This window comes from Marmota flaviventris, chromosome 9 (genome assembly GCF_047511675.1).
Source record: "Marmota flaviventris isolate mMarFla1 chromosome 9, mMarFla1.hap1, whole genome shotgun sequence".
In the NCBI taxonomy this organism is placed as follows: domain Eukaryota; kingdom Metazoa; phylum Chordata; class Mammalia; order Rodentia; family Sciuridae; genus Marmota; species Marmota flaviventris.
Genome location: NC_092506.1, coordinates 6,495,094 through 6,556,041, shown reverse-complemented (window position 1 = coordinate 6,556,041; position 60,948 = coordinate 6,495,094). Strand labels below are relative to the sequence as shown.

The window sequence follows — 60,948 nt, the reverse complement described above, 5'->3', positions numbered from 1 at the left end:
ACTGGGCATTTAAGGCTGGCTCTTTAGAGACTGCAAGGCTTCCCCCTTCACCATCTTGGAAGCCTGAGACCACCAAGCTGGGAAGACACCCAGCCTAGCCTCCTGGCAGATTCGAAGCCAGGTGGAGAACTGAGGTCCCAGCCAAGAGCCATCTCAGCCCCCAGAGCAGGGACTGAGGCTGTCTCAGACCCTCCAGCTGCAGTAGAGCCACAGATGACACAGCCTCAGGAGCAGCCCCAAGTGAGAATAGCAGATCCCAGTCCAAATCGCTGGCCTCCAGAATGCTGAGAAATAAGACATCCTTATTGTTTTAAACCACTACATTTTGGGATGATTTGTTACTTGCTATAGTCACTGATAGAAGGCTCTGGACCGTCATGAGGGAGGGCACTGGGTCTGCACATTGTTTGAAGGTCAGCTGCCACCTCAAGTCTCCTGATGTTTCCTGTTCCCATGTTGGACCTCTCTTGGAACCAACCTCAAGCCAAGATATTCCATTTAAAACCATTCTCAAGAGCAGGGGGCAGTGGACACGCCTGTACTCCCAGTAACCCAGGATACTGAGGCAGGAAGATCACAAGTTTGAGGCCAGTCTGGGCATCTTAGCAAGATCCTGCCTCAAAATTAAAAATAAAAAGGACCGGGGAGTATAGCTCAGTGGTAGAGCACCACTGGGCTCAATGTCCAGTACCACAAACATAAAAATAAAAATAAACCATTCTCAAGAAGAGAATTTAGTCCTTAGAGAGGGTGCAGGGCCTTGCTGTCAAATCCCAGAGGCCTCTGCCTCCCCTGACTGAAGCTTGACGGGGCTACACGCAGCCTGCTCCAAACAGAGCCCTGGATCCCAACCCACCTGTGCCCATGCCACTCCTATCTGTCTTCTGTCTCAATAAATGGCACCACCAGCCCGCCAGCTGCTTCAGCGGGACATCTGTGTAACAATCATTCCTCCCTCTTCCTCCCCCTCCTTTTTTTTTAGCTTCCTTTGGTTTGGTTTTAAGGTACTGGGGATCCAATCCAGGGACACTCTTCCACTGAGCTACAACTCCAGCCCTTTTTCAATTTTTTTTTTTTTTTTTTGAGATGGGTCTAAGACTGGCCTCAAAATTGCACTTCTCCTGCCTCAGCCTCCTGAGTAGCTTGCATCCAGTGCTAAGGGTTATTTGCGCACATCCAATGCTAAGGCCAACACCCACCTGCAACCCCTCCAACTTCCCCTTCTCACAGCTCACTCCCCTCACAGCCCACTCCCCCAACTCCAACTAGATTTCTTTTTTAATTTTAATTTTATTTATATTTTTAAATGTTGAGACAGGGTCTCACTAGGTTGCTTGCTAAATTGCTGAGGCTGGCCTTGAACTTGTGATCCTCCTGCCTCAGCCTCCTAAGGCACTGGGATTACAGGTGTGTACCACTACACCTGCCCCAAATAGATTATTTTGAAGATCTAAAAGTTGTCACATTTCAGCCCTGACCACCTCCCTCTCCACCCCTAAAGAAATCAGTCACCCAGGATTCTACCCACAAAACACTGCCCTACACTGCTCCCATCTCCTAGCCACCCCAAGGCCCCAGCTTGCTTCAGACTCCAAGGCCCCCACCCCCATTAATCAGAATGGTAGTGACTTAAATGAAATTCCATCCAGGCATGGTGGCACATCCCAGCAGCTAGGGAGGCAAAGACAGGAGGATAGTGAGTTCAAAGCCAGCCTCAGCAATGGCGAGGCACTAAGCAACTCAGTGAGGCCCTGTCTCTAAATAAAATACACAATAGGCTGGGGATGTGGCTCAGTGGTTGAGTGCCCCTGAGTTCAATCCCCGGTACTCCCCCCCCCCCCCCCGCCAAAAAAAGAGATAGATGAAATTACATCTCCAGGACTCCAACAGTCTCAAGTGACCTCTGGTTGGTCAACTCCATGGTGTCTTTTTTTTAAAAAAAAATATTTATTTTTTGGTTTTTTAGGTGGACACAGTATCTCTACTTATTTTTTTTTTTAATTTTTTGTTTTTGGTGGACGCAACATCTTTATATAGTGCTGAGGATCGAACCCAGCGCCCCATGCATGCCAGGCGAGCACAGTACCGCTTGAGCCACATCCCCAGCCCCTCTTTATTTCATTTTTATGTGGTGCTGAGAATCGAACCCAGTGCCTCACGCATGCAAGGCAAGCGCGATACCACTTGAGCCACATCCCCAGCCCTCCATGGTGTCTTCACTCAGCTCCCTTCCCTGTTCTTTCTGCTGCTCACCATAAGTTATGATTATTTGTGATTCCAAATGCATGGGGATTTGCTTTTCTTTTTGGAACTGGGGATTGAACTCGGATGCCTAATCACTGAGCTACATACCCAGTCTTTTCTATTTTTAAATAAAAAAGTTTGCCAAGGCTGGTCTTGAACCTGAGATCCAACTGCCTCAGTCTCCCAAGTTGCTGGGATTACAGGCATGCACCACTTAGCCCAGATTACAAATCATGAGTTTTTTTTTTTTTTTTAATGTTTCTTCTACCAGAATTAAAGTCATGGGAGGCAAAAGGCTATAGGTGCAGACCCTTGAGTTAGAGGGAATCCTGACTCTGCCTCTACAACCCCTCAGTGACCAAGGCAAGTCACTTATCCTCTTTCTGCCTCTGACTTCTCATCTGTAAAATGGGAGATAACAGTAGACTCTACTTGCTTCAGAGGGCTGTCAGAAGATTAAATAAGATACTGTGCTATCAGGCTTAAATCAGGGTCTGAACAGGAAATTCATTTATGTTTCATATATGCTTTTTACACATAGCCAGCCGGTAATTTTATAGACAAGCCCAGGATTGTCCACTTGTGCATCAGGTGGGCACACAAAAACTTTCCGATTTTGCAGCATCCTGGATTGAGGATTTTTGGATGAGGAATGCTCAACTTGTAATTCCAAACAGGCTTTTCATATCTCCCTCTACCTCTCCAAATTCATATGCTGATGATATATGAATTTGGAGGTAGGGCCTTGGGGAAGTAATTAGGGTTAGGTGAAGTTATGAGTTTGGGATCCCCTTGTGGCTTTATAGGAAGAGGAAGAGAGACTCAGCGAGCAGCTAGCTGTGTCCCCATGCTACACCCTCCACCATGTTAGGTTGCAGCAAGAAGGCCCTGACCTGATGCTGGCACCTTGATTTTGGACTTCCTGGCTTCTAGTGTTTATAAATACTTGAGCTGTGGTATTCTGTGATACCAACAGAAAGCAGACTAAGGACATCTGTTTCCCCAGCCAAACTGGAAAACCAAGGGTGGGAGTGTTAGAACTCACTATTTGAGGTGGCAGCACTGGCAGTTTCTGGGACCCTCCTGGCAGGCATGATGGAAACTCACATCTGTATTTTCAGTCTTGACTCTGTTTTGAGCTCCCAATTCAGGTATGTATGGATGGGAGTTTTGGGGGCAGTCCACCTGGATGAGACTCTATATATCCCAAAGCAACTACCTTAGTCCACCCCCATGATCCCAGTACTTCTCAGTGGGCCTCACCACCTCTCAAAACCGTTACATTAGGAATAAAATTTCAATGTGAGATTTAATGGGGACAAAGCACATCAAAACCACAGTACTGACCGTATCATGCTGTCTCCCCAAAGTGGCCTCTCCTATGTCTCCTCTGTGAATGGAGCCACCCAGGGGATGAGTCTAGCCCCACAGCCATTGTTGGCCTCTTGTCCACATTCAGTCAGCTGCTGGGTCCTGTTCGTGTCTCCTCTTGGTTTTGGTGTCTCCTCCCACTCCAACACCTCAGCTGCCAAAGTTCACGTCACCATCCTCTCTTGCCTGGGCAGTACCCTAAGTGGTCTCACTGTGTATGAGCACTGCTCTCCTCTTGGTCACTTTTGTATCCTGATCCCTAGTGGAGTCTGTGAAGAATAATAGAGTCTCATTAAATACTGGATAGATGAGTGAACAGATGGACGAGTGACAGATTATTGTGGTTATGATAATTTCTCCATTTTTCAGATCAAAAGGCAAGCACAGGGCTGGGGATGTGGCTCAAGCAGTAGCGCGCTCGCCTGGCATGCGTGCGGCCAGGGTTCGATCCTCAGCACCACATACAAACAAAGATGTTGTGTCTGCCAAAAAATAAATATTAAAAAAAAATTCTCTCTCTCTCTAAAAAAAAAAAAAGAAGGCAAGCATAGAACCATTAGGGAATTTGATGAAGTTTCCTCAGTCATCATCAAGTTGTGGAAGTTGTGGTGCTGGAAGCCATCAGAGGCCACAAAATGCAGAGTGCTGGCTCCTGCCACTGTGCTGGTAGACCTCCTGGTGAAACCTCCCTGAACTCACTGAAACCCACACCAAGCTATGGGCTGCCAGGTGCTCTGAAACTACAGCTATCGTCTTATTTAATAGCATCACCCACCCAAACCACAGATGACCAATTCCCCCTGAGGGGGAAATCTTCCTCTCCTGCCCAAGTCCAGTATCATCAGCCTGCCCGAGATCGGTCTCACCTGTAAGAGCTAGTTTCCAAGAGGTGGGCTTTTTTTTTTTTTTTTAATTAGGGACATGGCTGTTGGGTCTGGCCTGGCTCTGTCATAGGAGGGATGATCCCAGGATCTGCCTGAGTTCAAACCTCTGCTTCCTAATCGGGTCAACCAGGGCAGATGGCTTAGTACCTTCAGCTTCCACGTCTGTAAATTGTGAAAAGAATGACACTTACTAAGAATGGAGATCGTTATGGATTTTAGATGGATTAAGACATGTTAAATCCTTAGAACAGGACTGGGTATACTAAGTACTTCAAGTATATACAGTTATTTTCACTGTTCTTTGGCACCAAACCCTACTGCCATTTGTAGTGGGAAGAACTCCACTCCTCAAGCCTGAGGTTGTCCACAGATGGCTGTGGGAAAGGTTGGCATGCATGGGCCACCTAGTGCCTACAGCAGGGAGGAAAGGTGGTGCCCATCAGGAGCTTAACAGGTGACAGTCCCCATTCCACCCCTGTAGTACCCATTCTGTCCCTGTAATGCTCTTAGGACTGAACCTTTCTCCTGCCCTCCAGAGTCCCCTCTATAGTGAAGGAGTGATCCAGAGAAAATTTTCAGACATAAGGATGAGCACTGAGAGAGAGGTCTGAAGCACTGTTTGACATCAACGTCCCTAAAAACCACGACCTTCAACTTTCAAGCAAGGCTTCTGGCCCAAACCCACATAGCCAAACCAGCCCCCTAGGGAAAGTCCCCACTCTGTGGAGCAGTGGCTGGGGAGAAGGGAAACCCAGCTCTAGGAATGCTGGGTTCCCAGGTGAGAAGCTGTGCTTTCATTCCTAAGAACAGGATTCCTGGGAGAGGGTCACCCAGAGTCCCACCAGCCACTTTAAAGACTCTCAGTGCCATGTCAGCTCATGTGAAGACCCCTCGGGACGGACTTCCAAAAAGGACGAAAGGTGCCTATCCTGCCAGGGGAGGCAAGGGAGTCAGCAGATTTTTAAGTAACACTAACGTTTAACAAATCAAGCAGCTAATTACTGAGCAATTGGTATACTCTGGGATAAAGGCCTGAGTAAGGCCTTTCCCAGTGGCTGTAAGTCCGCGGTGCCAAAGACAGGTGGCGCTAAAGACTCATTCACCGACGTCCAGAGAATGGGAATCTGACGGATCCGGTGAGTGTAGGAAGGAGAGGGCGCCAGGACCGAGTTTGGAGCCTCCGGGTCAAAGATGAGGAGTTGGGACGACTAGCGGGTCTGGGCATACCCTGGAGGTAGCGAAGCCAGCCGCCCGAGTGGGCGGGGCTCGCCTCCCAAGAACTGTGGGAGGGGTTGTGCATTAGCTGGAAGCGTGGCTGAGAGAGTGGTTGGGCTTCTTCTCTACCTGGACCGTATTTGTGCGCAGTTTGTGGAGAGTGGGCGGATATTTTTAAAAGGTCTTTTTAGATGTTGGTGGACCTTTATTTTATTCATTTATTTATATTCGGTGCTGAGAATCGAACCCAGGGCCTCACACATGCTAAGCAAGTGCTCTACCACCGAGACACCACTCCAGCCTGAGAGTGCACGGATTTTAAGGGACTGTCGAAGGCGGGACTTGTGGGCATCTTCAGTGGGCGGAGCCAAGAGGAGGGGCTCTGTGTAGGTGAGCCCTCACCTGAGTGAAGTGTGGGAGCTGTACGTGGCCGGAATTCCTCCGCGGGATCTACGGAGGGGCGGGGCCTGTAGCCGGGGGCGGAACCTGCGGAAGAGTTGAAGGGGAACTTCGCACGTTTCCCTGGAGGGCGGGGTTTGCGTCCGTCTCTCCTGGACAGAGTTAATATCTCTGCTGCAGAGCCTCAGGTTCTGTGAAGGACGGAGCTTGCAGTCGTGTTAGGGCAAATAATTGCGAGAGAGTGTGTAAAGTCTGGATAGAGTCGCACCTCCAGGAATCCAGGACGGGTAGCTCTGCCAGTCTTCGGACCAACCCGAGGAGGCGGGGCCTATGGTGTTGGTAGGCGGGACTGATAGGTCAGAGGGGCGGGGCAATAATTTTGTAGGAATCTCTGAGCTGGTAGGCGGACACGTCTTGAGGCTTTGGGGGTGGGGCTCTGGCCAGCTCCCTAGGGGGTCTCCAGACAGCAGGGGTGGGCGTGGCCCGTGGCTTCAAGGGGCGGGGCTGATAGCGCCGGGCTCTGGGGCAGCTCCTGGGTTGGGCGGGGCCTGAGAGCCAGCTCTGGGTCTGGGAGGAGCCAGGGCTCGGCGCTAGCGGGGGCTCTGCCCTGGGAGGCCGTCTGTTTAGGCCCGCACGCAGCTCCGCATCTGGTGCTCATTACCGGATGACAAAGAGCCGGCTCTGGGCCCCCTTCCCTGTTACCATCCCCCCTCCAACTGCAGTACATTTAACTCCTTCTTGCCCTCGGGGCATTCTAGAACCCCTGCCCCGGGTCAGCTGAGGGAACTACAGTGAACTACAGTCTGCGTCCCCGGAGATCTTGCCATTCCCCAGTCTTCGCCCACACCTCCTTCCCAGATCCAGGGAAGCCTGAGCAGCCCTGCGACTCCCGGCCCCATACAGCAGACCTCCCTGGCGGCATCTGGGAGGTTAAAAGCTGGGCAGTATCTGGCGGGGACGTCTGGTTTGAGTTAGGGGAACGTGAGAGCGGGCGACCAGGGGCGGTGCGTAGCCTTCCCTCCGCCCCCTCTACCCCCCCCCCCCCGTTAGTCCACAGCTCCGGGCCCTCCTCTCCTGGTCGCCTGGGGCCCAGTCCCTGAGTCAGAGGGTGTCAAAGTGCTCCAGGTAGAAAAGGGGCATTGGGCCACCCCTCTTCGCCTGCCCGGGTGGTGGTGGCGGCTTTGCCCCTTCCTAATTAGAGGCTCCAGAGACTGAAACTGAAAAATTATAGAGGCAGTGGGAACCGGCGCCACCCTGGCCCAGGTCCCGCCCCCTCCCCCAAGGCTGTGAGCCCAGGAGGAGGGAGGTTACCCCACGCGCTGTGATCTTTGACCTGCCTATACTCCAGTTCCTGGGACACCGCAGTCCTGATGAGCCTGCACCCTCGCTCAAGCTGGGCCCTGCTGAGTTCTTTCAGACCCGGCACCACCCCCATTCCACAAGCGAGAAGAGCAAAGTGGGATTCCTAGGGGTCCCTCTTACTCCTGAGGCTGCTGGGGCGCTGATCTGGGACCTCTCTCTTGAGTTGGGCTCTCTTTCCATCTCAGCTTCCCCAGAGCAGGAGGGAGGAGCCTCCAAGAGCACCCACAACCCAAGGGCCTCAGCATCCTTGGGTGTCCCTAAGTACCAGGCCCCGGTTTCTGGGCAGCCTGGGAAGAGGGAAGGGATGTTCAGAAGAAAGTTAGGAAACTCAGCCCCTAAATGCCCCCTTACTTTCCTGATTCACCAGCCCCAGAGTCTTCCCCCAAATCCCAGTTTGGCTGTAGTTCAACAGAAACCATAATCTCAGGACCCTCCCCCAGATTCAGTCCCACTTTCTTGGAGTTTTGGTAAAAAAAAGAGTAATAAATATAGAATTCTCTCCATGCCAAACCTCAGACTCCCAGGCTTGCTGTGTGACTATGGGCAAGTCTCTACCCTCTCTGGACTCCTCCTTCCCTGAGAATTCCCGGAAGTACTCTCCCTTAAGAGATCTTACCTTACCTAGACAAACTAAAGGAAGAGCCATTCCTTTTTTCCTGAGTCCTCCCAGACCCTCCCCTCAGGCATCAATGGGGGCCAAGAGCTTTAAGTGAGGTTGGCACCCCATTTATTGGAGAAGATCCCAGCACCCACCCCCTGAGGTCCTGAGGGCCTTGGTGTGTCCTCTGCCATGAGTGCTGAGCCCAGTGAGCAGGAAGCCTTCTGTCCAGCCGGATAGCCCCCCATGGGTCTCTGGTGCAGCCCCCAGCCATGTGTCCAGCGCATGTCCCTTCCCCCTACCCTGCAGGGGACATCTGTGCCCCATCACACGCTGGTTCTGCAGGTCTGTACCCCTGTGAGGCTGTCTCTGGGGGGCATGGGTTCCGTTGGGCCTTTGCTCCCGGCATGGGTGACCCAGCGATAGCAGTCAGTAATACGCTTGTTGGGTGCATGGGGGCCACAGCGGGTGCAGTACACAATGCCCAGTGCAAGCAGGACAACCAAGAAGACGCATGTGGGCACAAGGAGTGCCACCAGCAGCCATCGGTCATCCCTCTGGCTTCGACCTGCCAGACCAGCCTCTGCCAAGGGTGTTGGGGCTGCTGTAGGTGCCACTGAGGGCAGCCATGGGGCCAACTTGGGACTGGAGCCCCCTTCCCTTGGGACTTGGGGGGCTTTGGAATGGGGATGTGAAGGGATGATAGGTGAGGTCTGGTTAGGAGGGGTCTGAGGAGGGAGGGGAGTGGAGAGAGCTGGGGATTGGGTGACAGCAGGCACAGGGACTTGATAGGCAGGGGTCACAGGGGACCTGGAGGTGGGGAGCAGAGAAGGCTGGACAGTAGGGATGATGGACAGCTGGGGAGCCTGGGTTCTAAGAACTAGAACATCTGGGGCCAGAGGGGATTGGTGGGCACTGGGGGTGGTGTCAAGAGGGACAGGTTTAGACGGGATTCCAGGAAAATGAGTGGTGGTCTGGGTATCTGATACCTGGGTATTTGGAAACATGGGGGAGTGGTGGCCAGGGAACAGTTGGGGATATTTGGCTGAGAACATGGGAGGTTGATGGGCAGGGGGCTGTGCTGGGTAAGTGACAGAGTTAATTCGGGGCTGGTGGGCAGTGGGCAGATCTGGATAGTTGGTCTCAATCATGGGGAGCTGGTGGTCAGGGGGCACAGCAGGGCGTGTGGCAGGGACCAAGGGGGGCTGATGGGCAGGGCTCAGGGGTGGGTATGTGGCAGAGATAATAGGGGTCTGGCGGGCAGAAGGCAGTGTGGGGCGTGTAGCAGAAATTACCATGGGCCCGGTGGCAGAGAGCACGGAGGAATGGTAGGGAACCCTAGGGGCACTGAGCGGGGGTGGCCAGGTGGGCTCAGGGTAGGGTCTCCTGGGCTCTCGGTTTTCTGGGAAGCTGGGTCCATAGGCCAGGCCGAAATCTGGAGGCTGTGTAGGCTCCATCCACATGATCCCAGGCACCTCTGTCCAGCCACCATCGAAGACCTCCCAGGCCTCATCTTCATCCTCTTCTTCCCCATCATCCAGCAGTTCATCACCAAGGTCCTGGGAAGCCCTGGCGCCCATGGCCCCTGCGGGACTGCAGCTGATGCCATCCGCCTCAAGCTCGTGACCCTCACTGCAATAGCACTCGAAGCCACCAACATAGTTGACACACATCTGCTGGCACACACCGGCGATCTGGCACTCATCCGTGTCCACACAGCGGTGGGGCTCATCCTCTGCTGGTCGGAAGCCCAGGCGACAGTGGCAGCTGTAGCCTTGTGGCCCACCAGGCTCACACTGTTGCTCGCAAGGGGCTTGAGAGCAAGGGTCCTCACAACTGTGCCCATCTGCTGCCAGCCGGAAGCCCTCGGAGCAGCGGCAGGACACATGACCATCCTCCTCCTCCACACACTCGTGATCACAGCCCCCATTGTCTGGGCCACAGCCAGTCCCTGGGCAGAGGGGCCCAGTCTGGGACCAGCCCACACCACCCTCAGGCTGATTCACGCAGAGCAAAGAGGCTCCCCTGCCAGCCTGGCACTGCACAGCAGCCACAGAACCAAAGGGCAGCCACTCGAACTCGGTGGAGACCAGGTGAAAGGGCGTGGTGTAGACAGCTGGGCCGGCCTGGCCAGCTTCATCTGGCAACGCCGGGCAGGCTCCCTCGAAGCCAAACTGGCATAGGTAGCCATCCACGGGCAGCGTGCACGAGCCCTCTTTCCAGCGATGCTCACCACTAGCCTCAAGGGCCACACAGCGCTGGGCCGGGCAGGACCCTAACTGGGCAGCCTGGCCCCAGTTGGTGAAGGCCGTGTCCTGGTCTCCCGTGGTCCACGTGAAGCCGCGCAGCGGGCGCTGCTGCTGGCATTGCCGGGCCTGTCGCTGCAGCCCGATCCACAGCAGCTTGTTGGTGGGGCCAGCGCCCACGAGGCTGTCCACGCGCCGGGCCTCCTCGGGGGTCCGTGGCGTGGCCAGGTCGCCCCCCAGCTCCCGGCAGGCCCGCCAGGCCTCCAGGAAGGTGCGGCGTTTCGGGAAGAGCGCGTAGCAGCTGCCGGGACCGCAGGCGGCGCGGGGCTCGGCGTCCCAGGAGTCCTGGCCCAGCGCGGGCACCGCGGCCGCCCAGGCCAGCAGCAGGCGCAGCAGCATCGCGACGCCCCCCGACTGGCCGGGCCCGGGCTCGCGGCGGCTCTTGACAGGGGGAGGGGCCGGGGCCTCTGGCGGGCGGGCCGGGGGCGGGCCTTGTAAGGAGCGGGCTGGGGCCGCGGCCAGCTCCCTGCTCCCGCTCCCTCGGGGCCGCGGGAGCAGGAAGCAGAGGGGTGGGGGCGCAGGAGGGGGAGAGGCGCGTTAGCTGGCGCCCCAGGGCCCGCAGGGCGGGGAGTCCCGGGAGAGGGGAACGCCTGCCCGGAGGCAGCCCGACCCTCCGAGATCCCCAGCGCAGTCTGGGGGCTCAGGCCACGGGGTGAGGTCGCGTCCCAGACACTCGCAGGGACCCGAATCAGGACACACCAAGCTCAACACAGCCCTGAACGACCTCACAGCCCAACCTGCTCCCGGCACCCCTCTCACGTCGCACATGCGCATGCTCCTCTCCCCCTCCCCACGCGAGAGCCAGGGCGCGTGGGCACCCTGTGTGTCTGTCTCAGCCAAGCCCTGCACCTCGCCGGGGGGCCTGTGGACCCCATCCCACGCGCAGAGTCCGCCTGACGTGCTCATCCCTTAGGTGCACCTTCGAAAATGGTGTGGCATCCTACGTGGCCTAACCCATCAAGTCCCTGGAAGTCCTGTGCGGGCTCTGACGGCAACTGCCTCGATAACCCAGGCGCGGGAATCCTCAACCGCTTACTGTTCACTAGCCCCTTCCTCAACTCACCCCACCCTCAAGCTTTCTGGCTCCAGCTAGGCCAGCTTAAGGGGGAGGGGAGGGAGGGCGACAAGGGCTGTCTTCCCTTCACCCCTGCTCAGCCTGGGGCCCTGGGAACCTGGGCTTAGAGGGGGAGGAGGAGGCCCCCAAGCAGGAAATGCCTCTCTGGGCTCCTGCTGCAGGGTGCAGTGGGTTAGGGGGCTGGGCGGGGGCTGGGCTACACTCTGGGTGAGCAGGACTGGCTGCAAGGGGACCAGTACACAGCCATGTATGGGCACAGGGCACGCAAGGACACATTGCATGCATGTATATGACATAGGCATCACCTCGTGGAGCCCCCTTCCTGCCCCCAGGGCCCACTGCTCAGGCCTGGTAGGGTCCTCTTCCTGTCTCTCCTGGACGCCTCTGGAGGCACTTGAGCCAAGCTGGTCACCAGGATGGCCCCTGGGGAGCCAGCTGAAAGATTAACCCGTGCACACCCACTGTATTCTTTTTGTATTTTGTATTTGATTTAGAGACAGGTTCTCTCTGAGTTGCTTAGCACCTCACTTTTGCTGAGACTGGCTTTGAACCCACCATCCTCCTGCCTCAGTCTCCTGAGCTTCTGGGATTACTGGATTATTTATTTTATTTATTGTTTTTTTAAGAGTTGGTTTTTGCTATGTTGCCTAGGAACATCCTCCCTCAAACTCCTGGGCTCAAGTGATCCTCCTGCCTCAGTCTTCTGAGTAGCTGGGACTACAGATATTCTTAGCAGATGTTTGAATCTGAGGTGAGGCTGTGGAGGACACTGCCCCATAGGACACTGCCCTGGTCTAGCTTCCTGCTGTGCTGCTAATCTGCTGTGTAACTTTGGGGAAGTCACTAACCTTCCCTGGGCCTCCATTTTTCTTATCTACAATATGGGGATAATGGGCCCAGTTTTTTTTTTAGCTCAGCTGGGATATTGTATCATCATACTCACTATTTGCAAATGTGCTCTGTCAGCAGTGAGCATGAAACATATGTTCCTTAGTCTTCCCAACAAACCTGGGTGAGGCCTTCAGTCCTAGCTAGTGTCTGAGAACCAGGGCTTTTGAAATGCATGCTATGTGCCTGGAAGTTCCTTCTTACAGGGTGCACACCTGGGAAGCACACAGAACTACTCCCCTTCTCAGGAAAGAAAAGTCAATATGGTGCAATTCAACCTTCCTTTGGCCTAGGCCCAAAACCTTGAGCTCATCCTTGACTTCTCTCTTTCTCCCACACCCCACATCCAGTCTCGGCAAATCCTGTTAGCATTGTTTTCAAAATAGACCCAGAATCTGAGCACTTCTCACCATCTTTGCCACCCACCCCTGGCCATGCCACTAGCATCTCCCATCTAGAGCCTCACACGCCACCTCCCACCTCCAGACCTCCTAACTTTCTATTGCCCTCGCCACCCTGCCAGAGGGATCCTTTGAAAATGTAGGTCAGGGCTGGAGATGTAGCTCAGTGTTAGGATACTTGCCTAGCATGCGTGAAACTGTGTTCAGTCCCCAGCTATACACACTCTCACACACACTCACACACACACACACACACACAGTGGACCAGGCAGGCATGGTGGCACACACCTATAATCTAATCTGCTGCTGTGTGACTTTGGGGAAGTCACTGACCCTCTCTGGGCCTCCATTTTTCTTATCTACAATATAGGGATAATGGGCCCAGGTTTTTTAGCTCAGTAACTCAGGAAGATGAGGCGGAAGGATTGCAAGTTTGAGGCCAACCTCGGCAACTTGGCAAGACCCTGTCAAAATAAATAAAGAAATAGAACCTAGGTCAGATCTGGTCCCTCCCCTGCTCAAAACCCTCTGAGGTCCCATCTGACTCAGAGGAATGACCCCATGTCCTTGCCATGTTCCTAAACTACTCCGCTCCCTTCTACTGTGGCACCAGGCACTCTACCTCAAGATCTTTCCCTGTGGTCTCCTGCGGGGAGCACTGTACCAGCAATGTCCAAATGCTCTGCTTCTCCACTTTCTTCAGGTCTTGGTTCAAGTGTCAGTTCCTGATCCCCACCCCACACTGTTCCACCATCCCAGGGACTCCCTGGCCCTGGATCTTGCTGCGTTCCCTGCTGTGCACTTATTATTCTAACAAGGTATATATTTATTTGTTGCTTTCCTTATGACCTGATTGCTCCTAGCCAGAGTTTCTCAGCCTTGGCATTATTGATATTCGGGGCTGAATAACTACTTGTTACAGAGTCTGTGCTCTGCATTGTAAGATGCTTAGCAGTGTCCTTGGTTTTTGTTGATGTTGGTAGCATCCTTCTAGTTGGGACAATCAAAAATGTCCCCAACTGGGTGCAGTGGCACATGCCTGCAATCCCAGCAACTTGGGAGGCTGAGGTGGGAGGATCGAAAGCTTGAGGCCAGCCTGAGCAACTTGGAGAGTCCCTAAAGCAACTTATCAAGATCCTGTCTCAAAATAAAAAAATTAAAAGAACTAGGTATGTGGCTCAGTGGTTATGTGCCCCCTGGTTCCCTGCCTGGTAAACCCACCACCACCACCCAGAAAAAAAGTTTTCAGACATTACCAAATGTTAATATTACCTCCACAGAGAACTCTGCCCTTGGAGACTGTGAGCTCGGTGATGGCAGGGTCATTCTCCTATTCCCTACTCTATGCCCAGAGTGTAGAAAACTCGTGGTCCATAGATGCTGCGCAATAAGGGTTTGTGGAATGAATGAACAAGACTCCAATGTGTGAAGAGCCTGGCTCAAGGAGATGACCTGTGTGAGCTGGGATTCCACCTGGGACCAGAGACCACTTGCTCCCCACACTTGCTGGCCATCCCCATGAAGTCTGACCATCCCAGAACTGGGAGAACCCTGCAAACAGGAAGTCTTTCTGCATTGGGCGGGGGGACTGAGGCCTAGGGAGTCTCAGAACCACTTAGTGGTAGGGCTCAGACCAGGACCAATGTCTCCTGGTTCTTAGTCCAGTTCTCTTTTTGCTGTAGCACCCTGTGGCACCATTTGAGCAGAGACTGGGAATTAGCAATGATGGCAGAAATGGAGTTGGAGGCAGGAAGGCAGACCAGGAAGAAGGCACAGAGGGCTCAGATGTGCCTGGAGAGCACAGCACTGCACTGGGCCCAGGGAGAGCCTCAGGAGGAGGTGAGGCCTGGATACAGGGAGCAGAGAGGAGTCGAGGCCTGGCTTGGCAGCTGCCATGGGGACAGAGGCATGAGGAGCGATCTTCATGGATGGTGTGCGGTGGGTGGAGGGGGGCTGGAGGCCAGGGACCAGTGAGGAGGCTGTTGCAATAGTCTGGGAAAGGAGAAGGAGCTGGCTGGAGAGCAGGGCAGCAGGGCGGGCCGGGCTGGGGGAGGCAGCCTCTGGAGGCTCCTTAGGGGCGGTCCTGAGCCTGGTCCAAGGGTGTGGTGAGCCCAGTCATGATTCGGGCAATGGCCAGTGCTGGGGCGTCTAAGAGAAGGCTGCAGGCCATCTGGCAAGTGGGTGGGTCAGATCAGAGGTCAGGACCCCAGCTTCAGTGGGGTCAAGGGGTTGGGGACAGGCAAGGGAAATAGGAAATAGGAGGAGGAGGGTCAAAGGTCAAATTCCAGATGTACTAGTACTTACCAGTGGAGGGAAGCCTGAGAAGGATGGGGGCTGGGGAGCAGAGGAGGGGCATCTCTGGACCCAACAAAGTTAAAGGGACTTGAAGACACTCTGGATGCCTAGTTTAGGAAGGTTCCTAGTACTCACTTGTCTCCTCCAAGTTGGGAGAGGTAGGGTAGCATTTCCCTAAGAACTTTCTGCTCTAGTTGGAATGGGGGACACAGTGAGAACCACATCAAAGGTCTGGGGTGAGGAGCTGGAGACAGGGCTGGTCGGGGTCTTACTCTTCCTGCTGAGCCTGATTGGTCTTGGTTTATCCACAGCACAGAGAAGATGTTACTTGATGAAATGAATGCTTGGAGCATATGTGGTGGGTATATGGATGGTCATTTGGATGCACGGGTGGGTGCATGGATAGGTGGGTATGTGAATGGATGCATGTATGCATGCATGGGCAGATGATTGTATGGATGCCAATGTGGAAAAATGGTCAGGAGGAAGTATGGATGAATGGATGGGTTGGTGGATGATGGACAGATGGATAGATGTAGGAATTATTAAGTGGAGGAGTATGTGGATAAGATGATATTTAGATGCATGGTTGGGTACAGGGACATAGGTTAAAGTCATAGGCCCCGATTCAGAGCTAGTAGCCACCATGGTGTGTGGCATGCTCACAACGGAACTCTCCATCTCTGCAGGAGGACATCCCAGGAACATGGAACAGCTTGGGCTACCACTGCAGGGATCAAGTGTGACTCTTCCCTGATACTACACAGTCATTCTCTCTGCTGGGGCCTGAGGCCAATGAAACTCCCACTGGGGGAGGGGACAATGTGTCTTCCAAGCTCAGGACACCAGGCTCAGCTCACACTGAGGGTCAGGTGGCTGGGGTTCCCTGCTCTGATCATGGCCCACATAGGGAGTGCTCACACACCTCAACGGGACATGAAAACACAAGCCCAAGCCACCAGAAGGAGCCTTGGCTGGCAGCGACTGGGACAAGCAAGAGGCAGATGGTGGTTTTTGGATACAATGTGTGGGCCTTGGGGGAGAGGTAGGCAGCCTGCAGAGGGGCTGGCCTGGAGAAGGCCCCAGAACAGCCAGGGCCAGGGGTCGGGTGTGGTTGGGGGGCGCCCCCTGAGCCAGCCGGCATCCTGGAGAGCCTTGGCACCCAGGCTGCTGAGCCAGCACATTGTTCTGTGTACAAGTCACCTCCTTGCCTCCTTCTGTCCCATCCCCCATCTCCCTCCATGTCTAAATTCTTCCCAAACCAATCCAGCCATGAGGCTGTCAAGAGGAAAGGCTGAAGGGTGGGTGGGAGGCGCCTGGTCTTGGGTGGGAGCCCGAGGGGAGGTGGGAGTGGAGGAGGGAAGGGAGACCTGGCAGCCTCCTCCCTGCTCCACGTGCTGTGCCACACCCGGTGTGCTTCTGGGTAGGATAGCCCTGCAGGGAGCCCCCCTCCCTGTGGATGGGGTGGGAATGCTAGGGTAGAAGGGGTGCAGTCCCTCCTCAGCATCCCCAAAGGTGGAGGCGGCTGTGGGTGCCTTTGCCTTGGAGAGAGCCCATGTTTGTGCATGGCCATGCACAAGTGTTTGTGTGCACAGGCCCGGCATTGTCGTGGACACACACAGCTGGGTGATGTGTGTGTTCGGCTAGTCCACACCTGTGCCCACAGCTGTGTGAATGAAGCATATGGCTGTCCCTGGATTGCCCAACCTGGACCCAGCTGGAAGCCCCATTCGCTCTCCTGGAAGATGCCTGACATGAACATCTGGCCACATCTGCCCTCAAGAAACAGAATCCTGGGGCTGGGGCTGTAGCTCCGTGGTAGAGCACTTGCCTTGCACGTGTGACGTACTGGGTTCGATCCTCAGCAACTAAAAAAACATTAAAAAAAGAAAGGGAATCCTGAGCCCATGTCAGAGCTAAAAGGAACTAGACTTGCCCTTGCACATGCCCACAGCCCTTCTCAAGGATGAAGCTTCTTAGTGATCCAAGGCTACCTGTGGGAGTGGAACCTCCCTCCTAAGCCTGCCACCTAGGGTGACTAATTTGTCCCAGCTTTCTGAGGACGTTCTGATTTCAGCACTACAGACCCCATGTCCTAGGAACCCCCTCAGGCCTGAGCAAATGAGACGGTTGGTCCCACGACATTCTTCCCCAGCTACCCCAGTCCCAGCCTCCCACAACCCCTCACCTCTGGAACTTTCTCTGAAGGCTCTTACTTTCCCTTCTCTTCCTGTCAACGCCTCCTCCTCCTGCCCCCTCAGTGTCCCCAAGGATCTCTGCATCTCGGTGTCTCTCCCTTTGACTGCAGCCTCTCGCCTCCCTTTCTCCTCTCCCCCGTGTCTGGGTCTGCAGCTCTCCTGTGGGTCTTGGGGGTCTCCCTGTCTACTGTCTCCTGGTGCTCTGTCTCTTTCTGTGTTTTCTGTCTCCAGGGTCCTTCTGTCTCTGTCACAGAGTCTCTAGCTTGCCCCCAACCCTGGGTGGTCCAGCCTCTCTTCTCTCCCAGCACTGCAGCCCCAGGGCTGGCTGGGGTGCGAGCCAGATCTGGGGGCCTGACCAGGCCCGGAAGGAGAACCAAGCAGACATGATATTTATGTTGGGACTTCAAAGTGGAGCGCAGGCCGGTGGTGGGGGTTGAATGGCTGACAGGCAAAAGCCAGACTGAGGTCAACTCAGGCCCCTCCCTGGTGAGGGTCTCCTTGGTGACACACACCTCCCCTTGGGACTTGGAGACCAAGTGTAGGAACAGAATGGGCTATTTTGGTGCAGAGTTCCAAGAAAGGCACTTCCTGTGCCTTTGTCCTGCCCCCAGCCCCATCCTTTCTTCCTGTCACCCTGCAACTGGGTCTAGGCACCGTGGGCCCCCACCTCTTCCGAGCATCAGCCTGGCTGGGGAGACAGAGTTCTAGGGGTAGCAGGCGCAGAGGGCTCCATCTCAGCAACGTCCCTGGCGCTGGTACAGCCCAAGCATTCTGTCTCTCTGGCAGAATCCATGCCTGGCAGGGCCCCGTGGATCTGTAACCCATCGGGCCCCAAGTTAAGCAGGCCCAGCCCCTTGGGACCTCTGAAGTTCATTCATGGGTTGCCTGCCCCAGAGCCTGAGGGGCCAGATGGGCCGGGAAGGTCACCCTATCCTTGCTCCCCCATCCCGCCCTTGGCCTAACCCCGGTTAAAGACACCCAGCTGCTGAAAAGGCGTGGGGCCTGGTGGCTGGGTGGGGCAGGCAGGGCCGATTGTCTCATCCTGCAGCTCAGTTCAGGGTCCTAAGCCCCTCCCAGGAGCCCCGCCTCGCTGGCTCTCCTTCCGGCACCCCCTCAGGAAACCCCAACCCCAACTAAAAGGCTTGCTCTAGATCCCGGACTCTCCTAAAGCCCACCCAGGCCCCCAGAACCCCAGCCCCTGGGCTCTGTCCCCTCCCAGACCCTCCCCGGCTCTTCCTGTGAATCAGGCCGGCTGGAATCTGATGAGCTCAGGCCTCCCCACCCAGCGAAGCCGGCTTCTGCCTCCTGCTTGGCCAGTGGGGTTGCCACGCCCCTCACAGGGGTCTTCCTAGCACTCACAGCCCCCCCAGGGTCTACCACGGGCCGGGTTGGGTGGGGGGTGAGTGAGGCAGGGGTGGGCCAGGGCTGGGAAGATTAGTCAGGAGAGGGGCTTGGACCTCTTGGGCATGCTCGAGAGTTTAAAAAAAAAAAAAAAAGTATGGTGTGGGCTGGGGACGTGGCTCAAGCTGTAGTGCACTCGCCTGGCATGCGTAGGGCACTGGGTTCGATCCTCAACACCACATTAAAAAAAAATAAATAAAGGTATTGTGTCCACCTAAAAACTAAAAAATAAATATTAAAAAAAAAAGTATGGTGTATGTGTGTGCGCACATGTCTGTGTGTTTGTGTATTTGCACTTTCAGGGCTCAGACTGCAGGTAATAGCAGCCCTGTGCTATAGCAAAGTCGTGTGTGTGTGTGGCCATATCTGAGCAGGTGATGTGGGTATTGTGGCAGTTCTGCACAGGTAGGTCTGAGTGTGTCAGGAGATCCTGTGCAGCTGATCACTAAGGTCTCTATGCCAACTCGTCCTCATGGGTGCCCTACTGGTGCCTGGGTGCTCTTGTGCCTGCTGTGGTGGATGGGTATTACACTCTGTGTTGGAATGCGGGTCAGGAGTCTCTGTGTGTGGAATCGTGGGAGTTAACATGGGTCAGAAGATGTTAAATGTTGAACATGGGTCACTGCAGGGTGTTAAATGTTGTACTGAGGGTGAGTCAGGTGCCTGCTGTCCACCCCACCTCTCCCAGGCCATCCCATAGGCCTTGGCTCCTGGCCTATGAGGCTGTAGAACCTGGGACAGGTGGCCCCTCCCTCATCCCTGTCCTGACCTGCTTTTGCAGGATCCCTACTCCACTGCTAGTGCCAGGCTGGGCATGGGTCCCAGGGTCCTGAGTCTCCTATGTATGGGCCTCTGTTTAGAAGATACCCGGCATGGAGCTGGAAATGAGGTGTGCACACCCCCTGGTGGCAGTGAGGGAGAACATGCCACCCCAGGAACTCACAGGAGCCCTTTCATAGAGTCATCCTGGACCCATCATTCCACACTGTTCTGCACAGATTTACTAAGTGCCAATTCCGGCCCAGGCATTGTTCTAGGGCCCCCCGAGAGTTAGCTGGGAACAAGGCCAACTTGGCTCTGGCACGCTAGTGGGGGAGACAGACAATAAACACTCACACATACAACTAGGGTGACTTTGGAAGTGATAAGTGCAACATTTCCAAGCAAGGAAATGACTGCTGCTCTCCACGGAGCCAAACATCAGTCCCAGCCATGCCCTGTAGCAGTGGACATTGGACAAAGTGCATGACCTCTCAGCCTTGGCTTCTTCTTCTATAAGGACAAGCGTGGTTGGTGGCAGGGGTGGTGCAGAACCCCCTAAAATGCAGCAGGCTCTTTGCTTCCTCCCTGATCACAGCATGAGGAAGATGAGATTCCACCCGTTTCCTTGTGGGTTGTGGCTGCTTGGTGCTTGATCTACACAGGACACTCAATATATTACTGTTGAGTATTGAGTAAATGAGTCTTTCTGTGTTGGAGAACCTTGTGTTTGAGTCCTTTGTCCTGTAAGGAGCCACATGCCCCAAGCTAGCCTGTTTCCTCATCTGTAAAGTAGGGATGACGCTGGCTTATTATCTCCTACCCTGCCTGGAGCCCCTGCCCCTTTATCATCACACTTGGTCATGCTGATGTGGCCCGGGCCCCTGAGAATCAGGTAAACAAAAGTCCCCAGGATGCAGGCAGGATCTGGCAGTGCTCCCATGAGCCACTGCTGGAGGATCACTGAATTCCAGGCCAGGAACTAGGACTGAACATGGGAAGGGCTTGCAAATGGTCCAGAGTCAGGGGCCCAGAAGCCTCTGACTGTTCCTGTGAGACCCGCTTCCACATCCGGCCCTGGGGGTTCTCTGAGCACCCCTGCAGACATTCCAGATCCCTCCTTTGGGACTGAGCTTGACACATCCTGTGTTTAGTTCCCAGAATCTCTCTTCCCGTATCCCCAGGGCCCCTCATTCCTAGTTATCAACCTCTAATTAAGGGACAACATTTATTGAGCACCTATGGCATGCTAAGCACTGCAAGGCTCTGGGGCCAGAGGTTGGGTAGGGAGAGGACATACAACAGAATAAAGGGGAGACTCCCTACTAGCAAGTAGCTGGAAGCGGGGAGAACTTCTGGGACCTAGTGAAAATTTGGAAGCCCTGCACCTGGGCTATATCTGGATCATCTGAAAGCAAATGTCCACAATTTTTACTTCCCAGTTGTCATGTCTGACACATGGGCTGATGTCCCTTTGTGCTCAGCACCTCAGGGTGGTGTCTCTGAGACTGGTTGGGGCCCTCCTCCATCCGGGGACAATCCTTTCCTGAAGAATGGCCACTGAGAGGCTGGCTTCACCCAGACCCAACTCTGAAGGACCTGAGGGCCAGTAGCTTCAGCCCCCACGTTGTGCTGTTCCATGGCGGCAAACAGAAACTGCTTGTGCTCCGTGGCCCTTGGCCATCCTAGCCGCTCTCGGCAGCTCTCTGGGTTGTGCACGCCCCCTCGTGGTTGGTGGTCAGCGGTTTTTCTTTGCTTACATTTGAAGCCTCTTCTGGGCTTCCTTTTGAGGCTGATTTGCTGTGTGACTCTTGGGAGTTGCCTTCCCACACCTCAGTGGGGCCAGCAAGAACATAGCCTGCCTGCCCACAGAGCTTTTGTGAGGACCAAAAGATCTGATGCAGAGTAAATGATTTCCAAGCTCCACCTGCCCTCCACCCCATCCTGGAAGCGCATGGGCCACTGGTGGGCATTATTGCCCTTGCCCAATTCCCTGGGGATGCTGGAGTCCCGGGAGGGCTGCCAATTTTCGGGAAAGATTGGAACAAGGGTACTTTCTCCCCGGGGTCTGACTCCTGTGCAGCAGAGGGTCCCGCCCGGCAGGGAGCAGGCACCTGAGAGCAGGTGGGGGCTGCTAACGCCCACCTCCCCTCCCCCTTCCCCTAGTAAGAGCTCTGCTTTGCAATGAAACAATCCATTAAGGACCCTCGAGCACTTCTGGGTGAAGGGCAGGACAGCAATAGTGTACCCACTTTGCAGAGGAGGATGCTGAGGCTGGGGGAAGCTGGTCCTCTGCTGCCATTCTGCTGCCTCCTTCCCACACCAGGCACAGATAGAGCTTTTCAGGGCCCCAAAGTCCACAGTAGCCCTGCCTATGTCACAGAAGGCAAGGAAACCACCCCCATGCCATAGGTTGGACATCAGATTGATCTGTTCCCTGTGGGGCACACTCACCCCTGTGGCTGGGGAGGAAGAACAAGAAGCAAGGGTGCTTGAACACAGTCTGGGATCCCCCAAACCTCCTCAACTTTACTCTAGTTACTCAGAAGTGGCCAGTCTCCCAGCTCCTTGGCAGATAGGCTCACGGAGATAAGTGCCACTCAGAGGTGGTGGCGGACACCAGAGATGGCTGGATAGGGTTGCCAAGAAGGCTGTGGCCTTGGAGGGTGGGGTTGATGGCTACGAGGGCCTTCCCCACCAGCTCAGAGGCTTCTGCCCCAGGTGATGCTTCTGGCCCCTTCTAGCTACTCCTCTGCTGCTTGGCTCCCGCAGCCTCTGGCTCTTGAAGGTTCCCCCTGACCTAACCCTCTCTTCCCTCAGCAGTTGTCTCTGACTCTCCCCCAGTGTCCCTGGGGCTGGCTCTGGCTTCCACATCCTCATCTCCCTGTACCCCCTTCTCCTCATTCTGGCTACCTGACACTGGCTGCCCACTGCCTGCCTCCTCTGCTGCAGTCCCTGGGGTCCCAGGCTGCTCTGCCCGGCGGTAGACCAGATAGCCATCTGTGGGAAGCTTGTGGGCCAGGGCTCCAGGCTGCAGGCGGTGGTAGTTCTGCTCCTTGTACAGGAATAGGCCAAAAACATCTGGCTGGCTGACTCGAAACTTAGTGGCACAGAGCTGGTTCAGGGTGGCAATTGAGGCCCCAGGAGGCACAGCTAGAGTCTTGGAGGTACAACCGCTGCCAGGATCCTGGTAGGCTACTCGAAGGAGGTGCTGTGCAGGAAAAGAAGCAAAAACAAGTACTCAGCGCTCTCTGGTGTGTATGTGGCTCCAGAGAAGGCTACACAGGGACGGGGTGGGTGGTATGTACCCAGTGGTGGAACCAATTGGCAGAAGTTTTGTAAACAATGAGAGGGGTTTGGGGCAGGGGGAGTGTGGCTGAGCTAGTGGGTCGTGGCTGCAGGTGCAAGTCCAGCCCAGCAGGGTCTCACGAGTCTAAAGGGACACTCAGATAGAGCTTACATTGTGCTCTAAGCATTTATCCTGCACCAACACACTTCAATCCTCATGGCAGCCCTGGGTACCCATTTTATAGAAGAGAAAATTGAGACACAAAGAATAACTTGTCCAATCCCCGCAAAACAAGAAATGGTGGAACTGGGATGAACTCAGGACTTGGCTAGAGTCTGTACTCACAAGCAAGGCTGGAAAGAGTGAAGGATGGGGCAGTGGACAGCTCTGGGGATACCCAGGCCAGAGCCCAGGTGGATTCAAGAACTGAAGCCTGATGACAAAGGAAGGAGAGCCCTGGCTGGGGCTGGGTGTTCCTTTCCTTTCTACATCAGTCTGTTTCTTCGTTTGTAAAGTGGGGATAATAATGGTCCCATTTCAATGTTTCTGTGAAGATCCAGGGAGGCTGCCCTGGAGAACTCAGTCCAGTGCTGGGCACAGGGGAGCCCCTCCCTCGAAGGCTGGCTTTGACATTCAGGTAGGGCGCTGCTCCTATTGCAATGTGATGTAGGACTAGAGGGGACTGGGTGCTGTCACAGTTGCTCTGGGCTCACGGGTTTCATGTGGACCGTGTGGCGGGCCTCTTACCTGGAAGTGGAGGGTGGAAGGCAGGCGGCGCTGCTCCCAGAGGCTCAGGGAGCGCTGCAGCTCCTGGGAGGGGTTGAGGGGGAGGGTGTGGGCCTGGCCTAGGTTGCTCAGCAGGGTCAGACTGGCGGACAGGCTGGTAAGGTAGTAGCCACCTGGGACACAAGGGGGCAGAGTGTAGCTCAGGCTGGGCATGGGGTGACCTTCTCCCTGGCCCTGCTTCCCAGGGCCCATATAACAGCTAAGGCCCCTTAGCCCTGCATCTACTGAGAGGGCAGGTAGGGCCCTCACCCTCTCCAGTGAGCAGAGCTGGCTCCAGCAGCTCCGACATGTACTCGGCTTCTAGCAGGAGGTCAGGAAGGTCACACTGGGCCAAGACAAGGCTCAGCAGAGGCAGGAACTCATCTGCGCCTGCGCCCTCCCCTGTGGGGACGTAGGAAGAAGAAACTTAGGATAGAGTCCTCTCCTTCTCTTAGATAGTGACCCCTCCCCTTAGCGCACCAGCCCATAGAAAATGGGGTGTTCTAACAACCATAAGGAGGGCTGCAGGGTGCTCTCCTCTGTGGGTCTCAGTTTCACCATCTGAGATGGGAGGGTCAGGTTCTTCTCCCCTGTTGTGCTGCTCTCCTCGGGGGCCTGCTTCAGACTGGGGGGGCAGGACAGGGCAAGGCAGTGAGGGGGCCATACCCACGTGGGTCCTCAGGGCCGTGTAGAGCAACTTGCAGGCCTGCAAGAGCCGCTTCACCTGGGCACTGGGTGAGTAGGTGCGGAGCAGCTGCAGCAGCTTCTGGCGCACCTGCTCGGTCTCCGCCGGGGAGGGCAGGCTCAGGTGGGACGCGAAGGCTCCAGGGCCTTGCACTCGGGCCACGCGGAGGCCCTCAGCCAGGCGGCCAAGGGAGCCATCTGCAGAAAACCGGCGCCGCAGGCGGGCTGCCAGGATGGGCCTGAGAGGCTTGAGCACTGAGCGATGCAGGGACTTCTCCAGGATGTGTTCTGCGGGAGGAGGCGCGGGGGTCAGGGGGGAAGGGGCAGAATTGTCTGGGAGCAGGAAGAGCAGGAGGCAGGTTGGGGGAGTGAGGCAGGGGGTGGAATTCACTTGAATGTTGCCGAGACAAGGGTGCTCGGGCGAGCAGCAGAACAGTTATCAGAGCCAGGTGGCACGGGGCAAGGAGGGGCGGTGGGGAAGGACTGGAGTTCTGAAGAGCTGGGGCTAAACTTGAGGCCAGGCTGGGGCCTTACCCAGCCTCTCTGGCGGTAGCAGCTTCTCAGGGCCCAGCTCTGCGCTCAGCATGGCCCGGGCCCGGCTCAGTGCCTGGCGGATGCCCTGCAGCTCTTGGGGCTCCGGGCTGGCCCGCACCTGGGTCAGTAGGTCCTGCACCAACTGGCCCACAGCTGTGTGTCTGTCCTGCATCAACACTGCAGCTGCTCGGCCCACCTGCCGCTCGGGAGCCAGCAGGGAGCAGAAAGCAGTGCTCATGGACCGGAGCAGAGGCCTGCGGCGGCCAAGGCCAGGGGATGTCATGGGACTCCCCCTGGACCCAGCTGGCCCCTCTTCCTCAGAGCTGCTGGGAGAGCCACAGTCCACCTCCTGGAGGGAGGGCAGGAGTGGGAGGACATGGCTGGTGCCTCCAGGCACACGGTACCCCACTGAGCTCTCCCTTCTCAGAAGCCGCCCAGGGGGCAGCCTTTCTGTGTGACTGGGATCAGCCCCTGGCAGCACAGGGACTGGGGGAGGTGGCACAGCAGGTGGTGACAGGGGACTAGAGGTCTCTGTGGACACCCGCACTTTGAAGCTCCTCTTGAATCTCTCTCGCTTGGTGGGGCCCAGGTCTCCTGGGAACAGGGGGTTGAAGAAGCAGAGGGCAGCGCCAGTGCCCTGGTCCAGCTCCTGAGGGGACCGGGCCTTCAGCCTGGGCAGGGGTGGGCCTTCAGGTGGACCCTGCGGAGCTTTGGTGTTGAGAGAGGAACTCCAGAACTCTAGGGACCAGAAACCAATGGGGTCTCAGAGAAGGCTCGGGAGGGTGCCCACCAAGGAAAGGCACAGGCAAGCTGTGGCTCTGGTGCCCTCCCTTCCCCTTCTGGCCTCAGCTCGTCCATCTGTGCAACAGGTGCAGGGAGCCCTTACCAATGCCCAGATGGGAGATAGCCTCCAGCTCCTTGTGGGTGGCTGCCTGGTGTATGGCTCTGGGGAGCCGGAGCGGGAGGAGAAGAATGTCTCTGAGGCCAGAGAGGGGGGCAGAGTCAGGTGGAGAAATCTTACAGTGGGGTGGGGAGGACAGGCTGTCCGGGGAGCAGGGTCTGTGGGCCGACTCACCGGGTGTGGCAGTAGGCACAGATGAGCTGAACAAGGTCGGGGAACATGAGATCCGAGCCCTCCAAGGATACGCCTGAGGGATGAGAGAAGTGAGACCAGAGAAGGGTCCATCCCCCCATCTCCAGCCCCTTCCTGCCAGACTGTCCCTCTTACCCTCAGAGCTTTCCTGGATGTAGTGGCTGGAGACGAAAGAGGGGCCACTGGCCTCTGGTAGCCGCACGCACAGAGTCTGGCACTGGCGAGTGTTCGATTTCCGCACCAGGAATGTCTGTGAGTGGACAGTCACGTGGCTCAAGACCTCAGTGTTCAGCCCTGCTCTCCCCCCGACTCGGCTGGCCAGTCCCTACACTCACCCCTGGGGGCTCGGTCCTCAGCACATGCAGTGCAGCTGCTGCATTGGCCCGTAGCTGCAGCCACACGGGTCGGGTGAGCAGCAGGCGCTCCCGCAGGCTCACAGTGCGCGCCGGCTGCTGGGGCCCACCTGTCTGCCCCCGGCTGCTGTCTGGTGTGTCATACAGAGGGTCCTGGGCTGGCCTGGAGGTGGGCACCCAGATCTGAGCAGGAGGTGGGGAGGAGGGCTCTGCCCATCCCTTTCCCCTCGGGGGTTCCCACCTCCCCTCCAGATCCTCCCTGCCCCACCTGGCTGCCCCTCCAACTTCACTAACTTTTCTCTCTCCAGGTGCCCGGGAGTGAAGCTCCGGCAGGGGTCTCTGAGAGGGTGTGTTCCTGGCTGCCCAGCGTCTTCCATGGCTGGGAGCTCCTTTGGCTTCTCTGGGACTCAGGAAGAGAATCCAGCCCCCAAGGCACAGGCGTGCACATTCCCGGTGGTGAGTAACACTTCCTGAGGGCGGTTCGCCCTGTCACACCCCAACCGTTAACTCTTGTGTGTCCACTCTGCCTGGCCCCATTCCTCCTGGCCAGTGACAGCTCGCTCACTGTTCTAGTCCCAGGTTCAAGAAGCAAGGATCCCTTCCATGCCAGCGCCACTCTGGGAGCCCCAGCTGCAGGGCACCACCTCTGCACAGTGCTTCCTGCAGTCTGCCAGCCTCCTCACACAGTGCAGCTGGGTGGGGAGGGGTTAAGCACAACTGGCTCAGTCCCCATAGGCACAAGCCTCGCCTTTGGGTCACCTTAAGTCTGTGGTCAGTTGCTCATCTGTCCCTGCCCTGTGGGTCAGCCTTGTGGGAGAGCACCCCCTACTGGTCACACATGACTCATTCCTGAGTCTAACTTGGGTTTTGGGATTTCAGGTTGCCATGGAGAAAGGATGCTGTGTCTCCATGGAAACCAACCCCTTTGCTTAACTGAGGTTCTGGGGGTGGTTCTGACACTCAGTGCTAACCAGGGGGAGTGTGGCTGTGAGGTCGTTAGCACATGGTGCTGCCGCCGGCTGCCTCCCACGCACAGGCCCTGCCAGCCTGCCTTGCCAATCTGCCAAGCAACTGGGGCAGGTGCAGACATGACCTGGTCTCTAAGCACGTGTACCAGTCCCTTCCCCACCAGGGGCTGCGTGCTTCTCATGCTCTGCCTTGAGCCACATGTGGCTTCTGACTCCAGGTCTGCCTCCCTCCCCCCAGCCTGTACCCCAGACTCCAGAGGCCCCAGAAGAAAGTCTGTCTCAGGTGCTCCCCAGGGAACCCCTGATTTCCTTGCAAGGTAAATCATACACACACAGGTCACACTAGAGTCCCAGCAAAGGTTTTAATTCTAGTCTTCAAAATCTGGGAGGCAGACACCAGGAATAGCCCTGAGAAAACCTGGGAAGCCTGGCTATCACCTCCAGCTCCAGCCAGAATGGACAGGCCCCCAACATATAATGATATGCCAGCCCCTTGTCTGGCTCAGTTCCCATGCCACGGGCCCAGCTCCCTGGCTCAGTGGAGAGGTCGGCAGGAGGGGTATTGCTTTGGCTTAGGAAGGCCTGTCATCTTGGCTGGAGGACAGAGGAGGTTTATCTTCAGGAGGGAAAGGTGGTCAGAGATGGAGACAACAGTCTTGCCTGGCCAGGTCAGCTCTGGGGCCACAGCTGTGCAGGCTCTGAGGAGGGCAGAGTGGGGCCCAGCAGTAACACTGGAGAGTGGTCTGTGCAGCCCCAGGAGCTTGTCTGCCTGTCTGCTGGAAAACGTGAATCCTGGGTGTGGTGCCAGCTGCTCTGAGGGACCCTTGGCTGTGAACAGCAGAGTCATGGTCCTGGGGGTTGTGGGAAGGGGAAAATCACTGAGAGGAAGTTAAACTACAAAGGAGGCGGCCACTTCTTTCAGGATACTGGGTGCCTCTCTCTGGGAGCCCTCATACAAGGGGCTTTGGCCCGCCCTGGCCCATCTAGGCTGGGGGCTCCAACCCACCTCATTCCATCAACCCAGAGACTCCCCATCCTGGTTCCTGCTACACACACTTCTCAGTCCTAGATCAGGCCACTGATTGACACAGCCAATGTCTTCTCTCTGGCTCTTTTGCTGGAGGCAGGTGTGGGGACAGGATGGGAAGGGGAAGCAGGACACCCTGAGGTTCTTACCATCTGCTTTCCTCTTCTGAGGTGACACTGCTGCTCTGGCCTGGGTAGTGAGAAAAGCCTCCCTGAGAGCCTGCCTCCAGCTTGGCAAGCCCCCCCCTCCATAAGGGCCTCTGAGGGGTGGGGGCTGCACAGAGCAGGGGGAGCAGGACACCCTTTCTAGGCAAAGTTTGGAGGTCTCTTGTCAGAGGCACAGCCAGTCCTATGGCCTTCCCTTCCTCCCTCCCTCCTTTTCTTCCATGGAGTTGCCTGGAACAAGGGGCTGACAGGGTGCACGTCCCTCTCTTCAGAGCAGCCTGGACTAAGAAGACCATGAGCTGCTGCAATGTCAGGGCACCTGGGCTGAGGCAGGGGGTGCCCAGGGTGAGCAGAGAACTTCTCAGATACCAGATACCGGCATCTAAGTGGGGGGCCTGTGCTGCAGGCCCTGTCAGAGGCAGGATGGGAACTCAAGCAGGAGTGGATACATCTCTTTTTGGCACTGGGGATTGAACTCAGGGGCACTTGACTACTGAGCCCCAGCCCTGGCCCTATTTTATATTTTATTTAGAGACAGGGTCTCACTGAGTGCTTTGAGTCTCCCTTTTTGCTGAGGCTGGCTTTGAACTCGAGATCCTCCTGCCTCAGCCTCCCAAATTGTTGGGATTACAGGTGTAAGCCACCATCCCCAGCCGGGACCCACCTTTTTGATAGCCGTCCAGTCCTCGAGAATATCAATCTCCTGCAGCATGTACACGATATAAGGGCCTGTGACAGGGTCAAGGAAGCTGGATAGCTGCTGGAGGGGACAGGTGATGGGGGCTGTGCTGGGGAGGCCAGAGGTGGTAGTGCCACCTATACAATGCTCAGGATAAGAGGTGTGTGGACAGTACTGAGGGGTCCCTCAGAGTCTAGATTTGAACACAGCCTCTGCCTCCTACCTCAGGGCCCCCTGGTTGTTAGGGATCCCCACAGCCTGTTTCAGAGTCCACCAAGCTCCCCTACCCTGTACCCTCACCTCCCTTCTCCAGGTCAGGTGGCAGAGGCCCATTCCACTCTCAGGGGCCCTGCTCCTTCTTTTCTATCTGGCCATGTCACCAACTGGCTCCTCGTTGGACCTCTTCCCCCACCTAAAGGCAAATTCTGGCCTCTTCCATCCTGAAAGTACACTCCTGTGGTCCCCCCTCACCTGTGCTCTGCACAGGAGGTCTCTGCACATTCAGCCCCCGATGGCTCCCCGGGAAGTCACTACCTTCCAGGTCCCTCCCTCCGTGTCTCCATCACCACAAGGCAAAGGCTCTGGCTGCACGGGAAGGGGCACTCAGCTCATCGCTGCTGCCTGAGCAGGTGGGTGGAAGACACAGCAAGCTCCAGCATGGGGCTCCTGCCTGAGGATGGGTGAAGGCAGCAAGTCCCCTCTGGGATATGGGCACCTAGAGACAGGACATGGTCGCAAAGACGCCACAAGCACAGGGAGACCAGAAGAAGCTTCACAGAAGAGGCAGCCTGTGCAATGACACTAAGAAGGCAGGGACAGGCAGAACCTCCGAGTGGGAGGCAGCAGGGCTGGGGCGGGAAAGCCCAGACTACTGGGGCCCACACTTGGCATGTAGAGAGCGCCAGGGGCTCAAAGGCTCATCCTCACTCAGAAGTTATGGGCAGTCACTGAGGTGAGCTTTCTATTTTTCTAGGGTCCATATAGGCAGGGAATACCCAGTATTCCCTACGAAGTTCCTGGACTGGCCTGGGCATGATCACACGACACTGAACCATCTATGTATCTAGTCCCACTGTCTCTCATGTCCCCTCCAGTCCCCTTTCCGGAATCTGGAGCCTGCCTGCCATTCTGTCCAGTTTTAGGCCACCTTGGGTGGAAGGATACCAGAGACGAGAGGTGCTTTCTTCCTCTTGCTGGGTGGCAGCGAGTCCCAGGTCTTTGAGCCACCTCTGGCGTGCAGTTTGTCATCCCACCATTCTGTGCCCGCGACCCAGAGTCAGGATCAGGGTGAAGGTCCCTAGGCCACTTCCACCCCTGTGGCCTCTGTGTCCCCCCATGGGCCAGCCCGGCCTCCCCATCCTTCCCCATCACCACCCAAGGACTCAACCCTGGGCTTGGGGCTAGGATCCCCTTAGGGCTGCTTAGGTCCTGACTGAACAATGGTGGGGCTTGGGGAAGAAGCCACGGCCCTTCAGTGAGCCTCAGTTAACTACGTGTTTAGTAGAGAGCACAACGAAGACAACTCTGACCTCTTCAAGACCCCTACGAACACAGGTGCCATGGATGTGGAGGGGACTGTGGCCACTGTATATGTTGGCATGTCAGGAACAACTCCCCATTTTGGAAAGGGGTAAAGGGGGCCCACTCTGCCTGAGCCACCACTATGCCAGGCACTGGGCTGTGCCCTTCCAGGCCTGGTCTCACTTATGCCCAAGAGGCAGGCCCTCAGACCCTCCCTTGTGCAGCCAGGAAAGCTGAGGTCCGGAGAGGTGGGCACTGGCAGAGCTGGGCCCCGCCCTCACCAGAACTGATGTCCAGACTCTGGCGGTCCTCCTCCAGCCTCTGGATCCGCTCCTGCAGCTCCCCCTGCAGCGTGTCATAGAGCAGGAGCCTCTCGCTCTGGAAAAGGCACAGCTGCTCAACCAGGTGGAACCAGGTGGGCCCAGTTAGGCCCTTGGCCTTGCCCATCGTCCACTGGCAGACAGTCGGCTCACCTCCAGGTGCTGTCTGGCTCCCTGAAGCTCACACTCATACTTATTCCTGATCACATCCAGGCAGAAGCCCTTGTAGATCCCTGTAGAAGGAGGGAGACAGGCTCTGCTTGGCTACTAGAACAAGGTGAGGCAGGGCAGGGTCGAGAGCAGAGGGGGACAGAAAGCTGTGGGTTCCAGGAGGGGAACAGCACAAGATGGCCACGGACCTGCCACCTGAATGCGAATCTTGAGGCTCCGTTGCAACCCCCCAAGAGGTTCTGTGTATTCAGGGGCTCTCTCAGCCCCCACCTCCTCAAGCCGCAACCGTAGCTGACTCAGCCGCTCTCGGAACAACCTGGGAGGTGAAAGGTAGCTGAATACCACTGGCTCCTCCCATGGGCACCATCACTCTCGGGCAAACACTGCTCCCCACAGGCCGCTTGCTGGGTGCTTGTTACATTGGACGTCAGCACCAGCCTCACTAGCTCCTCACCCCCAGGTGCATCAGCCCAGCCAGAGGTGTGCCCACACTCACTTCTCCTTCAGCTCTGAGAACTGCTTCTCCAGGTCCAGCATCTCATTGACACACTCACTGCGACGCCGCTCGTAGTCCTCGTCATCCATCTCTGGGAAAGAGGCCAGTCAGGGCCGGCTCTGGAGGGGCGGGCAGCTACTCCTGTGTGCACACGTGCACCTGTATGTGGGGGCTCACCTGAGCTCTCCTCCTCAGACTCGGTCTGGCTGCCGCTGCGCTCCTCCTCACTCTCTTCTTCCTCCCCATTCATCTCAGTGGCGGAATCGCCCTCTGCTTCCATCTCGTCTGTGTCTTTACTTGGAGGCTGGACAGGCATCTGGGCTCTGGAAGCAGGAGGAAGTGAAGCATCACTCACTAGTGCCTACAGCTCAGAGCAGCACAGAGGCAAGCAGGGAGTCGAGCTCCACTGACCCCCAAGGGAGACACGGTGGGGAGCAGTGACTGGCTTTACCACATGAGCATTACACTGGGTGGCATTTGTACCTTTTGCAGGAGACTGAAAATCCTCTTGCCCTTGGATGTTGAGGACAACCCCAATTATAATACTGGCAAAGGGTGTGATCCACTTAGGGGAGAGGCCCACGGCAGGTTTCCCACTGCTGAGACTCCCAAACCTTCTGACTGGAGCTTTCAAGGCCCTTCATGGACTGAACTTGAACTACCAATCCAGTTCCTTCACCTCATCTAATGGCCAGTTCTCACATTCCCACTTCTCTCCCTCCCACTGCCCATATAGTTCCTCTGTCTATGACTCCCTCAGCTGCTTTCTCTTCCTGATAACACTCTACAATCTTTGTCTTTTGCTGGTCTCTGGGTCAAATCCCATCTCTTGTTTCCTCTGGGACCTCAGTGCTCCCCCTGTGTCTTCAGTTTCTGGCAGATACTATGGTTTGAACGTGTCTCCCAAAGTTCACCTGCAGGAAACTTAATCCCCAATGCAAGAGAGCTGAGAGACCTTCACAAAGGAAAGATTCCTTAGTCTCCAGAACCCTAAGAAATAAATCTCTGTTCTTTAAAAATGACCCTGTCTCAGGTATTGCTGTTTTCTTTTTTTCCTTTTTTACATGTGTGGCAGTGCTGGACATTAACACAGGACCTTGTTTTTGCTAAGCAAAAGCTCTACCACTGAGCCACATCACCAGTCCTCAGGTATTGTTATAGCAGCACAAAATAGACCAAGATGGCAGGATCCTTCCCATAGAATTTCTGATGTGCTCAGGTATACTCTACCATTAAGAAAATGCAGAGGGGTTTAGGGGTGTAACTAAGTGGTAGTCTTTGCAGTATGCACGGAGCCCTGGGCTCCATCTCTAACACTGCAAACAAACACTAACCCTTAACCTTAGCCACACCAACTTAACCACTGCATCATCCATTTCATAGCTATATATTTCCAGGCATATGCATACTTGCTCTTCCTACTTTATCTCTCACTCCTTTGATCTGTTTCTATACCCATTGCTCTCACTGAAACTGACCCTGTAGAGTTAACCAATGAGCCCTTTTGGCTAATGCCAATATTGTTCAGTGGTTATCTATGTTGACCTTTCAGGAACCCTGACAAGCATTCCTTCTTTTACTCATTCATCTAGTATTTACTGAGCACCTAAGAAATTTTAGGTACCATCAGCTACTGTAGAAGTACAACTCTGACAGACACACTTTTTGACCTCAAGAAGCTTACGAGTTCCTGTGAGAGGGGGCAAAGGAACAGTAACTACAGTGTGAGGAGCGTTAAACACTGGGGTGTACAGGAGGGATATCTAGCCAGAATCTGGAGCTTGCTATAGCCAGGGCTTCCAGAGGAAAACAGAACAGATAGGGTAGGGTGTTGTGCTGACAAAGAGGGAACATTCCAGCAGAGTGAGTAGCAAGTGCTAGAAATGAGAGAAGGGGTGGGAGGTACAATTAGGCTCTGAACCTCAAGACCTGGGCTACAGAGATTCGATCATCAGCATATACAAAGTTCCTCAGTCCACAGGAGGATGCAACCAGCAAGGCAGAAAGAATGTGGGGAGTGAGAAGGGACCTGTGATGAAATTCTCAGGATCAACACAAGGGGAGATAAGAGACCTCAGCAGAGAAGGAAAAACCAAAAATCATGGAATATTTCAAAAGGAAGGTGCAGTGATAGTGCCCAATGCTGCCAAGAGATGGCCTGAGAAGAACACTAAACATTCCTCTCCACAGATCATCTCTGCCACCCAGGGCCTTCTATTTCAGTGTGATGTTCTTCCAACTTCTCTGGTGGCTGCTCTGTAAGCCTTTAGAATGATGTAGACACCACTGCCTCCAGGAAGCCTTCTTGTTTACTTCTCCTATTTGTCCTTGCTGAAGTCTCTCTCCAGTGAACGTGGGAGCCCTGCGAGGTCACCAGCTCCTGTGCTCCTTCCTAGCGCAGTACTGGCTCACTTAACCACTGGATAATTTTCAAAAACAAAGTAACCATAAAATAAACTTGCAGGCAGGGATTAGTTTTTACTTCTTGGAAGCCCAGGTGCCTGTAGTGGTAGCTAATGTTTCTTGACACCAAGTCAAGCAGTGCTTAATGCTTGGCCTGGAAAGAATTCAGTCACATTCCTCAATAATTTCACCAAGGTTCTGAACCTGACCTGAAAATCTCGGTTCTCCAAACCTGATTCATTTTTACGCTTCAGTTCCTAACGCTGGCAATTCCTCTTCACCATTAAGTGTATGTACATTGTAAAGACTCATTGTGTGTGTACTATCTCTTTCAGAAGCATCTCTCCCTTCCAGCTTATTCTGATTATAAATGTGTTAAATTAAGTCGCAACCCCCTCCCCACTCCTTAACCCGGGTGCAAAAGGGATGGAAAAGCACACCGTAAAGCGTGGCGAACAGCAGTTTCCAAACAGTAAGCTCCTCGAGGGCACGCCCCCGGAGAAGACGGACCCCTCCCCACAATCGCAGAGCCACCTCAAGACACTCCGCGGCCCTCCGGGAGCCTGTCGCCCCGCTCTACCCTCTGATGCGCCGGCGCGGGCCAGAGAATAGCTAGGGGGCTCTTCCGCCGCCGGCTTCGGCCCCACGGCCCCGCGCGCGTCAGGCCGGTTAAGTCTCTGCTTAGGCTCCAGAGGAGGAAATGGTACCGTCTCGGACCGACTGAACAGAGAGGCCAAACCAGGCACCGGGCAAGACGATACGCACCGCGGGGACTGAGGCCTCCGGCCTCACGTCCGAGGCTCCCTGAGACGTGCCCGAACTTGCCGGTACTGGCCGTAGCCGCCGGGCTCCCGGAAGCGCAGCGCAGACCCCTCTTCTTCAGGAGGCGGGGCCTGCCGGCGCTTCCGTGTGAGTCATCAGGAGGCGCCCGCCGGGGGAGCTCACAATTGGACCGCTGGGGCCGAGGCATGCTGGGATACCGCGGGCCAGTCTCCATAGCAACCCGCCGACATTCACGCAGGCCTTAGGCTAGCTGGGAAGGCCCCAGCGGTTTCCTCGCTTTGCTGCAGGTGCCCCTGGATCCGCGGCCCTCTCCCCCAGAAGTGTAAAGGGAGAACCCAGGGGCCCCAGCTCAGGAGAGTAACGAAGCCAGCTGTGGGTGTGAACACTCGTTTATTTACACATTGTCATTCGAAAGCAAAAAACCCAGCCCAGCCTATGGGAGGGTACAGATCTCAGATTGTCACTCATAGAGCCTGCGGACCCTTCCCTCCTCCAGAGCCCCCGAGGATGGAGGCCTGGAAGAACCAGGAAGTTTAGGATTCTGCTAAAAACTAAACTGTATGCTTTCATCCGATTTCTTTCCAAAAGGCCAATTTCATTAAGTATTCCAACTTAACTCTGCACCATTCATACTTTTAACTCTTCTATTGTCCATGCACCCAAAATTGTTAATAATAATAATAATAATACTGTAATAATATTAATAATACTTCACATTTGTACGAAGCTTACAGAATGTTTTCACATATAGTATCTCATCTGAGCCTCCCAACAGTTCTGTGAGGTAGGTATTCTCACCTCCCTTTTTACAGACAGCTTAACTGAAGCTCAGAGAGATAATGGGATTTGCTCAAGGCCACACAGCTAGTTAGTGGTAAAGCTAGGACTTGATCCCAGCACCCCATATTCAAGTCCAGTGTTCCAACACCATAGCTACCTCTGTAAAGTGGAGTGACATTTCTTACCCCAGTCAGGCCTGAGGGGCGACCTGAGGAGCCAAAGGCTGAGAATTCTCAGACTAGGGGAGGGATGGACTCAGCAGCGTCGGGGAGAGTTGGGGTACTTGGCCTTCAACTCCTGTTTGAACTGGCGGTAAAGGATCTTATTATGCTGATTTTCAACCTCCTTTTGGGGATGGAACTTCAAGGCTTCTTTGAAGCCCTTATGAACCAGGAAACCTTCATTCAGCACCTCAAAATCAAACCCTGCCACGTGAAGCTCACAAGCCTGTAGAGAGAGAGAGAAAGAAGAGTCAGCAAAGTTTCACTGAGTTCCCAGGGCTTAGATGGGCTTCCTCACCCTTCTGGAGGCATCTTAGAAACTGCACTATCCATCCGTTTCCCAAACTGTGATCTCCCCTGCTTTACTGCCTCCTTCCATCCGGGGCCACTCCATCCCTGACCCCACCACCACTTTTACCCATCCCCCTTGCCCTCTCCCTTTTAGGTACCTGGCTGATTCGATTGAAGCCATACTGCCGAAATCGCTCATCAAAGGTGGGCACCTTGCCTCCAGCCACGTAGAATGGCTCCCAGGGGTCCTGCCAAGGCACCACGTAGGCAGGCCTCAGCAAGCTCTCTTCTGGCAGATTGACCCAGCGGGAGTAGTTGGTAGGCGCCTGGCAAGGTGTGCACAGCCCATAATAGAAGGGCCGGACCTCGCCCACCTGGTAGAGCTGCAGGAGTTCAGTCTTGCTCATGGGCATACGGCGGGCTCGGCGGATCTCAAAAGCAGGCACCACCAGTGCGGTGCCCCCCCACTGGTTGCTCTGATCCAACATTTCCCGCAGGCCTCTCCACAGCCCCTCACTGGGCACCATGTCCACGTCGATCACCAGGGCATAATTGGCTCCCTCACGAGCCAGATTCCTCAGCAGGTTATTAGGGTAGGAGACATTGGTGCCTAGTGCGTAATTAATCCCTGGTTGGGCCACCCTGGCTAGCTTGTCGAAGACCTCCTGGCAGGAGCGCAGCAGGGCAAATTCCCCAGGCTCCCGGGGGTCAGGCACTGCTGCCTCATAACGCGAGGGGCACACTAGGTGCATGGCGACCCTGGCGCGCATATCAGGGCAGTGGCTGCTCAACGCGTAGGCCAGCACCGTGGCCAGCTGAGCTTCCTCCTTGGTGGCCGCGAACACTGACACGGACAGCGGACCCTCCCAGCGCTCCAGCAGGCCGGACAGGTGCAGCAGGTTGTCCACGCTGGCATGCGTGGCCAGGATCACATCGTTGGGGTCCATGGTGGTCTTCAGTAGGCCCCTGTAGACGCGGTAATCACCGCTGGCGTCCAGGACACCTCCTGAGGCCAAAGCGGTGCGGAGCTGAGCCTTCACCTGGTCCACGGATCTCGGGGAGGGCGGGAAGAACTCGAAATATTGATCCTGCTCCTCCTGCCCGTGCAGTCCGGACAGAAGCGACAGGTAGAGTAGCTGTAGCATCGCCACCAGCATGAGCGCGGCCAGCAGCAGCTGGTAGAAGGCACACCGAATGGCGTAGGACATCTGCATGGTTCTCGGGGCTTGGAACACGCAGCAGGGACCACCGGGCCGCAGACTCTGCCAGCGACCGCAAGCCCGGATTTACCGCAGCCTGCCGAGCACCGCCGAGGCGAGCCGAGGCGAGCCGAGCCCCGCGCACAGCCCCGCCCGCCGTCCGCCTGCGGGCCTCAGCGCGCGCCAGCTCGCCCTCTGCGAGAGAGGAGGAGCTACTGCACCCGCCGCCCGCGCCGCGCGCTTTGCAAAAGCCGAACCTACCCGCTGCCCGCCGCCTGCCTCCGGCCCGGGACGCGCACCCCTCCCTCCGGATCCGTGCGCAGCCCCTGGTCCAGCGGGTCCTGAAATCCAGGCGCTCTCGCCCAGACTCCGGAAGGGGAAGCTGTGGCAGAACTAAGGCTGTAGCTTAGTGAAAGATGGGGCGGTTGCAGGCTGAAGCGGGCCAAAAGGAAATTAAAAAGCTCCTTTCTACAGCGTTTCTCTCCCCTGGGTCCTACCAGGTTGGTACTAAGAAGTGAATGATGGAGACAGGGAAGTGCGGAGGAGATGAGAGATAAGAGAATGTGGAAGACGCACTGCATGTGGGACGAGGTGGCCGAGTGGTTAAGGCGATGGACTGCTAATCCATTGTGCTTTGCACGCGTGGGTTCGAATCCCATCCTCGTCGAGATCTGTTTTACAAGGAACACTCCTTAATTTTCTACATCCCCCTGCCTGGGACAGTGAATTGAAGCAAACTGAATTTGAGGATGCTGGTGGAATTCGGTGCACTTTCCGTCTCTCCCGTCATTCGTCTTCTCCCTCGTAGGGTTAGAACGTTCGCGGGCCAGGCCACAGGTGTACTTTTCCTTCTCCCTATAGAGGGCTCATGGGTGGGTGACACCTATGACTGGCACTGAGATTCCGGGCCGTGCCTTGTTGGCTGGATGGGTTATCTGCAGGAGTTAGAGAAGCCCGCACTCTGCAGTGTTTGATCATTTCATTTATTTCTCTATTCAGCCTACTGATTGTCCCCACTTACCATCACCTCCCAAGGTGGTGAACTCCTGCCCACAGCCGCCTCCCCAACACATACACATTTAAGCTGAAGGCCTGGAACATTTCAGTACCAGCTACAGTACATGGAGGGCACTTAATGCTTGTGGATTAGTTGATCCATGGGCTCTTGAAAAGAGGAGTGGTTGTGGGGAAAGTCTGGCACCTCCACTGCTAAATCAATTATACATGATAAATGTTCCCTTTTTGGCCAAATTAGGAGGGCCCCCATGGAACAGAGCACTGTGAATCTTGGGAAGGGGTGGGCTTTGAATGCCAGAGTAAGGTATTTGACCCCAGACTCATGGGCAGTAAGGTGCCAAGGTTGTGAGGGTAAAGAGCGACCTTTAAGACATATTTTGCACAGGATGTGTTGCACATGCCTGTAATCCCAGCTGCTCAGGAGGCTGAGGTAGGAGGATTGCGAGTTCAAAGCCACCTTCAGCAAAAGCAAGAAGCTGAGCAACTCATTGAGACCCTGTCTGTAAATAAGATACAAAATAGGGCTGGGGTTGTGGCTATTAGTTGAGTGCCTCTGAGTTCAATTTCCAGTACCTCCTCCCCCCAAAAAAGACATATTTTGCAGCTCAATAATACCTAGAAGGCACCTGTCCCTGCCAGGGGCTGTGTTAGGCACAGGGACACGGAGCTTGGGAGACATGGGTACTTAAAGGTTTTCACCAGGCGCAGGTACGAAGAGTGGAGAATGGGAAGCCCTTCAGCACAGACCTTGTAAGTGGAAGGCTCAGAAGCCACATTTGGTGGCATGTGTGTTTTCTTAGAGCTACTCAGGGTTTAAAAATGACAATTCAAATCACATTAGTGGTTAATTTTAGTGAACTGGTAGATTTCTTATAAAATCCACATTCTGTTTAATTCTGAAAGATCTGGCAATGACAATTCTGCATTCCCACAGGGTGACCATTGGCCCGAGTATCAGAGTGGCTCCCATTTTTGCTATCCTAACAGTCTTCTCTTTTCCAAAGTCTTAGTCTTGCCTCCTCCCTATGCACCCCCAGCCCTTTGAACATTTGAGTTTTAATTGCAGTGTTCACACAATCCCCAGTCACTATCTCCATTGTTGAGTTCTCCTGGTCATCTGCCCACAACCCCCCACCCCCCACATCATGCCCAATGCTAGGCACATTACATGTTATTAATAAATGAATAAGAGACTTATGAATTGTCCTCAAGGCCCCTAGTCTAAAGGGAGACTTTAGAGTAATGAATAGACCTTGGTGAGGTGTCAAAATCAAGAAAAGCAATATTGAAGGTCCAGAAGGTGGGCAGAGGCAGCTGGCTGGGGAGAGGGACTGGTTATGGCAGAGAGGAACATGGGGGATTCAAAGACTGGTGTAAATAACTATAAATGATAGATCTGAGTGACTTTACTGCAGGCCAAGTGGCAGGGCACTATGCTTTCTGGGTCCTGGAGAGGCTGGATTTGTTAGGATTCTCTAGAGAAGCAGAACCAAAAGAGAGGGAGAGAGAGAGAAAAAAGATATTAGTAGAATGATTTTTATGAATTGTGATCTTGAGGCTGGCAGGTCTCAATTGTGCAGGGCAGGCAGGCAGGCAGGCAGGAGACCCAGGAGGAGCTGAGGTTGCAGCCCAAGTGTGAAGGTCACCTGAAGGCAGGATTCCCTTTTCCTCAGCCTTTCTTCCTTAAGACCTTCAACGGATTGGAGGAGGCCCACCCACACTGTCAAATGTGCGATATTATGATATAGTAAGAAATATGTATTTGGGGCTGGGGCTGTAGCCCAGTGACACAATGCTTGCCTGGAACATGTGAGGCACTGATTCTTAGCACCACACACAAAAAATAAAAATAAAATAAAGGCATGCTGTCCATCTATAACTACAAAAAAAGAAAAGAAATACAGCCAGGCACAGTAGCACACACTTGTAATCCCAGCGGTTTAGGAGGCTGAGGCAGGAGTATTGCAAGTTCAAAGCCAGCCTCAGCAAAAGTGAGGCACTAAGCAATTCGTGAGACCCTGTCTGTAAATAAAATGCAAAATAGGGTGGGGGGTGTGGCTCAGTGGTTGAGTGCTCCTGCGTTCAATCCCTGGTACTGCCCGCCCCACAGCCAAAATAAAAGAAAGAAAGAAATATGTATTTGGTCTCTGTGCCTGGCTTCTTCTGACTCACAGCTTCTGAACCCCTTGGAATCTCCTGGGTGACTGGTGCATCTTTTGTTCTAATGAGCAAGTCTTGGTGAGTTCCTCGATAGCAGGGATTCAGGATGAGTTGCCAGGGAGATCAGTTATGTGCGATATTGAGAGTTTGGAACTCTCAATCCCTTTCCCCACCTCTAGGGCGTGGGGAGAGGGACTGAATGAAGGTTGAATTGATCAACAATGGTAAATGGGTCAAGGATGCAATCAATCATAATGAAGCCTCCATTAAAAACCCAAGGGAGGGGCTGGGGATGTGGCTCAAGCGGTAGCGCGCTCGCCTGGTATGCGTGCGGCCCGGGTTCGATCCTCAGCACCACATACCAACATACCAACAAAGATGTTGTGTCTGCCGAGAACTAAAATAAATAAATAAATTTTCAAAAAAAAAAAAAAAAAAACCCAAGGGAGCTGGGGTTTGTGACTCATTGGTAGAGCAGTTGCCTGGCACATGTGAGGCACTGGGTTCCATCCTCAGCACCACAAAAATAAATAAAATAAAGATATTGTGTTCCTCTATAACTAAAAAAATATATTAAAAAACACACAAAACCAAAAGGACTGGATTCAGGAACTTCCAGAAAGCTGAATATCTGAAGGTTCCAAGAGGATGGCATGACTTGCCCCAAGAAGGCCCCACCACCTGCCCCCATGCTATACCCTATGCATCTCTTCCATCCGGCTCTATCTTTTGTGATATCCTATATAATGAGTAGGTAAATGTATTTCCCTGACTTCTGGGAGCCACTCTAGCAAATGAATTAAACCCAAGTAGGGACTTGCGGTAACTCTGATTTACAGCTTGTCATCAGAGTACCTGAAGGCTTGTTGGATTGAGCCTTCCACACTTGAAATCTGCAACCATCTCCAGGTGGACAGTGTCAGAATCAAATTGAATTGTGGGACTCCCAGCTGGCGTACCCTGGAGAATTGCTTGGTTGGTTTGTGGGGAGACCGTACACATTTGGTGACTAGAGGTAAAGTTTATATTGAATGTGATAGTAGAAAGAAAAAAAATACTGGTTTATTTCTTCCCCCTCAGAGAAGAGAATTTACTTTACTCAAAGACTACTGATTTAGGAGTTGGAGTGTAGCTCAGTGCTAGAGCGCTTGCCTAGCATGTGCAACGACCTGGGTTTGATCCCCTGCACCACACATACAAAGTCTGATTTAAATGTTATCACATCTTCAAATATCCTATAGTAGCCAGGTGTGGTGGTGCACATGTAGTGGTGCACACCTGTAATCCCAGTGGCTCGGGAGGCTGAGGCAGGAGGATCATCAGTTCAAAGCCAGTCTCGACAATGGCACGGCACTAAGCAACTCGGTGAGACCCTGTCTCTAAATAAAATACAAAATAGGGCTGGGGATGTGTCTCAGTGGTTGAATGCCTCTGAGTTCAATCCCTGGTATCCCCCGAAAAAACTACCCTCACATTGACAGCTAGACTGGTGTTTCATCAAATATCTGGGTGCTGTGGCCTAGCAAGTTGACATACAAAATTAGCCATCCTAAGGCTCTTTTGCTCTCTGACTCAGGGCATTGGGCTCTTTGTGCTTGCCTCCGCACAGCTCCAGTCAGACCCCAGACTCATGGCCCTACAGATTCTACCCCAGTCCCGTGTCTGGGCTGGTTTCTGATGTCTACACTCCACCCCACCCCTCAAGAACCAAGTTGGTTCTGTCTCAAACTGGGCCATTCAGAGATGGGTGTCTGTCGGATGAATCTTGGTTTCTCTCTTTATTTATTGTACCAGGGTGGAACTCAGGGGTGCTTCCCCACTGACCACATTACCAGTTCTTTTAATTTTCTAATTTGAGGCAGGGTCTTGCTAGGTTGCAGAGGCTGGCCCTGAACTTGCCATCCTCTCGTCTCAGCCTCCCGGGTAGCTGAGATTACAGATATGGGCCACTTCCTGGCCCCAGCTTCACATTTCTGTCCCCAGTCAGATGAAGGCTTGATTGAGCCTTGAAGACAGTTCACCAGGCCCTTTACTTGGCCAAAGGTGATGGCCAATGGCTATAGTTTCCTAGCTTGGTACTCCCAAGCTAGGGTACCAAGCCAAGGGCTTTGCCCATTCTGAAATTTCCCAGCTGTCCCTGGAGAGTAGTCTATTTCCCTCCCAGAATGCTCTCAGCCTGTACAGCTATGCGGCCTTCAGTGGCCCGCTTCAGGATTTCCCAACTCTCAGTATCCCTTCACCTGGAAGGAATCCTCTGCTTCACATGCTGGAAGGCCAATTATTGTTTGAATCAAACAAATTAATGTTTGGCTATTTATCTACTGTCCTCTGAGGCACCCTGGGGGCTCTGAAGCTACTTTTCTTGAGGGGCAGGACAGCAGAGTGTAGGTTGGTAGTGTTGCCATCTTAACAATATATATCTTCTGACCCATGAACATGGGATGTGTTTTAGTTTCCTCAGGGCTTCTTTAATTTATTTTAGCAATGTTTTATAATTTATTATTATTATTTATTTATTCTAATTTGTTATACACGATGGCAGAATGCAATTCATTTCATATTACACACATAGAGCACAATTTTTCAAGTCACTGATTGTACACAAAGTATTTTCACACCTTTTGTGTCTTCATACATGTACTTAGGGTAATGATGTCTAACATATTCCACCATGTTTTATAATTTTTAATGTACAAGTCTTCCACCTCCTTGGTTAAATTTATTAGTAGATATTATAGTTTTTTAGATCTTACTAAAGTTGTTTCTTAATTTCCTCTGCACAGTGCTTCCTGCAAGAGAGAGAGCATACCTGAACCCCCCCTACTTACTGGGGAGAAGCCAGTCTTAGAATATTCCACCCAAATAAGGCAAGGGATTGGATTTCAGAGGGTGGAGTCTTGCTTAGTGATGTCTTGATGTCAGTGGTCAGCAGATTGACTGATATCTTGGAAAGCCACACCCCCGTCAGGTGCTGTGTGGCACATGAAAAGGCACACTTATGGGGCACAGCCTCATAAGCAACCTCAGCCAGTTCCCTCACAGGCTCAAATGCTCATAGCTCACACACACAGCCCATGGCTGGCTCCTGACAACTTCCTTTCCAATTTGAATACCTTTTATTTCTTTTTGTGCCCAGTTGCTCCGGGCGAGGACTTCCAGTACAATAGAGGAAATTGTGATGAAGTGGCACCCCCTTTCTCCACAGAAAAGCCCTCTTCACCATGGCTGACTTTAGGACTGTCAGCAAAAGAGTCTCTGTGAAAGAGTCCAATGTGATAAACTTCCTATTTTCTTGTCGCCCTGTTTACATGGCCACTGGCCCGGAAGATACCAGCACTCCAGGTGCTGGACACCCCCTTACTAGTTTTTCACAAACATATCCAGTATAGTTTGTAGAAATGTGCAAACAAGGCCTCTGGCCTTGAGCTGGGCTTCACAGAGATGTCTACATTTTTAAGATAAGTTACAAATGGGCTCCTTGGTAACAGCTGGCAGGGGGAGGAAAGAGAGGGGAGAAGAAGCTCTCCCCTTTTCAGGTGTTGTCCTTGAAGGGTTAACTTGCCCAGAACAGTGAAAGAAAAAGCTGCTTTTATGTGAATTTCTGCCGACTGTGAACTTCTGAGCCCCTCCCCTTGCACACTGGGTATAAAACCCTGAAGTTCTCTGAACTCGGGGTTCAGGGGATTGATTGATTACAGCAAAAGCTGTGCCCCCTGAACCTGGTTGCAGCCAAATAAAAGTGTTTTCTGCTATCTTCTGTGCCTTGCCTCGTCTGTCCCCACAACAGTGGGAGTGGGCAGCCTGTCTCCCTGCTCTCACTCTTTCACTGTTGAGTATGATGTTATCTGTGATTTTTCATAAATTTTTATCACATTGAGGAAGTTCCCATCTGTTGTTTGTTCATTGTTTCCATCTTGAGTGTTGGACTTTTTGTTTATCATCTTTTTTGTTGTGTTTATCATCTTAAATGAGATGATCATGTGTACCTCCCTCACACTTGACTCATATGATATATTACATTGATTGATTTTTGAAGGTTGAATAACCTTGCCTTCCTGGAGTAAATCCCATTTGGTCATGGTGTATGATCCTCTCAATATGCTGAATTAATATGCTTCTGATTTTTTTTTTATATTTTGTTGTGGATTTTTACATCTTTATGCTTCTTCCATATCCCCATGCTGGGGACAGAACCCCCACATATTCTAGGCAATCACTCTCCCACTGAGCTATACTTCCAGCCCAATTTGTGCATTTCTATTCATAAGAGATCTGGTCTGTAGTATTCTTGTGATGTCTTTACCTGGTTTGGGTAGAATGAGTAAGGAAGTGTTCCATCCTTTTCTATGATCTGAAGGAGTTTGAGAAAGATTGGTTTAATCGGTAGAATTTGCCTGTGAAGCCATGTGGGTGTTTTGTTTTGGGGAAAGGGAGATTTTTTGATTCAGTCTCATTATTGTTCAGACTTTCTGTTTCTTTTCAAGTCAGTTTTGGTAGTTTCTGTTTCTAGTAATTTCCATTTCATCTTATTTGTTAGCATATAATTGTTCATAGTATATCTCCCCCCCTCCCCCCCCCCATTGAGCTGCATTCCCAGGCCCCCACATCTTTTTAAATTTTTGAGGTAGGGTCTCGATAAGTCACTTAGGGCCTTGCTAAGTGACTGAGGCTGGCTTTGAACTTGTGCTCCTCCAGCTTCAGCCTCCTCAGCCTTTGGGATTACAGACAAGTGCTATTGTGCCCTGTACATAGTATTCTCTTATAGTCCTTTTTATTTCAGTATAATTGGTAGCAATGCCCCTGCTTTCATTTCTGATTTCAGTGAGTCTTCTTTTTTCTTTGTCAATCTAGCTAAAGTTGCATCAATTTTGTTGATCATTTCAATTTAGTGAGGCCCTAAATAACTTAATAAGACCCTGTCTAGTGTGTGTGTGTGTGTGTGTGTGTATTTTTGATATATTTGTTTACTTATTCATTAATTCTAATCAGTTATACATGACAGTAGAAAGCTCTTTAGTCATTGTACATAAGTGGAGCAGAATTTTTCAGTTCTCTGGTTGTACATGAAGTAGAGTCACACCATTTATATATATATATATATATATATATATATATATATATATATATGTATATATATATATATAATCTCATTAATTATTTGAAATAATTGTCTTATGCATATGTTTTTTTAAATCATGTAGGAAAGAAAAGAGAAGTTCGAGACCAAAAATACAATAATACTGGATTTTATATTTACTGTGCAGTTATCTTTCACAGTATTTTTTATTTCTTCACATGGCTTTGTGTTCTTGTCTGATACTCTTTTATTTTCGCCTGAATGACTCCCTTCAGCATTTTTTTCAGTAGTTTTTGTACAGTGACAAACTCCTCAGTTTTGTTGATCTGAGAATGTCTTAATTTCTTCTTTACTTTTTTTAAAGGACCACATAACCTGAATTTATTAACTTTAGGGAACCATAATTTAAAAGGTTCAAAAGTCCCATATGTGGGGGGTGGTCTGAGGTTGTGGCTCAGCGGTAGAGCACTTGCCTGGCACGTGTAAGGCCCTGGGTTCGATCCTCAGCACCACATATAAATAAATAAAATAAAGATATTATGTCTAACTACAACTAAAAAGTAAGTATTTAGGGCTGGGGTTGTGGCTCAGTGGCAGAGTGCTTGTGTAGCATGTGTAAGGCACTGGGTTCAATTCTCAGCACCACATATAAATAAATGAATAAAATAAAGGTTCATCAACATCTAATTTTTTTTTAAAAGAGTCCCATATGGACTCTTTTTTTGTATTTTTTTAAAATTTTTTTATTAGTTGCTCAAAACATTACAATGATCTTGACATATCATATATTTGATTCAAATGGGGTATGAATTCTTATTTTTCCACATGTACAGATTGCAGTATCACATTGGTTATACAGCCACGTTTATACATACAGCCATACTAATGTCTGTTGTACTCTGCTACCCTTCCTATCCCTGCCTCTTTTTTTTTTTTTTTTTTTTTTTTTAAAGAGTCCCATATGTTGTGGCTTAGTGGTAGAGCTCTTGCCTAGCACATGTGAGGCCCTGGGTTCGATCCTTGGCATCACAGAAAAATGAATAAAATAAAGGTACTGTGTGCAACTACAACTAAAAAAAAAAAAAAAAAAAAGAGAGAGAGAGAAAGAGAGAGAGAGTCCCATATTATAGGAGTTGAAAAAGACTATACAATAAAGGAAAAAACTGATGAATGGTCAGCCAATTTACAATCCAACCAGTTAACAAACAGGACCATCTTCTGTGTAACAGCTAGGCTTTTTTCTTCCAATGGTAGATTGATCTAAACTGGCTCTGTTAACTACTAGTTTATACCCCTATCTGAAATTAGCATTTGGATGGAACATGTATTAGTAGATTTTACCAGCACTAGCTTTCTACTGGTTAAGGAATTCACCAGGTAATGCTCATAGTTAGGCAAATGTTAGAATTAGTGAGTAATGTGTTATAATTACTAACTTCAAGATAATACTGGGTGATTTTTTTTTCCCGAAATACATGTAAAAACGATCAAGTCTCAACAGTACCTACTTATATAGTTAGAATAAACACAACTTCTAGGAGAGTCAATTTCAGTTCTGGTTTCACCACTTAATAGGAGACCTGAGGCAGGTTACTATCTAAGTACAATATGAAAAAGTCATAATACTATTTTACATCCCACCTACAAAGACCTTCTAAGTCTTTTCATATCAACTAGAAATTGAGGAAAGTACAATTTGAGAAACAATGATACTGCTCTTCACATGTCACTGGGTCACTAGCAATCACCCAAATCATGCCTCAATCCCCAGTGACTTAAGTTAGAAGCTCTAGGGGCTGGGGATGTGGCTCAAGTGGTAGCGCGCTCGCCTGGCGTGCGTGCGGCCCGGGTTCGATCCTCAGCACCACATACAAACAAAGATGTTGTGTCCGCCTAAAACTAAAATAAATAAATAAATAAATATTAAAAAAAAGTTAGAAGCTCTTTGCCCTGAAAGACATTATTCCCCAGTTGAGCAGGACATGCTATGACACCCTACCTGGGGTACACAATAAAATACACAAACTGTCTTCTACTGGCACCAGCAGACTACCATCGAGGTATGCACAGGACTGACTTAAAATCGATTAAATATTTCAATTCATTAAAGAAAACAAAATTTAAATTACATGCTTAGTCAACAGAAGTTTAACTTTAGTTGCTTAGTGAATTTTGAGCTGTCCCCATCACTGGTAACTACAACACTTTGCATTTGGTGTAGAAACCAAACAGAGCAGGTTTTCCCTTGCTGGTACTGTGGTAGGGACAAACGAGGCAAGGAACCGAAGATAGCAGGAAACAGTTTTATTTGGCTGCAGCCAGGTCCAGAGGGTACAGCCTTTGCTGTAATCAATCAATCCCCTGAACCCCGAGTTCAGGGAGTTTCAGAATTTTATATCCAGCATGTAAGGTGAGGGGCTCAGAAGTTCACAGTCTGCAGAAGTTCACATAAAAACAGCTTTTTCTTTCACTGTTCTGGGCAAGTTAACTCTTCAAGGACAATATCTGAGAAGGGGGGAGCTTCTTCTCCCCTTTCTTTCCTCCCCCTGCCAGCTGTTACTATGGAGCCCAATTGTAACTTATCTTAAAAATATAGACATCTCTGTGAAGCCCAGCTCAAGGCCAGAGGCCTTGTTTGCGGATTTCTACAAAGTACTATACTGGATACGTTTGTGAAAAACTAGTAAGGGAGTATCCAGCACCTGGAGTGCTGGAATCTTCTTGGCCAGTGATCAAGTAAACAGGACGACATGAAAATAGGAAGTTTATCTACAATGGACTCTTTTGCTGACAGTCCTAAAATCAGCCATGGTGAAGAGGGCTTTTCTGTGGAGAGAGGGGGTGCCACTTCAATTCCCCCCTTTAATGATGCTCTCCATAATTTAATCCTTTAAATTTAGGAGCATCATTATCATTAACTTGGCTTAAAGCTTTATGTAATGTCAAAACTTTAGTTGTTGTCATCCTTTCAAAAGCAGCTTCTTTAGTGGACCCAATAGTTTTAATGCACAGTGGAGCCAAACATGGGAGCAATGAACAGGTTAACAGCAGAATACCCATTATACCAGTTAAGCTTTTAAATCTACCAAGAGTTGAAAACCATCTCCCAAAAGCATGTTTGGACCCAAACTTTAATGCCCTTCTAGGTATGAACTAGCACATGTGCTAGTTCTCTTGTGTTGTTAGCTATATTCTTAACTGTTTGTCTATTGTGATCCATTTGGATGCAACAATCTGAGCTTTTGAACTCTCCATATATTTCTTTTTCCTCAGCCAGTAGGTAATCTAATGCCAAGCGGTTTTGATAGTTAGCCACTCGCATCTGGTCTGTTGTGTGGCTAGGAGGTCAAAGGGTGTGGCAATCTGATTAATAATAATTTCTAGTACAGCTTGTAAGTGAATAATTCTGTTTAACATGTCAATAGGAGTTCTGTAGCTCCAACTGTCCTTTTGTGCCCAGGTAGCTGGAGCATAAGTGGCAATAATCCTCTGGGGTAGCCAGTTACCTTCACCCCAAGATTGGTGACCTCCTAAATCAAGTTTCTTTCCAATGCACCTCTTTTTCCTTTCCAAACAGTCATCCATCTATAGCATTCCTCTGGTGGGACAGATCCTAAATATATGTTTTACCACCTCTTGGTTATAGTGGATTGTCTTGACCCATGATTCACATGATCTCCATGGTTCACATGATCTCCATGGTTGGAATAGGAGTAGAGCAGAATCCCTTATGGTTGTCAAAGGAAACCAAACTAAATAATAGACTAACATTTTGGTTAGCATAGGTTAAACAGCATAAATTAACAAAGCCAAACTAATAACACCAAACAAATCCTAGAAAACTTATATAAGCAAGATAAAAAAGTCTAAGTGAAATTTTGTTACCCAGAGTTCAGTCAGTAGGAGTTACTGTTATCAAACCAGTAGCAAAAGCCAAACAGAGAACTGTGTATATATCTAGAAGCAAGGGGTGGCAATGCATTACAGCATAAGAACTATCTCAGAGGTTGAAAGAGTTCATTAGTTCTGGTGGGAAGTTCATCTTTCACCAGGCATTGACCAGCCAGTCCTCCTGTGTGGCTGAAACAGGGCCGTAATCTCCTCAAGCTCCGGCCGTGCGTAGACCAGTCAGCTTCCAGAGTGACTGGAGCTGTTGTCCTTTTGATCCTCAAGCTTCTCTGGTGCTCCTTTTTCTTCAGGATGGCCAGCTTCAAGGGCATAGCAGCAACTGAAGAGCACTCCCAGTCCTCAGCTGCAGGCGTGAGTCTGGTGTAGTGAATCCAGGGACCTCTCTCTCTCTGCAAACTTGACTGCAGTTGGGGTGGATAAAATAACAGTGAAAGGGACCTTCCAAACAAGTTCAGGGATTGAATATTTCATTTTTTGACCCAGACTCTATCTCCAGGTTTGAAGGAATGTGCACTGGGTCAAACTTACTGGCAATCTTTCTCTAACCCATTGGTTGAGAACCTGTAAAGTTTTCCCTAAGGCCTGAAGCTGTCATCACAGGGTTAATTTTCCTATCTCTCTTAAGTCTACCTGTAGTCCCCTAATAAGAGGGGGCCTCCCATATATTATCTCAAAAGAAAAGAATTTAATCTCCTAGTGGGAGTGGATCTAATCCTCAACAGTGTAATAGGGAGAAATTTATCACAATGTAAATGAGTCTCCTGACACAGCTTACCCAATTTAGCCTTAAAGTCTGGTTCATCCTTTTAACTTTACCAGAACTCTGCAGCCTATAGGCAGTATGTAACTTTCATACTGTTTACACTCTTGGTCAGTAATCATATCACCTCTGCCCAAAAGCTGGCCCATTGTCTGAGCCAATAATGATTGGGACACCAAATCTGGGAATAATTTCTCAGAGAAGCATCCTAGTATCTCCCTAGCCTTCTCAGTGTGGGTGAGAAAGGCTTCCACCCAGTCAGAGTATGAACACACAAAAACCAAAAGTTATTTATAGCCCCGTGAGCTTGGTAGTTCAGTGAAGTTTACTTCCAAGTCTTCAAAAGGTGCTCCTCCTATAGTTTGGATTCCTGGTGGGAGCTTTGGCCTCTGACAAGGATTGTTGTGAGCACAAACCTCACATTGTTTGTAGATCATCCAGGTGTTGCTTGTGAGCTGGGGGACATAGAAATGTTGACTCAGAACTGTCTCAAGTGCTATATGTCCAACATATTTTCCTGTAGAACTGTCTGATAAGGCTGGGGTTAGAATCTCCGGGATGGCTTTACCAGCCATCAGAAAATCTCCACTATCCACCTGGGAGAAAATTTTCTTCTTCAGTCTTATATCACTTTCATGTTGGGAGTGTGTTGGCTCCCTGTCTGTTAGCTAGTCGGCCAGGCAGAAGGGCAGCATTTAAAACTGGGACTGGATTTTCTTCCCATTTCTTGCAGACAGCTATCCTGGCCTCTCTGTCAGCTCTCTGGTTGTCCTGAGAAACCACATGTTTCCCTTCTGATGACCTCGGCAATATATAATCACAATCTTCCTGGGAGCCCACAGTGCATCCAAGCGTTTAAGAATTTCTTGCCCATACATCATGTTCCCCCCCTTTTTATTTTCTCCTGAGTTAATTAGCCTACATAAGGCCCTATGAACATGAAGGGTAGCAAATGCATATTTTGAGTCTACGTAAATATCCACACAGACTCCTGCTGTCAACTGAGGTGCTCGAGTCAAAGCAATAAGTTTTACTTTTTGTGCTGAAGTTCCCTGAGGCAGAACCCTGCCTCGACAGTGGAGTCCAGAGTGACCATTGCATATCCAGCAAAACATACCTCATCTTTTATAAAACTGCTTCCATCTGTGAAGCAGTTTGTATCAGTGTCCTTGAGAGGTCTGGTCTGCTGGAGAACACTTCACCCATGACCTCAACACATTGTGATCAGGTTTTCCAGGTCCAAAGGGCAGCAAAGTTGTTGGGTTTAGAGTTCTGATGACCTCAATGTGGGTTTTCACATCACATGCCCTGATATTTGATCATTCTTTCATTAGTCAACCAATAGTGTCCTTTATATTTTAACACTGTCAAAATTGAATGAGGAACTCTGACAACCAGTTCTTGTCCCATGGCCAGTTTATCAGCTTCCAACACCAGAAGAGCTGTGGCTGCAAGGGCCCATAAACAAGGGGGCCAGCCCTGGGCTACAGAATCCAGCTGTTTGGACAAATAGGCCACTGGACGGTGCCATGTCCCCAGCATCTGGGTCAAAACTCCTATAGCTACTCCAGACAGATCATGGACATACAGAAAGAAAGGCCTTGTGAGGTGCACTGTTGAGTGCTTGTTTAATGTCCTCCAAGGCCTTCTGCTTAGTTGGCCCCCACATCAGAGGATCTCGTTTTCCCTCCTTTGTGGCTTCATAGAGGGGTTTTTGCCATGACTGAAAAGTTAGGGATCCATATATGGCTGATCCCAGTAGCCCCCAAGAATTCTCTAGTCTGATGGCAGGTTGAAGGACTGGAATTGAGCAGATCTCCTGTTTCTTTTGAGGCCCAGTTTCTATTGTTGGTTCTGTTGCTGAGTCAGATGGTAACCAAAGTATTTGACCTTTTTCTTGATAGATACGAGCTTTTAAGTCAGAGTCCAGTGCTGTCCCAATGATGGTGTACTCAAGCCCCTGGGAAGAACTGTCATTTAGGGAAGGGAGGCATACATAGAGCATCTGGTGCTTTAAGATGCAGGAATTTTTTGTTATCTCCCAGTGCAGGATCTTGGCTGCTAGGATTCTCCAACTCTTAAATCTAATGTAAATCTTAGCAGAGACTGATGACCTGGGGCATCATTTGTGTAAAAGGCACCTATGTAAATCTCTCGTGGGCCGTCCAAGATTGGAGGGTGCCGCAGTCTGGCTGGGCACAAATCACGAGCCACTGAAGCAGGAACAAACTTTATTTCTGAACTCCACCAGCACTCTCCACACACGCTCCCGGGAACTCCCCCGCACGCCATGCGGCTCCTCCAGGAACCAGCCACCGGAAATATCCCTCCTCCGGCACTTCCCCAACCAATGGGAACTATCCGGGAAACCCAGCGAGAGCTCAAGCGGAACTCAGTGGGAACTCCGCCAGAACTCAAAAGTCATCATCTTAATGGCTCGCTAGTGTCACCTCTCAACCACTACTTCTGGCAAAAATGCCATGCGTCATCCCGACTCGGCTGTGGCCCTTAACAGGAGGGCAGCAGTGTTATCATGTGCAGGTCCCAGTGTGGCAGCCACTTTGTGCCCACCTAGGTGTTGCTCTTTGCGTGGCTTTCTCCTCTTGCCAGGTGGGAGCCTGCTCTAATTGTATGTAGCGGCTGCCCTGTTTGTGTTTTTGTTCAGTATGCCTAGGTGCAGGGGGCTCTGTGGCCCTTTCTGCTGGTGGCTCACAGCGTGTGGCTTGGAGTCAGGGTGGCATGTCCTTTTGGAGTGTGCACCCTATGGCCCACTATTGGCTGTTAACATGAACATATTCCTGGTTCATTTGGGGGCTTGCAGCAGCTGAGCCCTCTTGAGGCACTCGGTCCCATGTAATCAGATGCAGTTGTGTGTGTCTATGGGACCCCTGCCATATTCGTCAATCATCAACTTCCGAGCAAGTGGGAAGAAACTGAAAGGAGGGGCTGGGGCCCAAACATTCATTCCTTCTCCGGTCAAGGCTTAGCATTTGAGCATGGCAGTGGGTACTTGTCTGCCGGGGCCACTGGAGGCTTCCCCTTTTGTCTGGCCACGCTTTTTTTCCTTATAAACATTTGGACCATTGGCTTTGTTCTAGTGAGACCCCCCTTTGAGTGACCTTTGGGTTTGTAAGGAGATCCATCCTCCTCTTTATCTTTCTGGTCTGCCTGTCTTTGAGTCTCTGGGTCTCGATTGATGAAAACAGTGGTGGTCACCTTAATCAGCTCAGGGCACACTTCTTAGTAAAGCCCTCTTGGATTGTAATTTTTGGCAAATGGCTCTCTGAGCCTGTCCCACAAAGGCTGCATTGATCACCTGTTGCCTGCGCCCGTGCATTTCTTCACTGACATACTTGCATTACAGCTGCTACACTTGTATGTGCCCCTCCTCCCCTGGGCACCTCTGGGCAGGGAGAGGGGCGGCAGTGGTGGTGGCCTGGACATTTAGCTCTGAGTCAGTTGGACACATCTCTTTTGATCATTGCTGCCAGTTTCATAGGGCAGAGGGGCCTTAGGCAGATGTGGGGCCCAGAGAAATGTTCAAGGCTATTGAGGGTGTGAGAGGGAGATGCTGGAGCAACGGGAGGCTTATCTCAGCTCTGTTTGTCTGCAGATGTGCTCGGCTTAGGTTAGGGCTCAGGGCTACCTCCGATTCCTTCTAATTCTTGGGCACAGAGAGTGTGTTTTATTATTATTTTTTCTATTCTTTTATGAGGGCTTCTTGACATCTCTTTATCTTTAGATTTTCTTTCTTTTTTTTTTTAAAGAGAGAGTGAGAGAGAGAGAGAGAGGGAGAGAGAGAGAGAATTTTTTTAGTATTTATTCTTTAGATTTCGGCGGACACAACATCTTTGTATGTGGTGCTGAGGATCGAACCTGGGCCGCACGCATGCCAGGCGAGTGCGCTACCGCTTGAGCCACATCCCCAGCCCTATCTTTAGACTTTCTTCTTTGTTGGGGCCCATCCTAAGTCTGGATAATGGATTCCATCAGATCAGTCATGGCCCAGGGTTTCTCCGTGTAGGAGGGAGTATGATTTTTCCAGCTTATGAGCACAATGGTGGTGAAAGCCTGGCACACAAAACTGCCTTGTCTCCCTCAGGTGTTTCCCTCTGGTCAATATGGGCAGGTCCTTTAGTCCCTTGCAGGGACATCTGGAGAGTTCTCATCTGAGTTGTGGCTCTAGTCTTGGGACAAATCTCCCACCTTAATCTTGGGAGATGAAAGAGTCTTTGGTTCTAGGAAGCCTTTGGCTCTGAGGACATCACAGAGGATGGAATAGCCAGTATTGGGGGCCATCATTTGTTGCCTCTGAGGACAAGAGGGCTGAGGAGACAGTCTGTTGTCCCTGTGGTCTTGGCAAAGGTGGTCCTGGGTCCTCTCTGGCTCATGGGAAAACTGTTTCCTTTTCTGACTTTCCTAGTCAGGTTTTCTGTTTAGCTGCTTTCCGCTGGGTCTTAGAGACTATTATGCTCCTGGCTAACATCAGCTTGGACTGTCCATCTAGACAGGCTCTCAACCAAGGGGGCTGTTTCTGTACTCTCTCTTGCCAGCAATCAATGTAAGAGAAATGGTTCAGGGTTCCAACAACAATCAAAAGGACCTCAGCAATGACTCTCTCATCTAAAGATCCTTCTGGTGGCCAGCCCACATCTTGGGTGAGCCACTCTAATTCACAGAGTATGCAACCTTTGTGGAGTGAGTTTCACCCCACAGTTACCAAGAAAACCTCCCTAAAGGTTTCTAACACACATTTCAGAAGGCTCAGTTTCCTTAGTGTGCCTCCCATGTTCCACCCTGCATTGGTGTCGCACGCTTAGAACAAAACACATTTAGGACAAGACTCGCTTCATCCATCTCCAGCCGCTCCCCTCGCGGGGACTTAGGGCCCTCTTAGCCTTGTGGGTCGGTATCAACCCCCCCCCCCCACCTGGAGCTTTCACCTAGACGTTGTTGGTTGGTGAAATTCCGCCATAGACTGTATGAGGTGCCACGGAACTGCGGATCAGGACTCTGCATTCGCTTCGGCCCTCGGGTTGAGTTGGAACCCTTCCCTTTGTCCGTCTCATTCACACACTTTCACACAGACATGGCCAGGACAGAATTTCTGTACCGCCCAAATTTCAACAATTCCAAACCAAACAGAAAAGGGAGTCACAGTTTCCCCTCTGCTTGCTGACCCCGAACAGAGGCTACTCGGGCGACTCCCCAGGTCTGTTTCAGCTCCAACCACTTTGGAGGGTACTTGGGACCCAACAAAGGGTGATCCAGCCTCTCTTCCACCTGCTTAGGCCTCTAAGGGGAGGTCAGGTGGGCTACAAAACCAAATGGACCCAGGTCCTACCTGTTCAGTTGGGCGGTGCTCAAAAACCCTAATTCTGGTTCCTGCTGCCTGTGGGTTCCATTGTGCTCTGGGTGGCAGCCCCAGGGCGCTGGGTGAGTCTATCCTCCTTTAGGCCAAGAGTGGCCTGGGCGTGCCAAGGGGACCGCTATCCCCCATCATCCCAGGGAAGCCGGTCCCCAGAGACAAGAGAGGCAGAATAGCCTTCTTTACCTCCTCTGTCCCATCTGGGTCGCCAAAAATGTTGTAGGGACAAATGAGGTAAGGCACCAAAGATAGCAGGAAACAGTTTTATTTGGCTGCAGCCAGGTCCAGAGGGTACAGCCTTTGCTGTAATCAATCAATCCCCTGAACCCCGAGTTCAGGGAGTTTCAGAGTTTTATACCCAGCATGTAAGGGGAGGGGCTCAGAAGTTCACAGTCTGCAGAAGTTCACTGTTCTGGGCATGTTAACTCTTCAAGGACAACACCTGAGAAGGTGGGAGCTTCTTCTCCCCTTTCTTTCCTCCCCCTGCCAGCTGTTACCATGGAGCCCAATTGTAACTTATCTTAAAAATATAGACATCTCTGTGAAGCCCAGCTCAAGGCCAGAGGCCTTATTTGCACATTTCTACAAAGCACTATACTGGATATGTTGTGAAAAACTAGTAAGGGAGTGTCCAGCACCTGGAGTGCTGGAATCTTCTCAGCCTGTGGCCAAGTAAACAGGGTGACATGAAAATAGGAAGTTTATCTACAATGGACTCTTTTGCTGACAGTCCTAAAATCAGCCATGGTGAAGAGGGCTTTTCTGTGGAGAAAGGGCGTACCACTTCAGTACAATGTTCATTTGCATGTAAAGTGCCAGTTTTATTTACAAATTAGTTAAGTACACTTTAGAGTCTGCTCTGTAGCAATGAAACTGACAACTTTCAACTACCTGGTAGTTGTAACTGGTGTTTAATCCTGCAGGGTTGTCGTTCCCTTCGACAAGGTTAAGTGGGAGACAGGCTGGATCAGCCCGTCCAGCCTGTCGTCTCCGAGGCACCAGCTGTCAGAAACACCCTCCGACAGAGGTAGTGAAGCGCACTAGACCAGCTAGTGTCTCCGGGGCTGAGCGAGAGGGTAAGTGTAGCGACCCGGCCCACCACCCAACCTGGCCCAGAATCACACCGAGTCAGAGAGATGAGTCAACCATAGAGGTGCAGCAATCTCAACTTTATTGTGTCAGGGACAAGGTTATATAGTGATAGGAGGGAGTAAGAAGAGACAGTAGCAAGAACCAATAAGGGGCAATTACGTCACTATCACTAAGGGGCCTAGGCAGATTTCAGATTAAACCATTAGGCGGGGCTAAAGTCAAAAGCCCGCACGCGCGCGGGCTAAAAGCCCGTGAACACCAATCCAGCCAGGTCACATATATGGAAATGCTCTGGAAGAACCCAAGAGGCCACCTCAGCCAACACCCAATAATGGCCAAGGGAGGTAAAAGATCCCAACACAGGGTCAGGCTTGCTTGACAGCCCCCTCACTTTGAAGCTGGGATCATCATCGTTAGTGCTATGGTGAAGATTGTCAGGCGGCTTGCAAAAGCCAACAAGGATTGATTGAGGTAGCTGTTAGGTCGGTGGTGGTGACTTCTTGTGGCTACTTAGAACAAAGCAGCCCGCATGGGAAAAAAAACATCAATCAGCTGCCGGTGGAAACGCCTGTCAATCAGCCAGATCTCCTGACTAACGCCTGTCAATCAGCAGGACCCCCTGGCCAATCCTGGAGTTCAGCCAGCTCCCCTGACCAACTCCAAAGGGACAAGGGACCCTAAAAACACCTTTTCGTGCCTTCCATGCGGTTTCTCTTCAGACCCTTCTCCTGTCCCCTCTGTGGGTCTAATCGAGTTCCGCCCGGGGGTGATATCTCAATAAAGCCTGTTCATCGGCCCTTTTAAATCTGCCTCGTTTGGTCGCTGCCTGCCTCGCCTGATCTGATATCTTGGTGCTGAAACCCAGGAAGGGATCTTTGGGCTTCTCCCTCAGGGGATTGAAGCCCATCCCTTCCCCCTTGGAAATTTCTAAGCAGCTCTTTCCCTCTCCCTTCATCCGGCCGACAGGAGTGGGGTAAGTTCCTCCTTTCCCCTGACCTTCCAGACCCTTTCTTTCTGTCTGTCTGCAGGGTCTATCTGTAAGTCACGCACGTGCCATAGGCCCCGCCCATTCTGTTCAGGGCTCTGGGGACTGTGGAGACCTCCCAGTCCTCCTGAGAGCTCCCCGCCAACCAGGTTGGCCAACCACTGGGGCCCACGGAGGCTGCAGGGACGCCTCAACCTCCGCCCTGGCCCGTATCTGTTCTGTAGGTGAGTGCAGACAGAATTTGGGATGCCTTCTTCTGCTCCCACTCACCCCCAAGGGTGCTGGAAGGTCATGAGAAACATAGAGTCCTCTCCTTAGACCCTAAAGTTCTCTGGGTGTCTATATTCAAATTCTGCCAAGTTAGGGCTCATTCAAGAACAGCCTGGTATTTTACTGCAGTTAGACAATGGGTCACAATGGCCCCCAGAAGGAACTTTGATTTTAAACCCTCACTGAATTGGACAATTTCTGTTGCTGGACAGGGAAATGGGAAACCACGTTCAGGCTTTTTGAGATTCGCTCCTGTCCTTCCCCTGCTCTCTGCTCCCGACCTTCTCTCTGCTCTTCGCTCCTGTCCTTCCCTCTGCTCTCCCTCCCGGTGGTACCGCGTCCCCTCCTCCTCCCTGCTGCCACCTCTGCAGCCCTTTCTGTGCGCTTCCAGTCTGCCTGGCCACCAGACACGTGCGCCCCTCCTCCCTCCCTCGCTGGCTCCTCAAGCACGCCTCCCTCCGCCTCCCTTTGCCACCCAGGTTCCGACAGGCAGGCCGAATGGGTCCCACCTGGCTGCAGTGGGTGGGATCTCTGTATCCCTCCGAGCCTCTCCCCCGCTCTGCTCACCTCTTCTACTGATAAGCCCTTTCCTCTCCCCCCACTCACGCCTTTCTTCTCCTGTCAGTTCTACACCCAGTCGCACCAGGCCCTCCCATCAGCTAACCCAAAGCTCCTTTTTCTTCTCAAGGAAATGGCTGCTGCTGAAGGGATCATTCGAATACATCCCATTCTCATTTCAAGATCTTTCCCAGAATCCAGATGAAAATCCAGCCTTATTTCTCAACCGCCTTACCGAGGCCCTAACCAAATACACTAAGCTGGATCTTGAGTCTCCCACCAGGGCTACAATGTTAGCAATCCATTTCATTACTCAATCGGCCCATGATATTAGAAAAAATTCAAATGAGCTGAGGAGGACCCTCAGATCCCTATCAGAGATCTGGTGAAAATGGCCTTTAAAGCAGGCTCCATTGCAGAAAAAGGTAACACCCCAAACCCAGGCCTTGGCAGCGGCCCTGAGGCCTAGGTCCCCAGCAAAAGTTTTAGAGGGGAACCAGCATTCCTCTCTGTCAGGGACTTGCTTCAAATGTAGATGTGAAGGTCACTGGGCTTGCCAATGCCCAAACCCATGGCTTCCTCCCAGGCCCCACCTGTAAGCAGACAGGACATTGGAAGAGTGACTGCCCTATGGCTGGCCCTTCCTTGGCGCCTCTACGCAGGGGTATGACCAGTCAGGCGGTCACTTCTCTTGAACTATTGGGGTTCGCAGAAGACCGAAGAAGCCCAGACTGGAAGACCCCTATCACCCTCGCCGAGCCCAGGGCAACACTCCAGGCAGCAGGTAAGTCCATAACCTTCCCTGTGGTCACGGGGGCTACCTATTCTGTCTTGCCTGCCCACTCTAGGCCTCTGTTTCCTTCCCAGGTCTCAGTTATGGGGATTGATGACAACCCTCCTCCCCAAACAGAACTGTAAAGTTGGCCTGTGCCCTGGAGGGACCCTCATTCATACTCTTTTGGTCATTCCATCCTGTCCAGTTCCTCTCCTAGGCAAAGATGTTCTCCAATTACTAGAAGCCACCCTCCAACTACACCCCAAGAATACTACCACCCATCTCCTTCTTCCTCTAATTCTTACCCTCTGTAATAACCTGACCATACCTACTGTGCCATTGCCCCCTGACCTAGTTGATCCCCAGACCTGGGACATCTCCATGCCAGTCATAGCCTCCCACCACAAGTCAGTCCATATCCAGCTGAAACCCCAAACTAAACTTCCTTTGCGTTCCCAATTTCCCATCTCCAAAACCCATAGGGAGGGACTTAAACTCATTATAGACCGGTTACTTGCCCAGGGACTCCTAATCCTTACTGACTCCCCCTGCAACACTCCCATATTTCTGGTATGCAAACCCTCAGGAGCCTATCGCTTAGTCCAGGACCTGTGCCTAATTAACAAGGCCGTTATTCCCCTCCACCCGGTGGTTCCCAACCCTTACACTTTTCTTACTCATATCCTTCTTTGACCACTCACTTTACTGTCCTGGATCTTAAAGCTGCCTTCTTTACAGTGCCTCTGCATCCTGACTCTTATTACCTGACATGGACAGGCCTACCCCAAGGCTTCAGGGACAGTCCCTACCTCTTTGGTCAGGCCTTGACACAGGATTTAACTGTTTGTGATTTGGGGATAGCACTCTCTTACAGTTGGATAGAAGTCTTCCCTACCTCAAGGGAAACTGCTAACACCGTCTCCTCCATCCTCATTGAGCAGATCATTTCCAGATTTGGACTTCCTACCTCCATCCAGTCAGACAACAGTCCGGCCTTCACTTCTCAGGTTGTTCAACTAGTCTCCAAAGGCCTCAACATCACTTGGAGGCTCCCCATCCCCCACTGACCCCATACAGTCATACTTCCATGCTGGGGCCCACCAAACTCAAGATTTCTCGCCAACCCTCTCCTTCTGGTACTAATCATTAATTCCTCTCAAACTTCCATCCCAACCCACAGATGGCACTTCTACATCCAAGTGACTTGGCAACAGGATGGCACCACCCGTTCTCAGTTTTTGGGTCAAGGTGATTGCCCTTTCACTGGCTGTAATCAGGCTGTCACCCTTAATGTTACTGGATTCAACCAGGCCGCCGTCCCACTTATGTTCAGCAATGCTGTGCTTCATAGCAGACCAAACTGAGGAATCTTGTAAGCGCTGGCCTGACACCTATGGCGGATGCCCTTATAATTAATGCAAAAAACGCTTCCTAGATAAGCCTTGCTGTGAGAATCTAGCATACACCAAATTGACTATTTGGGACCCATGGAACCCAAAATGGGCTTCTGATGTTGATGGTAAATTTTATTCATGGGGTTTTGCCAAACACCCCTCAGCCTCTATCAGAATATGGAGAACTTATATACAAGTGCTCCCTCAAATTCACATAACCACCCAGGAGCAAGAGAGGGAACTCCAACACCAGCTGGATGCAGTTGCCCATCCTAAAGCTGACCCTTTCTCATGGGTGGCCCTAATACATCAGGGCCTTCAGCTTCTCAATTTGTCCAAAGTAAATAACATTTCGGACTGTTTCCTCTGAGCAGGTTTGGATCGTACTCTGTTAATTGTGATTCCCATTGATTTTCTGCTCAATACCTCAACTAGACCCCAAGGAC

General features: G+C 52.1%; 4 protein-coding genes and 1 non-coding gene across 6 annotated transcripts; 1 reads left to right on the top strand and 4 right to left on the bottom strand.

Moving 5' to 3' along the window:
* Window positions 1-8,185: 8,185 nt before the first annotated feature.
* Window positions 8,186-10,743, bottom strand: Cd248 (CD248 molecule). Its single transcript, XM_027944004.2, has one exon. The coding sequence runs from the start codon at window positions 10,716-10,718 to the stop codon at window positions 8,400-8,402; it is 2,319 nt and encodes a 772-aa protein (XP_027799805.1). The 5' UTR covers window positions 10,719-10,743; the 3' UTR covers window positions 8,186-8,399.
* Window positions 10,744-20,610: 9,867 nt separating this feature from the next.
* Window positions 20,611-27,349, bottom strand: Rin1 (Ras and Rab interactor 1). The gene is given in 11 exon segments (XM_027944305.3): window positions 20,611-22,607; window positions 23,433-23,584; window positions 23,721-23,852; window positions 24,117-24,422; window positions 24,669-25,406; window positions 25,555-25,646; window positions 25,744-25,816; window positions 25,897-26,011; window positions 26,097-26,277; window positions 26,409-26,517; window positions 26,520-27,349. Coding segments are annotated over 11 exon segments (2,412 nt in total). The 5' UTR covers window positions 26,563-27,349; the 3' UTR covers window positions 20,611-22,136.
* Window positions 27,350-27,425: 76 nt separating this feature from the next.
* Brms1 (BRMS1 transcriptional repressor and anoikis regulator) lies at window positions 27,426-34,762 on the bottom strand. Of its 2 annotated transcripts, none has more exons than XM_027944307.3 (10): window positions 34,629-34,762; window positions 31,638-31,783; window positions 31,461-31,551; window positions 31,153-31,280; window positions 30,947-31,026; window positions 30,755-30,866; window positions 30,117-30,209; window positions 28,938-29,002; window positions 28,259-28,298; window positions 27,426-27,933 (listed from the first exon to the last, which is right to left on the bottom strand). In XM_027944307.3, the coding sequence occupies exons 2-10, from the start codon at window positions 31,774-31,776 to the stop codon at window positions 27,926-27,928; spliced, it is 756 nt and encodes a 251-aa protein (XP_027800108.1). In that variant the 5' UTR covers window positions 31,777-31,783; window positions 34,629-34,762; the 3' UTR covers window positions 27,426-27,925. The 2 variants fall into 2 exon arrangements, with proteins under 2 accessions (XP_027800108.1, XP_027800109.1); XM_027944308.3 differs by having other exon boundaries at window positions 30,755-30,851; window positions 34,629-34,761.
* A 264-nt stretch (window positions 34,763-35,026) lies between these two features.
* Window positions 35,027-37,261, bottom strand: B4gat1 (beta-1,4-glucuronyltransferase 1). Its single transcript, XM_027944444.2, has 2 exons — window positions 36,097-37,261; window positions 35,027-35,873 (listed from the first exon to the last, which is right to left on the bottom strand). The coding sequence occupies exons 1-2, from the start codon at window positions 37,150-37,152 to the stop codon at window positions 35,682-35,684; spliced, it is 1,248 nt and encodes a 415-aa protein (XP_027800245.1). The 5' UTR covers window positions 37,153-37,261; the 3' UTR covers window positions 35,027-35,681.
* Window positions 37,262-37,722: 461 nt separating this feature from the next.
* Window positions 37,723-37,804, top strand: Trnas-gcu (transfer RNA serine (anticodon GCU)). Its single transcript has one exon. It is a non-coding gene; the product is annotated as a tRNA-Ser (tRNA).
* Window positions 37,805-60,948: the final 23,144 nt, after the last annotated feature.

Coding starts and splice junctions, on each gene's coding strand:
- Cd248 (XM_027944004.2), bottom strand. CDS start 10,718: ATGCTGCTGCGCCTGCTGCTGGCCTGGGCGGCCGCGGTGCCCGCGCTG.
- Brms1 (XM_027944307.3), bottom strand. CDS start 31,776: ATGCCTGTCCAGCCTCCAAGTAAAGACACAGACGAGATGGAAGCAGAG. Junction 30,867..30,946: donor GAGCCAGACAGCACCTGGAG/GTGAGCCGACTG, acceptor CTGGTTGAGCAG/CTGTGCCTTTTCCAGAGCGA. Junction 30,210..30,754: donor GAGTCTGGACATCAGTTCTG/GTGAGGGCGGGG, acceptor TCGCGGGCACAG/AATGGTGGGATGACAAACTG.
- B4gat1 (XM_027944444.2), bottom strand. CDS start 37,152: ATGCAGATGTCCTACGCCATTCGGTGTGCCTTCTACCAGCTGCTGCTG. Junction 35,874..36,096: donor GCTTCAATCGAATCAGCCAG/GTACCTAAAAGG, acceptor CTCTCTCTACAG/GCTTGTGAGCTTCACGTGGC.